This window comes from Camellia sinensis, chromosome 7 (genome assembly GCF_055761805.1).
Source record: "Camellia sinensis isolate YWXY chromosome 7, ASM5576180v1, whole genome shotgun sequence".
Taxonomy (NCBI): Eukaryota; Viridiplantae; Streptophyta; class Magnoliopsida; order Ericales; family Theaceae; genus Camellia; species Camellia sinensis.
Window position 1 is genome coordinate 32,935,548 of NC_138967.1, and position 72,089 is coordinate 33,007,636.

The window sequence follows — 72,089 nt, forward strand, 5'->3', positions numbered from 1 at the left end:
ACTTATTTAGAACATTCCAAACCACCCCTAAGATAATATTAAAAGATAAAATATATTAAAATAATCAATAAAACAAAATATCATATCAAATTAATAATCATTTCATTTTTTTCTTACAAATATCATATCAAACTTAAAAAAAAAAAAAAATGCTACACATCAAACTAAAAAAAAAAACTATAACTCTATTTCTAAACACAATATCAGTGTGTTTGGTTTGAGTTTTCTAAACTAAGTTTTTGAAAAATTGAATTTTTTAGTTTTCGTATTATTTTATTTTTAGTGTATATTTTTTAAATTTTAAACATTTTTTTACTTTTTTAGATGCACCTTAGTTAGATGCATCTAAAAAGTAAAAAATTTATGAAAAAATATTTTAACAAATTAATAAGTACATAGAAATATAAAAAATGTACTGAATTACTGTATTTTTTTTTTATATTTTTGGTATTTTGTGAATTTTTAAAAGATTTTTTTACAATTTTTTTACTTTTTATGGGTATTTATGTTAGATGTGTCTAAAAAGTAAAAAAAATGTTAAAAATATTAAAAAAATTTAGTAAAAACAAAAAAAATATGAAAAATAAGAGAGTAGAATTTTCTGAAAAGTGTTTTCTCAAAAAAAAAAAAAAAAAAACAAGCAAGCTGATTATTTTTGTCAAATTAAAATAATCAAATACTAAAATAAAGTATTAAAATCGCCAAGTTCAAAACGGGGAATGGTCAACCTCCCAAACAAGCTCATATTATAGGGTATCTTTGGTTTGTGTTTGGGAGATGAGTTTTAGAGATAAAAAGTAAGAAAAATTATTTGGTTTGTTTTTTTTTAAAAGATGTTTTGAAAAATTATTTTGAGAGAGAGTTTTGAAAAAAGTGATTGATTTGATGGGTATGAGAAAAAGATTTATTTGGAAAACTTATAGACCAAACAAGTTTTAAGAAAATTTTTTGAAAAAATTTGTTTATTTGATTACTTTTGATAATTTATTTGTAAAAAATTTTTCCCAAAAATTTTTAGAAAACACAAACCAAACAAGGCCCCAGTGTTTCCTAGAAATGAATTGGAATAAAAATTGAAAAGGATTTTGAGTAGTGATAAGGGGAAAGCATCCATGGCCTCGTCTTCGAGCTCTGCTCTGGTCTCTTCCTTTCTCTGCAACAACCACTCTCGCTCTATCCCTCGCCGTTACTTGTCTCTCTCTCCTTCGCCTTCGTCATCTCCATCTCCATCGCCGAATGTAAGACGAAGGAAGTCCTCTCTCTCTTCCAACAACACCATCACCGCCATTCTTACTCCCAAACAAGCTCAGAAGAGCGCGTTTCAGTACAAGAAGCTCGGCGACTCCGACCTTCTCATCAGTGAAATCACTTTAGGAACTGTAAGTAATTCACCTTTTTAAAATTAAAAAAAAAAAATTTGTTGTTGGATTTTTGAAATTGGTTGTTTTAATTAGGTACAATTTGGTGGAAAATGTGAGCTATATTTTTTTAATATTTATGTTGGTTTGGTTGCATTTATTTTTAAATTAATTTTGCCAGTGTTTTGTGAGCGTTTCTTATGTCTGCCTTAGAAAACAAACTTGCTTTGAAAAGAAAGTGGGTTTTACCTTGTGTGGAAGTGAATTACTCGTTTGGGAACAGGCTTAACTTTTTGAGTTTTTGGGCTTCATTTGGGAAGGAGGAATAGGTTGGGGTTGGGACTATTTTAGTCGCAAACAGTCGAAATAGATTTTTTATTCTAATAAAATAAAATATTACATCTAACATATAATTATTTTATATTTTTTTCTCTTAAAAAGTTAAAAAATTTAAAAATTTCTTTCCAAACAAGATTTTTTAATCTCATATTAAAATAACTAAAATGTCAAAAACATAAAAAGTCAACTCACTTTTCAAACAAAACCTAATTATGTTAGAATGACTGTGATATTTAATGAAAAATCATATAAAAACAAAATAGAATTTTTGACTTTTTCTTTTAATAGGTTTTTGGTTTTTTAAAAGAAAAATTTACTTATAAATCTTATCTTGAGGAAGGGTGATCCATTTAGTATTAAAGATTTTTTTATAAACCAATTAATCTCATTAATTTTGAAAATATAGATTTAATATATTATTTAAAAATTAGATTTATGCTTATATTATATCTTCATTTCTATTATGTTTTTTCTCTTTTTTTCTTTTGTGCTAGAAAGGTAGATACACATTATATGAGAATCAAATTTGGAATAAATTTTTATATAAAATTCTTTTTTATTTGGAAAACATTTCAAAAGAAAAAATAGTTGAAATGTGAAATTATTCAAACATTCCAAAAGGATGTGGGATTTTTCAAATATTTCAAAAGGCACAGGCTTCCCTCCAATCCCAGATCGGACTGGAGAGTGCTGTTGGGCCCGTGGAGGCCCACCACAAGTCTTGTTTCAATAATCTGAACCGTTGAATGTGTAGAACTGGTCGAGTATTATAAGCTTATAAAAAATCACGTTTATCGGATATCGATAATTACGTGATCAAATCAATTTTGTATTAAAAAAAAATAGACGGCGAAAAAATAAACTGTTGATAGAAAAATGACCCAATGAGATAGCTATCGATGTCCGATCAACGTGATTTTTTAGAAGCATATAGTACTCGACGAGTTCTATACATTGAACGGTTCGGATTATCGAAATGGGACCCATGATGGGCCCCCACAGGCCCAACAACACTCTCCAATCCGATCTGAGAGTGGAGGGAAGCCAGGCCTATTTCAAAAAGAATATAAAAACTACTTGGTAAATTTTGGCCAAATATATAATTTTAAACTATAATACTCCAATGTAACACTCAAACGTAACACTTCAATGTAACACTAAAAAAAAATATCTTAGTGTAATACCCTAATGTAACACATAAAAAAATTCATTATTGTACTTTTTTCTAAACGTAGCACTCTAATATAACACTCCAAAAAAACTTCTTAGTATAACACTCTAATGTAACACAAAAAAATTTCCTATTGTAACACTCTAATGTAACACACAAAAAAGCTCCTTAGTGTATTTTTTTCAAACGTAACACTTTAATATAACACTCCAAAAAAACTTCTTAGTATAACACTCTCATATAACACACACAAAAACTCCTTAGTGTTGTAAGTTTTATGAATGAAACTGTATATTCAATTGTGTATCTTTACAAGGAGATCACCAGTTTATATAACCCTGAACCTATGATTGAAAAGGAAAATACGAAAAAGGAAATACAGCCAAATAGTTACACTACAATTTTTCCTAATTCTATATACAATACAATCTTCCCTTATTCTATACACTATATTCTCACACGCCCGCTCAAACTCAAGGTGTTTTAGCAGAAAACACTGAAAGTTTGCTAAGAAGAAACTGAAACCGAGCGGTAATGTGAGTCTTGGTGAAGAAGTTTGCAAATTGCAAAGCCGAAGAGACAAAAGGAAGCGAGATAGAGCCAGACTGCAGATGCTATTGGACAAATTGACAATCAATCTCAATGTGTTTCGTCCGTTCATGAAAGGCAGTATTGTGGGCAATTTGAATAGCACTGCGGTTGTCATAATAGAGGGAGGTCGGAGAAGACTTAGGGGCACCCAAATCAAATAAGAGACAACAAAGCCAAACAATCTCAGCAGTAGCAGGAGCCAGTGCATACTCAGCTTCGGCAGTAGAGCGAGCAACAAGAGTTTATTTTGTGCTTTCAAGAAACATACCAAAACCAGATGTGGACTTGCGATCAATAACATCACCAGCCCAATTAGAATCAGCATAGACCACCAAATCTAGAAAGGAAGTAGAAGATAATAGTAAACCTTGAAAGATAGTACCTCGGAGATAGCGAAGAATTCGAACCAATGCAGCCCAATGTGGGGAGCGAGGAGCAGAAACAAACTGGCTACCAGCATAGGCAAGATCATGATGAGTAATCGTCAGATAAACTAAGCAATCCACAAGCTCGCGATATAAAGTTGGATCATCCTGAGGGACACTATCAGTAGAGTTGAGTTTCACATTAAGCTCAGTAAGTATAGCAAAAACTTTAGTATCAGTAAGACCAGCACGGTGAATGACCTCATTAGCATACTTAGCCTGAGACAGAAAATAGCCTTTGGTGCAATTTCAATACTAAGAAAATACTGCAAAGGACCAAGATCCTTTATCTCGAAGGTGCAGGAGAGATGCTGTTTGACCTCAGAGATAGCAAAAGAGTCCAAGCCTGTGATGATCATATCATCCACATATAGTAATAATGCAACAAATCCAGCTAAGGTGTGAAGAAGAAATAAAGCAGAGTCCTGGGCATAAGGATGAAACCCAAGCTCAGTAACAGCAGTCTAAAAGGGATCATACCAAGTACGATGAGACTGCTTCAGACCATACAGAGCACGCCGAAGGTGACAAACCTGTCCAGAGGAATGGTGAAGGCCAGGGGAAGGACGCATATAAACCTCTTCAGTGAGATGGCCATTAAGAAAAGCGTTCTTAACATCCATCTGATAAAGAGGCCAAGAACAAACAACAGCGACAAAGATCAAAGTATGGACAGTAGTCATCTTGGCAACAGAAGTAAAAGTCTCCTCATAATCAATACCATGCTCCTTTGAGAAATGTTTGGCAACCAGACGAGCTTTGTAGCGCTCACGAGAACCATTAGAATGAGTTTTGACTTTGTAAACCATTTGCAACCAACCAGATTCTTACCAACAGGCAAAGGAACCAACTCCTAAGTACTAGTTTTCTGTAAAGCAATCATCCATAGCTTGAACCCAATGAGGATCCTGACAGGCGTCCTTGTAAGACTGAGATTCTGAAAAAGAGTGAATATCTGACAAAAATGTACGATAGGAAACATAAAAACATGTATTAGATCAACCCAACCTATTTGGAGGATGACGCGCTCGAGTAGAATATCGGTGTGCAGCAGGATCAGAGTTGTCAGAAGCAAGAGAATCAGCAGTAGGGGTAGAGACAACCGGTGGAGGAGGAGAATAAACTAACAACGGAAGAGAAGAACAAACCGAAGGAGAAGCAGCCAAAGGTGAAGCAGGAGGAGAAGATGGAACAAGCTCAGAGGGAACCGTGGAGATGTACTCATCAGACGGGACCTCAGAAGGAAACGGATCAATATGAACCAAATCTTCTTTGGAAACTGGGACGGTGAGAGGAGGAAGTTGAAAGTAAGATAGACGTTTGAGAAAGGCAACATGGCAGGAGACATAAAGGCGACGAGAAACAGGATCATAATAGCAATAACCTTTTTGAGTGAGACTATAACTAAAAAAGACACATAAGACAGACTGGGCACTAAAGTTTAGTCCTATCTTTACAGGGTAAAAGGACAAAACAAGCAGACCCAAACACACCGAGGAGGGAGTAATTGGGAAGTTGAGAAAACAGAGCCTCATAAGGAGACCGACCAGAAAGAAGGGGGGTAGGCATACGGTTGAGAAGAAAAGCAGCAGTAATAACTGCCTCACCCCAAAACGGAGCCGAAACGGAGGCAGAGAGAAGGAGAGACCTAGCTATCTCAAGGAGATGACGGTATTTACGCTCAGCTCGAACATTTTGGGCAGGTGTATCAATACAAGAAGTTTGGTGAATAGTACCCAATTTGGCTAAATATTCATAGAATTCAGTTTTAAAGTATTCCTCGTCCAAGTCAGACCGCGACAATTTAATAGTATACCCAAATTGTGTAGTGACCATATACTAGATAGTACGGTATATCGGGTAGAAGTCAAACTTATGAGTTATAAGATAAACCCAAGTGTAACGAGTGCAGTCATCAACAAATGACACATAATAGGTAGAACCTGTAAAATATTAATATATTATTGATTGATTGATAGATGTTGTTACAAGATTGTTGTTTATATTTTGTATATTACAAGCTATTATATAGGAGAGGATTTGGGAGTAGGTGAGGTAGGTGAGTGGTGGTAGTGGATGGTAGTGGAGGTGGTGGGTGGTAGTGGAGATGGTAGGTGGAGTTGGTGGTGGGGTAATTTACACAATTTACAATTTACATTAACAGCCCCCCTCAAACTCAAGGAGGATAGGCACTAGCCAACTTGAGTTTGGAGAGAGTCACAAAACAGAAAAATAAACTGATAAATAAAACAGGATAGGAGACACGGTATGGTCGTGTCAGACCGATGTAGCAGACAGTTTATGGGGTCATGTCGGACCGTTGTAGCAGACAGTTTACGGGGTCATGTCGGACCGTTGTAGCAGACACTGTGTGGTCGTGTCAGACCGATGTAGAAGACAGTTTATGGGGTCATGTCGGACCGATGTAGAAGACAGTTTACGGGGTCATGTCGGACCGATGTAGCAGGACAGTTTACGGGGTCATGTCGGATCGGTGTAGAAGACAGTTTACGGGGTCATGTCGGACCGTTGTAGCAGACAGTTTACGGGGTCATGTCGGACCGTTGTAGCAGACACTGTGTGGTCGTGTCAGACCGTTGTAGAAGACAGTTTATGGGGTCATGTTGGACTGTTGTAGAAGCTGTGGTGGTGCACCGAGGAGGCGACTTAGGGAGTGCGCCATGAGCGACTTATACATGATACTGTGTATAACCCCCCCTCAAACTCAAATAGGTGTGAAGAGAGAAACCTATTTGAGGTTTGAAACAAAGGGATTGATAAAGCTGACCGATGTAGAAGACACTGTATGAGTGTGTATATAGGCTGCCCAAAAGATATACATAGATGTAGATATCGAGCCCTCAAAAGTCGTGCCCTCAAAAGGGGTGTCATGAAAAGGCGTGCCTGAGTCATGAAAAGGCGTGCCATGAAAAGGCGTGCCAGGTTGTCGGCGTCAAGAGGCGCGCGATGCGCGTGGCTGCCTCGGCTATTTAACCAAGACAGAGCCTGAGGCCGAGGCAGAAGCAAAAAACCTGCGAAAGCCTCTGTAAAACTCTGCGTTGTGCTGAGAGAGAGAGGCTGTAACACTGTTGTGCTGAGAGAGAGAGTCTGTAACACTCTGTTGCGAGAGAAAATGGCTTCGTCGTCCCGTGGTCTGCTGACTCTCTTTTCCGACCTCAACGAGTCAACAAGAGAGAGAACGGGTGCGGTGGCCAGTGAACCTCAACCAAACACCACTGGGTTTGCTCCGTTGAACTTTCCGATGCAGTCGGTGGAGCAAAAAATGGCAGTGCAAACGGATGTGGAGGCTAATCAGTATACTTTGAAGGCATGTGTGGAGTTCATGACAGCGGTCACAAACTTGTCGCACCGGCTGCAGAGTAGGACAAATGAGGTGCAGCAATTAAACTCCAGCTGGCTCTGCTCCAACGCATGTATAAGGATGCGCGAGCAGAGATAAGCGTGCTAAGGGCAGAAAACAAGGAGCTGAAGCGGAAGGCCACCGTGATGTTCCGATTTGGAGGGCCGCCATATGCTGCAGTGGAGGAGCAGGGAGTAGTGATCGTGCCCAGTGGAGTGGGAAACACGGAGACAACACCGGCAAGGGCCGCCCAGGACGGAGGCAAGAAGAAAAGACCGGCGGCAGAGTAGAGAAGAAAAAATGCCACTGTTTTGGTTTGTTGTTGTTGTTGTTGTTTTTTTTTTTTTTTTTTTTTTGTGTAAAATTGTGATCGGGGTGATCCCTGAGATGAATAAAATATGGGTTGTTGTGCAAATTTGAAATGTTTGTGTTTTTTTTTTTTTTTTTTTTTAGCATGGTGATGATGAATAGATAATGATGAATAAAAAATAAGAAAGGTGGGAGTGGGGAACAGGACGAATCAAGAGAGCGTGATTAGAAAAAAGAAAGTGATAATAAAAAAAGGAAAAGAAAGTGGAAAGATAAGAGAGGTTGGTTCCCACTGTATCAATGATGTGGGTGTGTATGTGCTAGTCAAGAGAAAGAGAAAGGTGGGTTTCCCTTTACAGAGAGAGCGAGAGGGGGAGTAGGGCCAAGAGAGCGTCCCTGTCCGCCATCAGAAAGAGAAAGAGAAAGGTTGGTTCCCTACCATGTTATCAAGGAGGTTGCTATCCTCTCTCCTCCGATCGTCGGTCCATCGGGAGGGAGAGAGAGAGAGAGCACAAGATGTCGAAGCGAGGTCGTGGTGGTTCGGCGGGGAACAAATTCAGGATGTCGTTGGGTCTTCCGGTGGCGGCGACGGTGAACTGTGCAGACAACACTGGGGCGAAGAATCTGTACATCATATCAGTGAAGTGTATCAAGGAGAGGCTGAATCGGTTGCCTTCGGCCTGCGTTGGAGACAGGGTGATGGCCACCGTGAAGAAGGGGAAGCCAGATCTCAGGAAGAAGGTCATGCCCGCGGCCCCAGCGGAAAGATCACCGACGAGTTCACCGGTGCTGGCTCCATCGGGAAGGTCTGCCAGGTCATCGGAGCCGTCGTCGATGTGAGATATGACGAGGGGTTGCCGCCGATCCTGACGGTTCTTATTATGGAACTTATTAACGATGCGTTGATGCAGGATCCGTCCATGTCCACCGTGCTTGAGAACCTGGCTAATCCTTCACACAAAGACCAGCTTGATGAACGAATGGCGCTCATCAAAGAAGATCCTGCTTTGAAGCCTATTTTAGAAGAGATAGAGACAGAAGGTCCAGCTGCAATGATGAGGTACTGGAATGATAAAGATGTTCTACAGAAGCTAGGTGAAGCAATGGGTCTTGCTGTTGCAGGGGAACCTGCTACCTCTGCTGAAAATGCTGGGCCAGATGAAATAGAAGAGCCAGGAATTGAGGATGAATCCATTGTTCATCACACTGCTAGTGTTGGTGATGTGGAGGGCTTGAAGAATGCACTGGCCTTTGGTGCTGATAAAGATGAAGAAGATTCAGAGGGAAGGACAGCATTGCATTTTGCTTGTGGATATGGCGAGGTGAAGTGTGCTCAAATCCTTCTTGAGGCTGGAGCAATGGTGGATGCGTTGGATAAGAATAAAACACTGCCCTGCACTATGCAGCTGGTTATGGCAGGAAGGAGTGTGTAGCACTTCTACTGGAAAATGGTGCCGCTGTCACTCTTCAGAATATGGATGGAAAAACTCCCATTGATGTTGCCAAAGCTCACGGTGGTTTCTCTGTGTTTGCTGGTGTCGGTGAGCGCACTCGAGAGGGAAGGTGGTGATTTTACAGAGTGAGGTTGCAGAGACCAAGGTGAAAGGAGAGGAGGTATGTGTTGGAGGTTTCAATTGGCACGGTTGGGGTCCGGCGGGCGGTGAAGGTAAGGTTGCCGCCCGCCGGAAGGTGAAGATCACCAAGGGCTAACCTATAGCTCTGATACCATGTAAAATATTAATATATTATTGATTGATTGATAGATGTTGTTACAAGATTGTTGTTTATATTTTGTATATTACAAGCTATTATATAGGAGAGGATTTGGGAGTAGGTGAGGTAGGTGAGTGGTGGTAGTGGATGGTAGTGGAGGTGGTGGGTGGTAGTGGAGATGGTAGGTGGAGTTGGTGGTGGGGTAATTTACACAATTTACAATTTACATTAACAGAACCCCCTTTGGTGAGAACAAGAGAAGGGCCCCAAACATCAGTATGAACTAAGGAAAATGGTGTATCAGATATAGAAGTACTTTTATGAAAAGATAAGGTTGTCATAGCAAGTTTACACCCCTGACATTCACTAAGTTCACTGGGAGAAACTTTACCCAATATACTAGATTGAGCTAAAGACCGTAAGCAAAGCAGACAAATACCCTAATTTAGAATGCCACAAGTAGAAAGGACTAGATAGAGAATCTAACTGAAAAGAGGAAAGGGCAGTCAGAGAGGTTGCCATAGACAAATGCAAGCTCTCTATCATATAGAGGTCTCCAACTCTACGACCAGTCCCAATCTGCTGCTTAGACATCCGATCCTACACAGAACAGATAGGAAAAGAAAAGATAACATCAAAACCAGTGGCATCAAGCTAACTGATAGATAATAAACTGACAGATAACTAAGGAATATAAAGGACAAATGGAATAGAGACAGCAAACATAGCAGATGGTAGGACAGACCCAACAGATACAATAGACATACCAGACTCATTAGCAGCATTGATAGTAATAGGAAAGGGGGAGCAGTACAATTTTGAAGTAAAGAGAGATGGGGAGTCATATGATGAGAGGCACCAGAGTAAAAAATTCAAACAGACGAAGAAATACCTAAAGAAGACCCAAGCAAACCTGAATGAAGAGAGGAAATAATGAAGGCAGACAGGGATGGCTTGGAGGTAGATAATATATGCTGAAACTAACTAATCTGAGCAATCAAGGAAGCCAAGTCAAGATCAGGAGCCAGAGCAAATGTAGTATACGCAGCAGGAGGAGCCCAAAATTAGTTCTGATATCGTTGAAAAAAGGAGGCAGGCAAACGTCCTTTCTTGGGACAGTGGTACTTCCAATAGTCCCTCTGATAGCAGAAGGCACACTTATCAAAAGCCAGATACATTGTAATAACCAGAAAACTGAGAGGTTCTAGTGCAATCAAACAAAGTAGCCAAACCAAGGATTCAAGTGTAATAATCAAAATCTGAGGGGTTAAACTATAATAATAATGAATTGGTTTGGTCCAAACACGAATAAACAACTAGGTCAAGAGTCACACACACTGAGAGACAAGAGTTGAAGTCGACTTTGGAGCAAACAATGGTCGAAGGCGATTGAGAGGCAAGAGTTGAAGTCGAAGCCGATCGAGAGGAACTGGGGATGTCGACCGTGGAGGGTTATGAACTAGACTAGAGAACCTATGACTTACGACTTCAAAGACGAAGCTAAGAGACTGAAGCCGAAGTAGATAGTTGAGAATCAGACAGAGATCGCGAGAAAGAGAGAGACCTTCGTGAGACGAACCAGACGAACCAAAGAGTGCTGATGGTGCTAACCCAGACAAACCAGAAAGTCACCACTTAGAGAGCTTCAAGATTGATGAGACTGAAGCCCAACAAATCACGACGGCGACAAGCGAAGCAGCTAGGGTTTCGAATCTTGCTCTAATACCGTGTAAGTTTTTTGAATGAAACTGTATCTTCAATTGTGTATCTTTACAAGGAGGTCACCAGTTTATATAACCCTAAACCTATGACTGAAAAAGGAAATACAACCCAATAGTTACACCACAATCTTTCCTAATTCTATACACAATACAATATTCCCTAATTTTATACACAATATATTCTCACAAGTGTAACACTCTAATGTGACGTACAAAAAAAAAATTCTTAGTGTACTTTTCCTAAATGTAACACTCTAATATAATACTCTAAAAAAACTCCTTGGTGTAACACTCTAATATAACATACAAAAACTCCTCAGTGTAACATTCTAATGTAACGCATCAAAAAACTCCTTAGCGTATGTTTTCCAAACGTAACACTTCAATATAACACTCTAACAAAAAAACTTCTTAGTGTACTTTTTCTAAACGTAACACTCCAATCTAATGCTAAAAAAAAAAGAAAAAAAAAAAGAAAAAAGAAAGGAAGAATGTGAGATTCTTCAAACTATTCCAAAAGGAGTACAAATATTCCTTAGAAAGTTTTGGCAAATGTATAATTTCAAATTGTGAGTGTTAAGTTTGGAAAAAGTATACCAAAGAGGTTTTTTAGTATTTTTGTGTGTTACATTGGAGTGTTACATTTGGGATTACACTTATTGGAATGTTACGTTTGGGAAAAGTACACTAAGGATTTTTTTTTTTTTTTTTTTTTTGTGTGTGTGTGTTACATTGGAGCGTTACGTTTGAGAAAAGTACACCAAAGAGTTTTTTTTGAGTGTTACGTTGTTATGTTTGGGAAAAGTACATAAATGAATTTTTTAGTGTGTTACATTAAAGTGTTGCGCTATTGGAGTGTTACATTAGAGTGTTAGGTTTTTGTTCATAATGTCAGATTTGTTATAGAATGAAGGTAGATCCAAAACTTCTATGGTGCAAATTGCCTAAATGTGTAATTTTACATTTTGAGAAACTCCCTTTTATCTCTAAAATATTAAATTCAAACATGAAAGTGACTACCCTTTTATATAATTTCCACTTTAATGGGACCTTTGGGTTCATAAGAAAAAATGGAAGACTAAACAGTTCACAAGATCATATTTTGGGATTTATTGGTACTTCACCCTTTTTAAAATGACTTTTTGATTTTAGGCTAAAATTGAATATTTCCAAAAGAGCCAGTTTACAGCCACATAATTGACCACAAAACTAATCATGTGGACTCGTTTGGGAAGTTGACTATTTTAGCTATTTTAGTAGGCTAAAATTTTTGTGTTTGGGAAGATGGTGGGGTTTTTTTTTTAGTTAGATGTGATGTTTGTGCGAGAAAAAGAAAAATGATTATGGGTTTAATGTGACATTTTGTCTTATTGACTATTTTAGTCTATTTTGTCTTTTTGTAGATTTTAGGCCTCGTTTGGGAATAGGTTATTTTAGTAACTTTTTGATTTTTTACGAAAAGATGTGTAGAAAAGTAGAGAGGGTAGATCCAAAACTTCTATAGTGCAAATTGCCTAAATGTGTAATTTTACATTTTGAGAAACTCTTTTTTATCCCTAAAATATTAAATTCAAATATGAAAGTGACTACCCTTTTATATAATTTCCACTTTAATGGGACCTTTGGATTCATAAGAAAAAATGGAAGACTAAACAGTTCGTAAGATCACATTTTGGGATTTATTGGTACTTCACCCTTTTTAAAATGACTTTTTGATTTTAGGCTAAAATTGAATATTTCCAAAAGAGCCAATTTACAGCCACATAATTGACCACAAAACTAATCATGTGGACTCGTTTGGGAAGTTGACTATTTTAGCTATTTTAGTAGGCTAAAATTTTTGTATTTGGGAAGATGGTGGGATTTTTTTGTAGTTAGATGTGATGTTTGTGAGAGAAAAAGTAAAATGATTATGGGTTTAATGTGACATTTTGTCTTATTGACTATTTTAGCCTATTTTGTCTTTTTGTAGATTTTAGGCCTCGTTTGGGAATAGGCTATTTTAGTAACTTTTTGATTTTTTATGAAAAAATGTGTAGAAAAGTAGAGAGTGATATGACAACTTATAGTGACTTTTTGATTTTTTGACTAAAATGTATAGTTGACAAACAAAAAAAAGCCACAAAGCCTCTTGCCTATAGATGAAATAATCTGAGTTGTCGATTGGCAAAAAATTTTTAGTTAGCTTTTTTGAGTTGAGACTTTTTTTAGCTTGGGATTAAAAAGTTCATTTAGATTGGTTTTTTTGACTTTTGTGAGACAAAAAATGAAATGATTATGATTTGAATGTAACATTTTGTCTTTTAGTGGCTAATTTAGCTCCAACCTCTTTAGCCAAACGAAGCCTGAATGAGACTGTAACTTTTATGTATGGTCATAAAACATAGATGAAATGTGAAATTATGGATATGTTTGGTTTATCTCTCAAAATATGTTTTTGAAGAAAAAAATTCCAAAAATATGTTTGGCTGAAATTTAAAAAAAAAAAAAAAAAAAAAAAAAAAAAAACTCAAAATTACTTTTGTCTCTACTACACACCAATCAATCACTTTTTCTATCTCCTCTATGCTTTTCAATCATTTTTCCTCTCACACCCATCTATTTAATTACAAAAAAAATATCAAATCATCACAAACTCTAAAACTCGAAAAGTATTTTCAAAATATACAACCAAACAAAATTTTAAATTTTCTAAACTCTCTCCAAAAAATTATTTTTGAAATAATATCTCGAAATACAAACCAAACAGGGCTTATAACTTTTATGGTTCTGTGGTTAGTTTTGTGTTGGGAAGTGAGTTTTTGAGCATAGGAAATATTGTTTATCCATTATGAATGAACGTAGAGCTAGACTTATCCATTATTTTTTCAAAATGAAATTTTTATTAAATAAAAAATATTGCATTGAAAAATGGTATAAAAAAAGAAGTTAGTATTGAAAGAGATGTGTGCATTGTACTAGCCATGTGGGTGTTATTCTTCACTCACATTGGACTATATAACAGGGAATGGAGAAATTTGTGACAATATAGTAGCAGCATATGTTTGATAGATCACCAACTGTTTTAGAACATTCAATCCAATACTTAGCTTCATAAGCAATCCTATCTCGTGTGTGGTGAGGTTAACAAGCTGAACACACAAACTGAACTGAACAGTGTGCATAACAAAAATATAATGGAACATAAACACGTATTATGAGACTTAAACGTAGTAGCTCTTAGACTAGAGTTCTAGTACCATATTAAACCAACAATTGTTGCAAATGCTTGCGCTTCTAGAAAATAGGCCCAACAATGTTGCTCAAGCTTTCTAACACTATTTTAGCAATAGCCTGAATTACTATGAGTTGATATTATAATGATCAAAACAATACCTTTAACTTGGTTAGTGAAAGAAAATGGATAGAACTTTCAGGTTCCAAGGTGGCATTTCTTGTGTAAATTATTGTGAAAAAACAATCTCTAGTGTACAAGGACAAACACGTTGAAAAGGAAGTAGACCTCATGCTAAGAAGTATGGACATTGACACGTGACACGACACGGACAAGCGAACTAGCAAACTTTCAAAAATGCAGGACACGACACGTTGGGAACATGTGCAAAACATATAATTTTATATATTTATTATATGTTATATTTTAAAATATTTAATATGTATTTTATGTCATATTTAATTTTATCAAATTTATCAACCTTAGATATGCTATTTTAGTAAAAAAACAAATTTAAAACAAAAAAAGAAAAAGAAAAAAATAGCCCTCAACATGTCCTTAACGTGTCTTCAATGTGTTTGCAACGTGTCCCAAGTGTCCCAGTGTGTCCGACTCTTTCCAGCGTGTCTGACAAGTGTCTGGAGCGTGTCCAGCGCGTGTCAGACACCTATACACGACCTTTGAAAAGGTGTTCGTCCGTCATAGACCTCATGTTTGTATGGATGATTCGCATTTGTTGAAATGGAAATTTGAGCAGGCACTAGGACAATAGAACATATCTAGGGGATTTTATCACTCAAAAGCAAGACATGGCTAAGAGGGTTTGAACCATTTTGGAAAGAATTGGGTATCATTGATCCTTTATGCTCTGGTTGAAGTATGGATTTGGAAAGAGAAAGGGAAAAAATGTGCGAAATGTAGATAAAATGTAGCTATATTTCATTCACATTTCACCTACCTTTTCTTTTTTCTTTTTCAAATCCCTACCCAAATCTATGAACCAAACACAACCTTAATGAAACAATAAACATTACAAATTTCATTTGTTGATGTCACACAAATTACTTTTATTTAATCATTTTTTATTTGTTATTTTTCCTCCTAGTTGTGCTTGTTCATTTGGCTAATGATCTCTACATGTTTCCAGCTTGCATACATTCAAAATGGGAAATTTATATTTCATGAAATTCATGGTGTGAGAATTATTCTGACTTTAGGAATGAAGCATTGCTTAGGGGTTTATTTATTTATTTATTTATTTTTTATCTACTTATGCTAATGTACTGTTAAGAGGTTGTGACTTGGAGTGGTGCCAAGTAGCAAGTGCTGTCTGCTCTTGGTGCCATGGTGTGGCTTCAAGTCACAAGAATCAACCTCTCCAACAAAAATTAAATAAATAAAATACGGGGAAAACTACGAAACTACTACTCCCAGACCCTGCTGTAAGCTGCCTTGTGCATTGGGTATGACCTTTTTATGATAATTTACTAACGCCAATGGTGTTCACTCGAAGTTAACTAGAATTGAAGCAATCAAGGTTAGGTGATAATGGTTTTTATGATGATTATTTCAGATGACATTTGGGGAACAGAATACAGAGAAAGAGGCTCATGAAATGCTTAGTTATGCATTTGAGAATGGAATTAACGCTTTGGACACTTCAGAGGCTGTAAGCTTTTTTGTGCAACTCTAGCACCCCTAGCACTTCTTTTTTTTTTTCCCTTCAGCAAGGATTCCAAAAAAAAAAAAAAAAAAAGTTTGTGTAATGTTTTGGTATATGTGTGTCTCCGCTTGTTTTAATAACATTAGCAGATTGATAAAAACTCAAGGCTCTTTGTGCAGATCTTATCTTTTTAAACCAGGAAGCCCATAAATTTTGTACCTATTTCAGTGTTTCAAGTACCTATATTTCTCGACATAGTGTTTCAACTATCCACGATTATAAATTAATTTTCTTTAATTTTGAATAAGTATCGGATACTTTCCGAATACTCTAATTGTCGGACCTAACTTGAAACTAAAAATGTGGCATTTCATGTGTGGCATTAGAGTATAATAGCTAGAATAAATGCAAGTATACTTTTCAATACATTGCATACTTCTTGGAGAATTAAAATTGGGAAATAGTGGGATTAAGACATGATAGATTTGGTCCAAATTCGTGTCTGCATAACATAACCTTAATGTTTTTTATGAGATTATGTTGTAAATTTGAAATTGAGAATATCTGATAGATAACTAAAGACAAATAGTTTGTTATTATGACAAAATGACCTTTCTATCTATATTGATACATACATGGTATATATACATGCATATTATCGTATCCTTAACAAAATTTGTCCTATGTTTTAAGAATTTGTTAGATCAACATATTGGTATTGTGATCTACCCATATAGCATATCCATGTCCATAGTTCATATATTAGGAGTTGTTCTAGCTTGATGTACATGATACTTTAGAAGTATATATATAGAGTAGTGTATCAGTCCATCACATAATTTCTGGATTATTGCGAGAATCAAATTTAGATTATCTTCTCCTCATTAATGGTATTCTCTTTTTTCCAAATACTTCCTTTTTAGTAAGAAAGTTAAACACATTTGTTTATAATAGGAACATAATCTGCACACGCTACACGCATGCTTTTAAGGGGATTTAGTTCAAGATGCAGAATAGTGGCAGCTCATATTTTAACTAAAAACTTTCAGCAAGCAAGTTCCCCACTTGAAGTCTCCCAACATTGTGTAAGGGATCTGACTCAATTATTAGCTGGAAAACAGCATTATGGAAATATTGGATCAACCAATTCGTCAAGCATTGAATCAGAAGCCTAGTAAATTTTTGTCTGAACAACAATCTACGAGAATATCCAAGAGACAACATTTCAAAATCAGAGTCAGATTTTCCTACTTGAGAGTCAGAAAATTGTAATATTGCAAGATGGCTGCTGAATTGTGAAACTAAGTAGCAGAGAGCAATATCAGGAATAGGCTCAAGAACATGAGAACATCAAAATTAAAAATACCTTAGACCTATATAGGCATGAATGTAACCACATTCAGGCACCTACATTATGTGATTTGTGTTTATTTTTATGTTCCATTTAATCTCATGTTTAAAGAAGAACTCAATTGTGACAAAGGGTATAATTGTGCTCTGGTGACTCAAGAGCAATTCCTTTGCTGCCAGCTGAGCACATGGAGAGTTCCCAGGAATATGTCCCAATTACTGTACATCCGTGTTTTGTTGTGGATATAACTTGAGAATGTTGCATCAATTGTCACCTGTGATCTAAGTGTACCAGTCTGATGGAGGTGGACAATGCTTTCTAAATCTTACTTAGATAATATAAGAATATCCATGAGATGTTTGGTGCTCATTGAACTCTCTCTGTGGTCTGGGTAGCATCTTTTGTAGCATATTAGGAAATACTTCTAATTTAAAGATCTCTTGCCACAAATATTATGAGAAAAGAGGGCTATTGAAAATATTTGGAGTTATGCTGATATGTCAACAGATAGTTTATATCATATATCCAGCACTCTTTATTAAGGGGCAGACAGTTGTGTACATGTAAATGTAGTGATTGATGCACACCATGTGTTAGTCAACAAAACTTCCCTATATTTACTTTTATTTTACCTCATCAACTGCCTTTGTCCATCTTTAAATACTGCGATTAATGTTCTCATATTACTCATCAGGTGCCCAATTTAGAAAATAATTCCTGCTTTTATTTTCCCAATATCTTTATGTTACTCTTGGATAATTCATTGGATTCTATTTAAAGTCTCCTATTCCAATTGCTTGAGGATTTCTATCAAGTTTTGTTACTTGATTTATCAAATATTTGGACATTGTGGCTTTTTGTGCTGCAAAATGAAGTTGCAAGTAGTTGGAATTAAGGCTATCTTTCTTTTTCTTTTTTAGTTGTACTGAAAAATTAAAATTCTCTTTAGTTTTGATTTTTCAATGTCTTTTGGGATTCAAAACCTTGCAAGTTGTTACCAGTACATGGTGCAACTGCAATAGTTGTAAGGCTCACTAACTTTTCAAATGTTGTGTGGTTTATAAGAAAATTGCTTTTGAGTTGTATGTATGTGTGTCATAAAGAATGAAGAAAGTCTAGTATATATTTTTGAACAACTTGTTCAATTTTGTTTTTACCATTCCTTTTCTTATGCATCATTTTTGTATTGCCACTCATCATCATTGCATTGTCAGCATTGAATTAATTCTCCCCCCCCCCCCCCCCCCCCCCCCCCTCCTTTTTTCCCTCCAAGTATCCAATTCCAATGAAGAAAGAAACACAAGGAAGTACAGATCGGTATATAGGTAGCTGGCTGAAGTCTCAACCTCGTGATAAGGTAGTTTTTGATGTGTTAGATGATTGGTGGTGAACTATTGCTTCTCTTTTTGCCTTTCAATTCTGAGATTGAAACTTTAATTGACAATCTGCATTAATAGTTTTGTTGTATTTATTTTTTGTTTATTTATTTTTGGGCTAACATCTTGAATTACTGAAAGCAATCCTTAAATAGTTTAGTTTCAACTTTCATCAAGTGCTTTAAAAATTACTTCATTAAGTTCCTTAATAATTATAATTTAAGAGAATACAAAGCTTGGGTGATGGTTATGATATCATCGCCTTTTATATTAATCAATCAACTGTTACAAAAGGAAACCCTAAGGCACTGATTAAGGAATCACCTTTTATATTGATTGATTGATTGACTGATTAAGAAATCACAATCAATCTATCAATCACAATCTAATCTAAATAAAGAAACAAGGAAATATTCTAACACTCTCCCTCAAGCTAGTGTGAAGATATCTCGCATGCCTAGCTTGCCTAGAATGTCATGAAATAGTTTACTCCCAACTCCATTGGTGAGTATGTCGGCAAGTTGTTCGCCTGACTTCACAAAGGGAGTACATATGCCGTTGGTGAGTTTCTCCTTAATGAAGTGACGATCAACCTCAACATGTTTTATTTTGTCATGTTGAACAGGATTGTGAGTTATGTTGATGGCAGCCTTATTATCACAATATAGCTGCACAGAGTTTGTCTAGCCCATCCCCAGATCACTCAACTGTTGGAACAATCTTCTGTGTAAATAAAATAAACTGAAATAAATTCAAACAAAACAAATAAATAACATACCAGATTTATTTATTGAACCCAAATAAAATTAAGACCAAGTCGAGTGTGTGACACTCTGTCCTTAAGACAGATTCGCCCCGCTACGGTGCTTACGGTTGAATGGCGTCTATCTCCCAAGATACAATGATCTTCACAAATTTATAGAAGCACTTCAAATAAATTTGTTCGGCGAACCAAACCTATGTTCTAACTCTCTGAAAATTTATTCCTAAAAATTAGAATGAAGAATAATGCAAAAGTAGGGGAAAAAAAAAACTGGACAGCAATGAGACCAATTTTTGACAGATTTTCGGGTGTCCTAGAACTGAAGGAAGTGGATCTATAAATAGGCACCAAGAGAGACCAAAATTCTGTCCCAACAGGTGCAAATAATTGCCGAACAGATGTGACAATGTTTGAACAGGTTTTGTTTGAAATTTTGAATCTGTCCGTTGTAAAGAACATGCTATCAAACAAAAGGATCCGTTGGTGGTGGTTATGCCTTTCAAACCTGTAGGAACTTTTTGAATTAAACTATTTGGAATATATATATATATATATTAAACTATTGAATATATATATATATTAAACAAATTGAATAGTTTAATAAATAAAGTAAGAGATACAAATTTTAGGAAACCACTTAAGGAATCTAAAATTTAAAATTTAGAATTAAATTAAATTCTTACAATAATTTTTTATTGAAAAAATTCAAAAGAATTTTATCTAAAAAATTAATGTTAAACCCGAAAACGACGTCATCTTCCCATTCACTTATAAATGGTTTTAACGTTCCGTCTTCACCGTGTGACTTGCCACGCAGCAAGGAACACGTCACCTCTTTGGACCCACCCCAAAAAGACGTTTGGGGCCCACATAAATTGGGCTAAAAAATATGCCTATATAAAACCATTTTCTAACAATCCCCCACATGAATGGAAGTTGACGGAGAGAAAATGCAACAACATGATCTAATCAGAGAGTACAAAAATTGAAAATATTCTGCAAATGATAGGTAGCTTTTGGCTTTGAACCTTCCCTTGTGAGACACTATCGGATTTACTAGCTAACCAGTGAACATGATGTCTTGAACTGTTCAGCCGTTTGTGTAAACCAAGACAATAGAATTCACACAGTATATCTCCAGACACAGTTTAGTTCTCACTATTGTGTTCATTTTGGCCCTGAACAATCTGGTCTTCATGAGTGCTTTAAAGACTTGTAGCCCTTCACAAATCTTATAGAACCGACCCAGTTCACACTCACATAGGTGATGCTTATGAAGAGTATCCTGCCATACTCCACTAGGTTTACCTAGATAAAAGAATCATTAAAAGTATTACTTAACCTAAATCGCTGCAGACATCACTTATTTCATCAAAGAAATGGGTAGGAGTTGGACTCCACAGTGATCCTTCTGAGTCATTCACAACTCGGTTGTCCCTTTGAACCTAGATCTTGGGATCTCCAGTCAACTAGGTTGGGTTGCCGTTGTGGTAACTCTTATTTAATAGGCTTTAGTCCCATTCCCCTCGATGAATTCTCAACCAACTCTCTTGCTAACCCTTTGGTTAGTGGATCCGCTATGTTGTCTTTAGACTTAACATATTCTATGGAAATAATTCCATTAGAGAGTAGTTATCTTACGGTGTTATGTCGACGACGAATGTGTCGTGACTTACCGTTATACATATGACTCTGTGCTCTACCTATAGCTGATTGACTATCGCAATGTATGCATATAGCAGGCACCGGTTTTGGCCATATTGGAATATCTTCAAGGAAGTGGCGAAGCCATTTTGTCTCTTCCCCTGCTTTGTCTAAAGCTATGAATTCAGATTCCATAGTAGACCTAGCAATACAAGTCTGTTTGGACGATTTCCAAGATACAGCCGCCCCACCAAGAGTAAAGACATACCCACTGGTGGACTTCGAGTCTTTAGTATCCGATATCTAATTTGCATCACAGTATCCTTCAAGTACTGCTGGATATCTTGTATAGTTAAGCCCAATGTTACGAGTAAATCGGAGATATCTTAGAACCCTTATAATTGCTTTCCAGTGTTCTACTCCCGGATTACTTGTATATCTGCTTAATTTACTTACTGCATAAGCTATATCTGGGCGAGTGCAGTTCATCAAGTACATTAAGCTTCCAATAATTTGGGCATACTCTAATTGAGAAATACTTTCCTGTACATTCTTAGAAAGATACAAATTAACATCAACAGGTGTTCTAGCAAGATGATCACCATCTTTGCTGAATTTGTCAAGTATTTTCTCAATGTAATGAGATTGTGACAAAGTATATCCTTCTGATGTTTTGGTAATTTTCATACCAAGAATTACATCAGCAATGCCCATGTCCTTCATGTCAAAATGTTTATTCAACATTTTCTTGGTAGTTTTAATCATATCATTATTACTACCTATGATGAGCATATCATCTACATAAAGACATACAATGACATAACCTTTATCTGTGTTTTTAATATAAACACATTTGTCACACTCATTAATTTTAAATCCATTCGACATCATTGCCTTGTCAAATTTCTCATGCCATTGCTTTGGCGCTTGTTTTAAACCATATAATGATTTAACCAATTTACACACTTTCTTTTCTTTCCCTGGAACAGAAAACCCTTCTGGTTGTTCCATGTAAATTTCTTCATTTAACTCACCATTTAAGAAAGCGGTTTTAACATCCATTTGATGAATTTCTAGATTGTATAGAGATGCAATGGCAATTAGCGTTCTAATGGATGTTATTCTAGTAACCGGTGAGTACGTGTCAAAGTAATCAAGACCTTCTTTTTGTCTAAATCCTTTGACTACAAGTCTTGCCTTGTATTTGTCAATTGATCCATCCGCTTTCATTTTCCTTTTGAAAATCCACTTATATCCAAGAGGTTTACAACCTGGTGGTAAGTCCACTAGTTCCCAAGTGTGATTTTGCAAGATGGATTCAACTTCACTGTTGACAGCTTCTTTCCATAAAGGAGCTTCAGGACTGGACATAGCCTCTTTAAAAGTTAAAGGCTCATTTTCTACCATATATGTTAGAAAATCTGGACCAAAAGATTTTGAGGTTCTAGCACGTTTACTACGCCTAGGTTCCTCTCCTTCATTTTGATCTAACTCTTGTTCTTGATCATGTTCTTGATCATTACTAGTAATAGCATCAAAAGATCTTTTCTTATTACTAGTCTCTTGTCCAATCTTATTCGGAAATATATGTTCAAAGAAAGATGCATTCCGAGATTCAATAATAGTATTTACATGTATTTCGGTATGTTCTGATTTATGAATCAAAAACCGATATGCACTACTATTCTTAGCATAACCAATGAAAATGCAATCAATGGTCTTAGGACCTATCTTAGTCTTTTTAGGACTAGGAATAGCCACTTTAGCCAAACATCCCCACACTTTTAAGTATTTGTAGGATGGTACTCTTCCATGCCACAATTCATAAGGTGTTTGATTTATTTTTTTTCGGGGTACTTTATTTAAAATATAATTAGCAGAAAGTATTGCTTCCCCCCACAAGTGCTGAGGTAATCCAGAACTTATTAACATGGCATTTGTAGAAATTTAATGTATAAAGAGAAATGATTGTATTATTGATTTATATGTTAATGTTAATTACAATGATTCATGATTCCTATATATAGAAGAGGGTGAGTGTGTAGTAGGTAAGGAGTAGGTGAAGTGGAGGTGGTAGTGGTGTAGTGGGTTAGGTTTAGTGGAGTAGGTGAAGTGGAGGTGGTAGTGGTGTAGTGGGTTAGGTTTAGTGGAGTAGGTTTAAGTGGGTGAAGTAGGTGTTTAGTGTGGTAGGTAAAGTTGAGTGTTTAGTGGAGTAGGTGAGGTGGTAGTGGTGTAGTGGGTTAGGTTTAGTGGAGTAGGTTTAAGTGGGTAAAGTAGGTGATAGGTTTTAACAGCCCCCCGCAAACTCAAGGGGGATAGGAACTAGCCAATTTGAGTTTGGAGAGAGTAACAAAACAAGAAAATAGACGAATACATAAAAGAAAAGAGGATAGGAGACACTGTATGGCCGTGTCAGACCGATGGTGAAGACACTGTATGGTGGTGTCATAACGTTGTAGAGGACACTGGATGGTTGTGTCAGACCGATGTAGAAGACAGTTTATAGGGTCATGTCGGACCGTTGTAGCAGACAATGTTGTGATAGTTGTTGTGACAGTTTACGGAGTCTTGCTGGACCCTTGTAGAAACTAACCGAAATCAATGTCGAGACAGTTTACAGAGTCTTGTCGGACCCATGAAGGAGCTAACCGGAATCAATGTCGGGACAGTTTACAGAGTCTTGTCGGACCCTTGAAGGAGCTAACTGGAATCAATGTCGGGACAGTTTACAGAGTCTTGTCGGACCCTTGAAGGAGCTAACTGGAATCAATGTCGGGACAGTTTACAGAGTCTTGTCGGACCCATGAAGGAGCTAACCGGAATCAATGTCGGGACAGTTTACAGAGTCTTGTCGGACCCTTAAAAAGTCGCACCCTCAAAAGGTGTGCCCAATCTTTCAAAAGGCGTGCCATCAAAAGGCGTGCCCAATCCATAAAAAGGCGTGCCAGATATGATGGCGAGGCACGTGAGCGACAGAGTGGCGTGTCGGCCTCGGCTATTTAACCAAGGTTGAGGCGGAGGCTGTGCAAACCAGTCTGAAACCGCCGAAAATCCTTTGAAAAAACTCTTCCGTTTCTGAGAAAGAGATTCTGGAACACTCTGTTGCCATTCTGTAACCAACCTTTCTCTGAAACACTCAGCAACCCATAACATGGCCTCGTCTTCCCGTTCAGCTACCCAGAATATGGCCTCTTCGTCCCGTGGTCTGCTCACTCTTTTTCCCGACCTCAACGAGTCAACAAGAGAGATAACTGGTGCGGTGGCACTGGAACCTCAACCAAGCGCCCCGGAGTTTGCTCCGTTGAACTTTCCTATGCGGTCTGTGGAGCAATCAGTATACATTGAAGTCATGTGTGGAAACCATGACTGCGGTTACAAATTTGTCGAACCGGCTGCAGAGTAGGACAAATGAGGTGCAGCAGTTAAACGCCCAACTGGCTCTGCTCCAACGCATGTATAAGGATGCGCGAGCAGAGATAAGTGTGCTAAAGGCGGAAAATAAGGAGCTGAAGCGGAAGGCCACCGTGATGTTCCGATTTGGAGGTCCACCGTATGCTGTAGTGGAGGAGCAGGGTGGAGTGATCGTGCCCAGTGGAGTGGGAAACACGGAGGCAGCATCGTCAAGGTCCGCACAGGACGGAGGCAAGAAGAAGAGACCGGCGGCAGAGTAGAGAAGGGATAAGGAAAAAAGTCCCGCCTGTGGGTGGGTGTTTGTGGGTGAAGTTTTTTTTTTTTTTTTTTTTTTTTTTTTTTTTTTTTTGTGTGTGTGTGTGTGTAAAATTGTGATCGGGGTTGATCCCGGAGATGAATAAAATATGGGTGTTTTGCAAATTGATAAATTGTTTGGTTTTTTTTTTTTTTTTTTTTTTTTTTTTTTGTTTGTTAAGAGAAGGAAGATAAAATAAAATAAAGAAAAGGGTATAGTGGGATTAGACGGCGTGGTGTGAAAGTGGAGAGGGTTGGAGTAATATAATATAATAAAAAGAGATACATATATGTAAGAATTTTTGATATATTATTGATTGATATAATGTTATTGATTACAAATGGTGAGTGACTCATTATATAGGAGAGGGTGAGTGTAGTAGGTGAGGAGTAGGTGGTGGTAGGTGATGGTAATTTGGTGGTAGGTGATGGTAATGGTGGTAGGTGATGGTAAATGTTAACAGCCTCCCGCAAACTCAAGGAGGATAGAAACTAACCAACTTGAGTTTGGAGAGAGTAACAAAATAAGAAAATACATAAAAATAAAAAAGGATAGGAGACACTGTATGGTCGTGTCAGACCATTGGTGAAGACACTGGATGGTGGTGTCATAACGTTGTAGAGGACACTGTATGGGGGTGTCATAACGGTGTAGAGGACACTGGATGGCGGTGTCAGACCGATGTAGAAGACAGTTTATGGGGTCATGTCGGACCGTTGTAGAAGACAGTTTATGGGGTCATGTCGGACCGTTGTAGCAGACAATGTTGTGACAGGTGTTGTGACAGTTTACGGAGTCTTGCTGGACCCTTGTAGAAACTAACCGGAATCAATGTCGGGACAGTTTACAGAGTCTTGTCGGGACCCTTGTAGAAACTAACCGGAATCAATGTCGGGACAGTTTACAGAGTCTTGTCGGACCCTTGTAGAAACTAACCGGAATCAATGTCGGGACAGTTTACAGAGTCTTGTCGGACCCTTAAAAAATACACTGTATGGTGGTGTATATAGGCTGCCCAAATATATATATATATATGGATATATATAGTGAGCCCTCAAAAGTCGCGCCCTCAAAAGGCGCCCCCACTTCATCAAAAGGCGTGCCCGACAGAAAGCGTCGAGCCATCAAAAGGTGAGCCGGAGACGCGGCGAGGCACGTGAGCGACAGAGTGGCGTGTCGGCCGCGTCGTCAGTGTCGATATAAACCAATGCGGAGGCTGTGCTTGAGGCAGAAGCGAAGACAAAAAAAACCTGGGAAAAAACTTCTGAAAAACTCTTCATTTTCTGAGAGATTGCCTCTAAGAGTTGCAAATCTTGAAACACTCCCCTTCCGAACATTATCAGTCTGAAATTGTTATTTCGCTGAAACACTCAGCAACCCAAAAAACATGGCCTCTTCTTCCCGTTCAGCTACCCAGAATATGGCCTCTTCGTCCCGTGGTCTGCTCACTCTCTTTCCCGACCTCAACGAGTCAACAAGAGAGATAACTGGTGCGGTGGCCAGTGAACCGCAACCAAGCGCCTCTGGTTTTGCGCCGTTGAACTTTCTGTAAAAATAAACTGATGTATTATTGATTAATTGTATTGATTGATTTTTATTACAATGATTCATGATTCCTATATATAGAAGAGGGTGAGTGTGTAGTAGGTAAGGAGTAGGTGAAGTGGAGGTGGTAGTGGTGTAGTGGGTTAGGTTTAGTGGAGTAGGTGAGGTGGTAGCGGTGTAGTGGGTTAGGTTTAGTGGAGTAGGTTTAAGTGGGTGAAGTAGGTGGAGAGTAGGTGGATTTTAACAGCCCCCCGCAAACTCAAGGGGGATAGGAACTAACCAACGTGAGTTTGGAGAGAGTAATAAAACAAGAAAATACATAAAAATAAAAGAGGATAAGAGACACTGTATGGTCGTGTCAGACCATTGGTGAAGACACTGGATGGTGGTGTCATAACGTTGTAGAGGACACTGTATGGGGGTGTCATAACCATGTAGAGGACACTGTATGGTGATGTCATAACGGTGTAGAGGACATTGGATGGCGGTGCCAGACCGATGTAGAAGACAGTTTATGGGGTCATGTCGGACCGTTGTAGCAGACAATGTTGTGACAGTTGTTGTGACAGTTTACGGAGTCTTGCTGGACCCTTGTAGAAACTAACCGGAATCAATGTCGGGACAGTTTACAGAGTCTTGTCGGACCCTTGTAGAAACTAACCGGAATCTATGTCGGGACAGTTTACAAAGTCTTGTCGGACCCATAAAGGAGCTAACCGGAATCAATGTCGGGACAGTTTACAGAGTCTTGTCGAACCCATGAAGGAGCTAACCGGAATCAATGTCGGGACAGTTTACAGAGTCTTGTCGGACCCCTAAAAAGTCGCACCCTCAAAAGGTGTGCCCAATCTTTCAAAAGGCGTGCCCAATCCATAAAAAGGCGTGCCATCAAAAGACGTGCCATCAAAAGGCGCGCCCAAGTTGTCGGCGAGCGCCGAGCGGCGCATGATGCGCGTGTCTGCCTCTTCGTCAGGGTCTTTATAAACTGAAGCGGAGGCTGAGGCTTGGAAGCAGAGACAAAAAAACCTGCTAGAAAAACTCTGAAAAACTCTTCGTTTTCTGAGAGAGATTTCTGAGAGAGATACTCTGTAACACTCTGTTGTCCAGAAAATGGCTTCGTCTTCCCGTGGTCTGCTCACCCTCTTTCCCGACCTCAACGAGTCAACAAGAGAGAGAACTGGTGCGGTGGCACTGGAACCTCAACCAAGCGCCCCGGAGTTTGCTCCGTTGAACTTTCCGATGCGGTCTGTGGAGCAAAGAATGGCAGTGCAGTCGGATGTGGAAGCCAATCAGTATACCTTGAAGTCATGTGTGGAAACCATGACTGCGGTTACAAACTTGTCGAACCGGCTGCAGAGTAGGGCAAATGAGGTGCAGCAGTTAAACTCCCAGCTGGCTCTGCTCCAACGCATGTATAAGGATGCGCGAGCAGAGATAAGTGTGCTAAAGGCGGAAAATAAGGAGCTGAAGCGGAAGGCCACCGTGATGTTCCGTTTTGGAGGTCCGCCATATTCTGCAGTGGAGGAGCTGGGTGGAGTGATCGTGCCCAGTGGAGTGGGAAACACAGAGGCAACACCGTCAAGGGCCGCCCAGGACGGAGGCAAGAAGAAAAGACCAGCGGAATAGACGAAGAAGTGAGGTCGGTTGGTGGCCGGCTGCAGAAAAGAAAACAAAGCTTTTGGTGGTGTGTGGTTTTTTTTTTTTTTTTTTTTTTTTTGGGTGTAAAATTGTGATCGGGGTTGATCCCTGAGATGAATAAAATATGGTTTGGTGTGCAAAACGATATGGTATGAATGGAATTGGAAAAAGATTAAAAATAATGTGAAAGAAAAAGAAAGAAATAATAAAAATATATTTGAAATCAAAAATGAAAGATGGGGGAAATAAGGAAAGTGGTTTGGAGAAAATAAATAAAAATAATGGAGTTTGAAAGCAAACGGAGGAGAGATGATGTTTTTTGTTTTGTTTTTGTTTTTGTTTTTGTTTTTGTTTTTTTTTTTTTTTTTTTGAATATAATATAATAAAAAGAGATATATATATATATATATATATAAAAGAAAGAAAGTGGGGAACAAGGAGTGCACCAATTAAGCTGTATAATAAAAAAAGTTTGGGCGGTGGATGCAAAGTGAGGAGAGAGAGTGAGCAGATATAGAAAAGAAAAAATAAAGAAATAAAAGAAGAAAAGAAAAATGGGTGGAAAATATGTGAAAAGGGAAAAGTATATATATAATAAGAATAGGGAATTGGGTGGCCCGAGGAGGTTCAATGCATTTGCTGATTGATTTATTTATTTTATTTGTTTGTGGTAGAGTGGATCACATGGGGTGAGCAGTGATGAGGATAATGTGGTGTGGTGGGTGGAGGATGAATTATTTATTTTAAAAAGAGAGTTGATGGGAAGGAAAAGACAAGGATTTTGAAAAAGGAGAGAGTGGGAGTGGGGAACATGGACGGGAGGGATGGGATAAAGAGAATAAAAAAGTAAAATAAATAAATAAAAGAAAAAGTGTGCTCAAGCAGAGAGTGAGTGGTCAAGACACTGTTATAGGGTTCAACAACAGAGGTTGAGATCTGGGGAGATGGGTAAACAGTGAATCCAAGCTTCGATGAAGGTAAAGGACTGTCAGTAGGCAGACGAAGAGAGTGAGTATTGTCGCGTTTCCTTCCTCCATGATCACATTTTCCACCCATGCTTCCATTTTGGGAAAGACATCAGGCAGTGAATCAATCATATCAACCATGAAACTGTTCTCATAGTTCTTTCGTACCCACAAGCTAGCAAGGGCCAGCGTTACAGGCAACTTTGCTGCAGGATCAATCTCTAGTGCCTGATCGTAGCAACGCTTGGCAAGATGAAGATCAAAGGGAAGCCCTTCACCATGGTCATGCATGTATCCAAGGTTGAACATGGCTTGCGCATTGGACTGGGATTTAGCATGCTTGTAAGCCTCTGCGGCACGTTCATAATCTCTTTCCGTACCCCGGCCATAGTAATATGCATCACCGATCAACAAAGCAGCATGTTCATTACCCTGCTCAGAAGCTTGCCACCATAAAGAATGTGCACGCTGATGACTTTCTGTATCAGTGCAGAAACCTGATTCTCCCATGCACATACTACGCTGGCCGTATTTGTCAAGAATCCAAGCAGCATTACTTTGTGCCACCTCATAGCCCAACTCAGCCATCTTTGAGTACAATAGAAATGCCTTGCCCACATCACCTTTTAAGTACGACTCTAATGCCCATCTAGACAAGGAGCTCCACGGTCCACGTTCTGCAACCAGCTTGTATAATCCAGTTGCCATAGGGAGGAGAAGCTGTAAGAGTAGGAGGTATGTGTAAGTGATATGTGTTGAAAAACTCCTGCGGGCAGTGAAGGCAAGGTTGCCGGCTGGCTGCCCGCCGGAAAGAAAGGAGTATAGGCCTAAATCTTATGGCTCTGATACCATGTAAAAATAAACTGATGTATTATTGATTAATTGTATTGATTGATTTTTATTACAATGATTCATGATTCCTATATATAGAAGAGGGTGAGTGTGTAGTAGGTAAGGAGTAGGTGAAGTGGAGGTGGTAGTGGTGTAGTGGGTTAGGTTTAGTGGAGTAGGTGAGGTGGTAGCGGTGTAGTGGGTTAGGTTTAGTGGAGTAGGTTTAAGTGGGTGAAGTAGGTGGATTTTAACACTTTCCGATGCGGTCGGTGGAGCAAAAAATGGCGGTGCAAACTGATATTGAGGCCAATCAGTATACTCTGAAGTCATGCGTGGAAACCATGACTGCGGTCACAAATTTGTCTCACCGGCTGCAGAGCAGGACAAATGAGGTGCAGCAGTTAAATGCCCAACTGGCTCTGCTCCAGCGCATGTATAAGGATGCGCGAGCAGAGATAAGTGTGCTAAAGGCGGAAAATAAGGAGCTGAAGCGGAAGGCCACCGTGATGTTCCGATTTGGAGATCCGGCATATGCTGCAGTGGAGGAGCAGTGGGGAGTGAACGTGCTCGGTGGCGTGGGAAGTATGGAGGCAGCGCCGGGAAGGGACACCCAAGAGAAAAGCAAGAAGAAGAGACCTGCAGCAGAGTAGAGAAGAAAAATCCCGCCTGTGGATGTGGTTTTTGTTTTTGTTGTTGTGGTTGTTGTTGTTGTGTTGTGTTTTTTTTTTTTTTTTTTGTGTAAAATTGTGATCGGGATTAATCCCTGAGATGAATAAATTATGGTTTGGTGTGCAAAGCTATATGGTATGAATGGAATTTGAAAAAGATAAAAAATAATGTGAAAGAAAAATAAAGAAAGAAATAATAAAAATATATTTGAAATCAAAAATGAAAGATGGGGGAAATAAGGAAAGTGGTGTGGAGGAAAGAAATAAAAATAATGGAGTTGGAAATCAAACGGAGGAGAGATGATGATGTTTTTTTTTTTTTTTTTTTTTTTTTTTTTTTTACAATAATATAATAAAAAGATATATATATATATATAATAAAGAAAGTGGGGATAAAATATATATAGTATTGGTGGAATTAGGAGTGCCTACGGTGAAAAAGAAAATAATAAAATATATGTATAATAAAAGAATATATAAGTGGAGGAGGGGACAAAAGTGGGCTAGTGGATGATTTACAGCTGTAAGCTTCTTAAAAGATGCACTAGATATTATCCTTCAGCATCTTTGTTGATAAACCTCATTAGATGAGCTGTAGGGGCCAAGCTCTGAAACAAGATGGGATGTCCAGCTAGCAAGCAGAAAATTCGCGATCGAAGAAAGCAACAAGATCGAAACCACAGCGCAGTGCGCGCGATGTGGAATGAGATGGCGGCGATAGGGAGGTTTATGGAGGCGCAGAGATGGAGCCGAGCGGAGCCGCCGGAGCGCCAGTCGGGGAAGCCTGCTTTTCCTGCTGTTTTATTTCCTCCTGCATTTCCTCTAAATCAGGCTCTGATGCAACCCGTTGAGGCTTTGCCTCTTTTTCAACCAGGGATACAAGATCGCCCTCGGAGGATCAAGGAAAAAGAAAGGCCTTAGTTGGGTCAGAAGGCTTCTGAGTTCCTCTGCCCTGTTTTGTTCTCTAAGAAGATCTGAGAGAGTCGAGATGGCCTTTTCTTTTATCCGGAGTGCTTCAGAAGAAGATGAAGGGTTCTCAAGTATGCGGTAAAGGATTGAGATTGCCTCTGTTGGATTTTTTTTTTTTTTTTTTTTTCCCTTCTTGAGCCTGATCGAGTGATTCAGTGGTTGCTGGGACATATGACGAAGACATGATCACCTCCTTATATTCCGTCAGTGTAGAACAGGAGCAGAGATGAGCAGATCGTAGGAGAATATTGTTCGGTGTAGATCGATAGCCACTCGCCGTTCAGTATAGTAGATCGTCGGTTGACTGTTTTAGTGTAGAGGTCCGGCGGGCGGCCAAGGCGAGACTGCCGCCCGCCGGTGAAGCAGAATTATTAGCTTCTCAACCTTGCTCTGATACCATGTAAGAATTTTTGATATATTATTGATTGATATAATGTTATTGATTACAAATGGTGAGTGACTCATTATATAGGAGAGGGTGAGTGTAGTAGGTGAGGAGTAGGTGAGGAGTAGGTGGTGGTAGGTGATGGTAATTTGGTGGTAGGTGATGGTAATGGTGGTAGGTGATGGTAAATGTTAACAATATATATATATATATATATATATAAAATAAAGAAAGTTGGGAACAACATGATAAGGGTGTATTTTAAAAGGATAAATAAAAGAAAGTGGAAGACAACATGATACGGGTGTGTATGGATGTGATAATGGATGTGATAATGAGAGTAAAACAATCTTAGTGGGTGTGATTAAATAAAGAAAAGAAGAATGGGTTTTGTCCTTGAGTAGAGAGAAAGAGAGATCTGTGTTGTGGTGTGTGTGGTATCAATTATAGAGAGAGAGCCATTACCAGTATCGGCTGACCCAAAACAAAACCCTTGTCCTTGTCTCTCTCTCTCTCTCTCTCTCCTCTGTGTCTGTCGTTCTGTCTTGGGGCTTTGTTGGTTTGGATTGTGAAATGCTTGGAAGGGATGCAGAAGCTGCCAAACACACCCATGACGATGCAAACTATAAGGATAACCAGTACTTCAGCTGAGAAGTCCCATGTCAATCCCCTGAGGATAACCAGTACTTCAGCTGAGAAGTCCCATGTCAATCCCCTGATGTAAACCAGCGCTAAGAAGACAGATAAGCAAAGGAGATTGTTCATGGTTGCAGCCCCATATAACTCAGAGAAAGTCAACGAGGCAGATCTCTGCCTTTTTCTGCTAGAAAAGATAATTGCTGTTACTGACTCACTGGAGGTGGTAGCCAAAGGCAGCGCAATAAATGAGATGAAGAAAGATGGAATGCTTGTCGCATCGGAGAAATTATCAACAGCGTCTACCAATGGATCAGCAAATGCAGCTGCAATGACGGTTCCCAGAAGCAGCAACAACACTGCTTTGATGAAGAGTTAAAGGAGGAAAGTTCCAACTCTGACATGCAGAGAACCCATAAGAAAAGACTCACTTTCTGCGTTGAAGGAAATATCAGTGTAGGGAAGACGAGAAAGGAGATCCAGGGGAGGGCATGGAGAAGATGTCAATGCTATTGAAGAAAATTAAGGAAATTTGGGTTTGTCCGGCGGGCGGCCAAGGCGAGATTGCCGCCCGCCGGTGGAACGAAAATACTAGGTTTTTAACCTTGCTCTGATACCATGTAGAAATTTAATGTATAAAGAGAAATGATTATATTATTGATTTATATGTTAATGTTAATTACAATGATTCATGATTCCTATATATAGAAGAGGGTGAGTGTGTAGTAGGTAAGGAGTAGGTGAAGTGGAGGTGGTAGTGGTGTAGTGGGTTAGGTTTAGTGGAGTAGGTGAAGTGGAGGTGGTAGTGGTGTAGTGGGTTAGTTTTAGTGGAGTAGGTTTAAGTGGGTGAAGTAGGTGTTTAGTGTGGTAGGTAAAGTTGAGTGTTTAGTGGAGTAGGTGAGGTGGTAGTGGTGTAGTGGGTTAGGTTTAGTGGAGTAGGTTTAAGTGGGTGAAGTAGGTGATAGGTTTTAACAGCATTCATCATTTCTTTTAAAGTCCTATTTTTCCTTTCAGCAATACCATTTTGCTTAGGTGAGTAAGGAGCGGTGGTTTGATGAATTATTCCATGTTCTTTACAAAACTCACCAAAAGGTGATTCATATTCACCACCTCTATCACTTCTAAGTTTCTTGATTTTCTTACCAAGTTGATTTTCAACTTCATTCTTATATTGAATGAAAGTTTCCAAAGCTTCATCCTTGGTTCGAATTAAATAAATATAACTATATCTAGTATAGTCATCTATAAAAGTGATTACATACTTTTTCCCACCTCTGTTTGAATTGATTTAAAATCACAAATGTTACTATGAATTAATTCAAGTGGTTCTGTACTTCTTTCAATTGAATGAAAAGGAGTTTTAGATAATTTTGCCTCAACACAAATTTCACATTTATGATTTGAATCAATGTCAAATTTAGGTAAACATTTCATATTAATTAATCTACGCAAAGATCCATAATTAACATGTCCTAGTCTACCATGCCATAAATTTGAAGACTCAAGCAAGTAAGAAGAAGATGTAGTATTATTAATAACTGAGGGTACAACGGTCATTACATTTAACTTGAAAAGGCCATCAGACATGTAACCTTTTCCTACATACATCCCATTCTTAGTAAGTACAAATTTATCACTTTCAAAAACTAGCCTAAACCCATTCTTACTCAACAAAGATCCGGAAACTAAATTCTTGCGAATGTCCGGTACATGCAGCACATTGTTGAGAGTGAGTTCCTTTCCTGAGGTCATCTTGAGTACAATCTTTCCTTGTCCTTCAACTTTGGAAGTTGAGGAGTTGCCCATAAAGAGTTGTTCACCATTATCCACTGTAGAATAAGATGTGAACATCTTTTTGTCGGCACAGATATGGCGAGTAGCACCAGTGTCCACCCACCATTCTTTAGGATTTCCGACAAGATTTGCCTCGGAAACAACTGCAGAAAGATTGATGTCATCGACACCATTGGAAATATTGTCCACTTCAGTTATGTGGGCTTGAGCAGGCTTCTTACTTGTTCTTCTTTTGTTTTTGCCTTTGCTACGGCAATCTTTGGCCCGATGTCCCTCTTTATCACAGATGTAACATTTGCCATTAAACTTGTACTTTTTATTTTCCCCTCCTTTAGAGCCTTGTGATGAACTTTCTCCAGAAGACTTTCATTTCTTGGTTTTTGAAGCATGTTCCACCACATTTGCCTTAGACTCCATAGGAAGCTTACCAGCCCGCTTTTCAGAATTGCGGTTATCCTCCTCAATCCTCAAACGCACAATTAACTCGTCCATAGAAATTTCTTTGCGCTTATGTTTGAGGTAGTTCTTAAATTCCTTCCAGCCTTTTGGTAATTTTTCAATTAAGGCTGCAACTTGAAAGGATTCACTGAGAGACATACCTTCTGCGTGAATGTCATGCAGAATGAGTTGGAAATCTTGAGCTTGACTGATCACAGTTTTTGAATCAACCATTACAAAATCTAAGAATCTGCCAACCACAAATTTTTTTGAGCCTGCATCTTCTGTTTTGTACTTTTTCTCCAACGATTCCCAAAGTTCCTTTGCTGTCTTGATTGGACTGTAGACGTTGTATAATGTGTTGTCAAGTCCGTTCAAGACATAATTCCGGCAAAGAAAATCGGCATGTTTCCAAGCATCAACCGCAACAACCACTTGCCGGTCGGTTTCATCCTCATTCAGGATAGGAGCATCTTCACGGAGAAAACGAGCCAGGTTCAGAGTTGTAAGATACAACAACATTTTCTGTTGCCATCTTTTAAAGTCAGTTCCTAAAAATTTCTCTGGCTTTTCACTGTGATTTACCGGTACTGTTACAACAGGAGAGGGGGTTGGCGTCATTGCAGCCACCATAGTAGTACTTGTTTGGGCATTTGTTTCAGTAGCCATCAATTCTAATATAAAAAACAAAATTATAATTAGAATTTACACTACACAGAAAATTAAACCAAACTCACAGAATTAAATTCTGTAAAAATAAAAGAAACAAGAATGTAACTTTTATTTTTCAATTAATTTAAAAATAAATAAAATTTTATTTAAACAAATTAATTCTACACAGAAAATTAAATTCTGTAAAATAAAAGAAATAAAAACTATAACTTTTATTTTTCAATTAATTTGGAAATAAAATAAAATTTTATTTAACCAAATTAATTCCACACAGAAAATTAAATTTCTGTAACACTTCAATAATTAAAATACTGAAACAGAATTTTAATTAAAGAAAACTCAGAAAATAATTTCTAAAAACCAAAATTAGTTTTCTGACAAAATTCCACAAAAATATATTCTGAATTATTAATGACACCAGTATCGTACTACTAGTTGTTGTCAAAGAAAAGAGACAGTATATTACTACTATCTGTCAAATAGCATATAATCACTATTTATTTTTCCAACCAGAATATTATTTTGTAAATTCACAGAAAATAATTTTCTTCCGAAATTATTTACAAAGAATGAAAAAGGGAAACAAACGAAAAATTCTGTAAACAGAATAATTCGAATCTGTCTTAAGATTGTTGGAACAATCTTCTGTGTAAATAAAATAAACTGAAATAAATTCAAACAAAACAAATAAATAACATACCAGATTTATTTATTGAACCCAAATAAAATTAAGACCAAGTCGAGTGTGTGACACTCTGTCTTTAAGACAGATTCGCCCCGCTACGGTGCTTACGGTTGAATGGCGTCTATCTCCCAAGATACAATGATCTTCACAAATTTATAGAAGCACTTCAAATAAATTTGTTCGGCGAACCAAACCTATGTTCTAACTCTCTAAAAATTTATTCCTAAAAATTAGAATGAAGAATAATGCAAAAGTAGGGGAAAAAAAAAAACTGGACAGCAATGAGACCAATTTTTGACAGATTTTCGGGTGTCCTAGAACTGAAGGAAGTGGATCTATAAATAGGCACCAAGAGAGACCAAAATTCCGTCCCAACAGGTGCAAATAATTGCCGAACAGATGTGACAATGTTTGAACAGGTTTTGTTTGAAATTTTGATTCTGTCCGTTGTAAAGAACATGCTATCAAACAAAAGGATCCGTTGGTGGTGGTTATGCCTTTCAAACCTGTAGGAACTTTTTGAATTAAACTATTTGGAATATATATATATATATATATATTAAACTATTGAATATATATATATTAAACAAATTGAATAGTTTAATAAATAAAGTAAGAGGTACAAATTTTAGGAAACCACTTAAGGAATCTAAAATTTAGAATTAAATTAAATTCTCACAATAATTTTTTATTGAAAAAATTCAAAAGAATTTTATCTAAAAAATTAATGTTAAACCCAAAAACGACGTCATCTTCCCATTCACTTATAAATGGTTTTAATGTTCCGTCTTCACCGTGTGACTTGCCACGCAGCAAGGAACACGTCACCTCTTCGGACCCACCCCAAAAAGACGTTTGGGGCCCACATAAATTGGGCTAAAAAATATGCCTATATAAAACCATTTTCCAACATCAACAACAGTCTAATCTACAAGAGTTTATACACACCTTGTACCATAGCTCTAAACTCAGCTTTTGTACTCAATCTAGCCACCACATTTTGTTTCTTACTCCTCCAAGTAACAAGATTATCGCCCACAAAAGTATAATATCTTAATGTAGATCTCCTATCAGTACCCATCCTCCATCGCTAGTCCCTGAGTGTCTATCGGAACTAGTCAGGGTCCGTAATACCTAGTGCTTGAACTCTCCCATTAACATATCCCATCTTCCCCCTACTCTTCAAAAAAAGTGTCAGATACTGAGACCATGAAAGGTAATTCTAACCATTAAACAGAGCGGTGGTGATTTTGAGATTAGGGTTTATGTTCAGGTTTAGGTTCAGGTTCTCAGATATAGTAGTCATAACTGGACTGGAGCTCTCCCCTTTAGATGGATGAGAAGTAGTCGTGGATTCACTAGTTAAGTCAACCATAAGAACTTTGTAATTTTAATCTAAAAAACCTTGCACAAATCACAAGAATGTAAAGAGGAATGGAATGGGCTGGAACAAGCAAAATCACATACAGACCATTGTGGAAGCATAACAATCGGATTAATGGGTCATCTATGGACCAAAAAAATAAATCAAATACGGGAAAACGAACCTCTAATCAAAACAAGTGTTGAACTGTGTTCAAGAAAGTAGAGGGAAAGAAACTTGGGGCAATAGCAGATGGGCAGCCCTCAAACACTCACCCACAGGAGCCGAAATACATAAAGAGAGGCTAGGATAGCCCTTACAAGGGTCGACTAGGCCAGATGGGCCTTTGGTTGAAGCTGGAACAGGTCTGTGGGACCTTGGTTAGTTCCAACAAAGACTCAGGGACCAGCGATGGAGGATGGGTGGTGATAGGTGATGGCTGGTTGGTGGCAATGACTGTGTGGGTGACGGTTTTTAGGGTTTTGGTTCTGATACCATGTAATTTAAGATAATACAAAACTTGGATGATGATTATGATATCACTACCTTTTATATTAATCAATCAACTGTTACAAAAGGAAGCCCTAAGGCACTGATTAAGGAATCACCTTTTATATTAATTAATTGATTGACTGATTAAGGAATCACAATCAATCAATCACAACCTAATCTAAATAAGGAAACAAGGAAATATTCTAACAATAATTTCTTATAGTAGGCTGCAATTTAATCCAAGTTTTTGGCTCTGGCTCTGGCTCTGGCTTTGATAAAGCATGATAATTTCTTTACTATGTTTTCAGATATCTAACAAAACAAATTGAATGGTAGTATGTATTTTTCCAAGCAATCTTTGATTTTTAGCTTGCAAATGATTTGTAATTGTTAATTTGTAATAGAGACCTGCAATCCATCCTGGAATGACTTGCTTCATGAATTGTTATTGTTTCACATAAAATTCGTTTATCATTTTCTAAAATATATAATCCCAAACTGCTTCAATTAAAATTCTCACTGTGGATTTAAACAGTACTAGCTGTCTGAGATTTTCTTTTTTTTTTTTTTTTTTTTTTTTTTTTTTTTTGCTGACTTCATTTTGTGAATCTGAATGGCATGTTTTATCTTCGACATATGAAAGATTCTGAATTTTGTAGAAGTCAAAACACTCATTCTAATTATTAAAACCTAAAAGCTAAAAACCTTCAAATTCTTGTTTTGATACCAGAACACTGACATACTGCATCGTTTCCCTTTATGGTTAGGTTATTTTGGCTACGAAAGTTTGTGGATATTCTGAGCGATCAAGTTATATGCGTGACAATGCAAAGATTTTGCGGGTTGATGCTGCTAATATTAAAGAAAGTGTAGAGAAAAGCCTTAAGCGTCTCAACACTGATTACATTGATCTGTTGCAAATACATTGGTGAGAAAATCCTTATTGCTATTCCAAAAGCTTGAAGTGTTCAGAACACTTTTTTTCCTGATTGGCAATGCAGCTCAAGCTATACGAAGTTCACTGTTGTCAATTTTCTCTTTTGTTTTGTGGACATCTAAGAACATAATTTACTTTTCTGTTTTTAGGCCGGACCGGTATGTGGCATTGTTTGGTGAATTTTTTTATGATCCTTCAAAATGGAGGCCAAGTGTACCATTTGTAGAGCAGCTCAGGGCCCTTAAGGAACTCATTGATGAAGGAAAGGTAACAGTTTGTTAACTTGAATTTTATATCTGGCTTCTCTAGACTGTCAACCAACCAAATTGTTCAATTGCATTGTGAATGAAATGAACATGGAGGAATCAACTTACTAAACAGCTAAACCCTGTCCTATTGTAAACATGAAAGTCCTTAGTCTGCTTGACCTTTTTTTAAGTTTTCTTCGATAAGTCTGCATAACTTATAGACAGCCAGAATAGTGGTGTGTGAAACCACCCAAGTATTAGGCACAATGGCCATTGAATATGCAGAGCCCTGGATTGTCCTTAACCTGTAATTTTGTGATAATGATAAAAGTGTTATAATGAGTGCATAGAGCACATGTATATGTATGCCTGTTAAATAGAAGATATTTATGTATATATAAACAAGGTAGGCTGTCATATTCCATTGTTCCCATACGTATGAGACTAAAAAATTTCTACTTGTAACAAATATTGAATGAACTTTTAAAGTCGTGTAATTTTTTACGATTAAGATTATATTTACTGACATTGAGTCTAGCTGATTCTGGTGTCACTCCGTCCACTGTTGTTATTTCTGTAGTGATATTGAAGACATGGTGTTCTATTCAGGTACGCTACATTGGTGTTTCTAATGAAACTTCATATGGGGTGATGGAATTTGTTCACGCTGCAAAAGCTGAAGGATTGCCAAAGATTGTCAGCATCCAAAACAGCTACAGTCTGTTAGTTAGATGTAAATTTGAAGGTAAGCTCTTTGCCCTCAGTATCTTGTTTCACTTTAGTAGATATGTGAAGGGAAGTTGTTTTCTATCTGATTTTGTGCTTTAGTCATGACTGGTTAATTTGTCTGTTCAACTCTGTGCTTTACAATTGACAGGTAGACATATTTATTTCTTCCATCTATATCTGTGTATTTCACTAGAACATACTATTCCTTTTTGTTCTCCCAACTGGAAACTCCCATAGGCAAACAATTTCTCATAGTTGTTCCATGTAATTTAATGTCAATTATTCGACGTTCATGGCTGTCGTTTGAAGGAAACCTTTTTACTTTAGCAACCCAGCACAATCCTAGCAATGATTAGCATATTTTTTGGATTTAAAAAAAAAAAAAACAGAAAAAAAGAAAAAAAAAAGACTTTGGTTGATTGAATGTCTCTTATATGATCCATCTCGGTAACTGCCTACCATATTTCATCTATTCTCTTAAATTGGCCGCTACTGTTTAGTTTACAACAACATAGTTTAGGGACAGGTAGCATGACTCTCAATGACTAGATCTTTGGCAAACCATGATCGTTGATGACTTCCTTTACTTTGAAACATAAAACCATCGTGAACGGCATTAGTGCCAGCCTTAATAACTCTATGGTTGTGGATCAAATGGTGTGGTTGCCATTTTTGTTGTCACATGAATAAATTTTTTCATGATTTGTAACTTACAGATCGTGCCTGGAATTCAGGTTTGAACTTGCAGAAAACTTAATAGTAGATGTATCAGCTGTAATTATTAAAGTTACTCTGGATCTCTAAATTTAATATTGCATGACTAACAATAAAAATCTTCCCCCCCCCCCCTCACTCATAATTCAGTCCACTAATCTTTTGCAATTTTGAAACTTAAACTCAACATCCGAACAACATCTTGTCTAATTAAATGCACAATTCTAGCCATTGATAGCAGCTTTGAAGATAAAGAACTGAAGGCCACTATTTCATAAGTATGGATAAATTCAGTTTATTGTATTCAAAAGATTATGATTGTTAGTTTGATTCTTTGCAGTCGATCTTGTTGAGGTGTGCCACCCAAACAATTGCAATATTGGATTGCTAGCTTATTCCCCATTGGGTGGTGGATCACTGTCAGGAAAGTACATAGATATTGATTCTGAAGCTGCAAAAAGAGGAAGGCTTAACCTTTTCCCTGGCTACATGGAAAGATATAACAGATCTATTGCCAAGGTGCGTATTTTAGTTGTCATTTGAACATCCGTTAGTATTTGTGTATTCAAAAGTTGGTGTTAATATTAGAATTCACCCCACATAATGCACACATTAAACATAATTATTAGTATGATGACCTTCATAATTTGCATCTAGGACTCTTAGAGTTGAGCTAAACTTTGCAGAGATGCCTATGGGTCGCTTATGATTTTTTGTGTTACACTAACCAATTCACATTGATTTTTTTATTTCATTATTTTATTTTTGTGCTGGCCATTTTTTTTGATTTTACACTTTTGATCTTGTCCGACTTATCAATTAGTGGTGTTCTATGAAGTATGGGTACTTCGAAAAACATGTCGTACCCATACTGGGTACATATTGGCGTATGGTACCTATGGTACCTGGTATGATACTTCTATGTACATACGAAACATGTACTTAAATTTTTTCTTCTTAATTTTTTGGCGTACCCAGATATAACTAGTAGATACCTAAGCCATACTGTATCTCAGTTGAAATAATATTTTCTTCTACTACAGACATAAAAACTCCTTTCACTAGACTTCTTTTTTATTTTTTAGTTTTATACTTAGCATGATTTTGAAATTAAATTATGGTTTGCAAGTTATTTAATATATTAACATTTAATTTTGATTTATACATTTACTTTTGACATTAAATGTTAATTATAGGTTAGATCCTAACAAATTAGATCATTTAATTAATTTTTACATTACTCTAAATTAAAAATAAATATTTTTTTACAAGCGTACCAAGCTGTACCTATATTTTACTTTTTTTAGATTTTATCATGTTGACGTATCCATATCGTACCAATGCCCATGTTTCATAGGTGGTGTTATTTATCATATTATGCTGCGCACACACTCACTACGTTGGATTGGTAATTTTTGTTTTTCTCAGTTTCATTTTTTGTGGGTTACTTATAAGCTCCCATTGTTTGTATGTCTTAGCGAAAATCAACATTAGTGTTATTTCATTGTCCATGCTAATATTTGGTATTCTTGAATTCTAGGAAGCAACAATAAAATATATTGAAGTAGCCAAGAAACATGGACTAACTCTGGTTGAGTTAGCACTCGGATTTGCACGAGACCGTCCGTTTATGACGAGTTTAATCATTGGTGCGACATCGGTCATCCAATTAAAAGAGGACATCGATGCTGTTTTGACGACGGAGCGGCCTTTTCCACCTGAAGTCATGGCAGATGTAGAGACTGTTTTCAAGAGATACAAAGATCCAGCAATCCTTTAGGAATTAAAGAACAACATGCATTCTTTTTTTTTTCCCCTTCAATTCTATACAAAATTTGTATCAGGATGATAACCAATATGAGATTTGTACTTGCTGCATCCTGAAAATAGACGATTGATCTCTCATCGTCGACCTGCCCATATTCAAAAATAGGTAATGTCATACAAACAAGAACCGTATATAGAATGATGTAGTTGAGTAATGGGCTTGTCACAATTTATTGAAATGTGTATTGATTATAAAAACTGTTACCATCACTTCATTATGGTAAAAGATTATCATTTTCCTTTGAAAACATGTTAAGGTGTTAAGTCTCTATTTTTAAGGAATGTTATATTATTGGGTTAATTACTCAAAAGTCTAATTTGTAAGGTTGGTGCTCCATTATGGCCTGGTTTGGAATACATGAAAAAAGTCAAAAGGTTATTCAAAAAATTTGAAAGTTATCACTATTTATAAAAAAATATATATATAAAAAAAATTAATTTTACACTTAATTATTACAACGGGTATCTGTCTCTCCACAGACTTTGTTAACTTTTTTGGAAAAATTTCACAGGTGGGGTGCACAAACAACACAGTGTTGTTCGGCCTGTGGAGGTCTATCACGGGTCCCGTTTTGATAATCTGAACCGTTCAATGTGTAGAACTCGTTGAGTACTATATGCCTGTAAAAAATCATATTGATCGGATATCGCTAACTACATGATCAAATTAGTTTTGTATAAAAAATAGATGGTGTTATAGTTAACGGTTGACAAAAAAACTAATACGATCAGATAGCTATCGATATCCGATTAACTTAATTTTTTACAAGTATATAGTATTCGACGAGTTCTACACATCTACACATTGAACGGTTTCGATTAGCAAAACGGGACCCGTGGTGGGCCCCCATGGACCGAACAGCACCGTTCAATTCAAGCCTGAAAAGGAGGCAACCATTTCCTATCTCCTACTCAGCTAGGGGTGAGCAGCGGATATACCGATCCGTCAAAACCGACCGAACCGAACCGATTCGTCATATTTTGGACGGATTCGTGATGACAAGTGGACGGTTGCAGATTGATTTTCTCCAATCCGCCAATCTGGCGGACGGATGTCGAATTTGAGATTTCTTTGGCCGCAACCGAACCGCCAAACTGCGAACACCCCTAGTAATTTATAAGACTTTGTATTTTCAGTTTGTTTAAATATTCTGTTGAAAAAAAGTTTTCAACTTGAATATCTTTTTTAAATTGAAAAAAATAAACGTATTATTTATCTATATTTTTTGGTTTTTAAATCTATTTCTAAAAATAATAAATAGAAAATATGATATATAATGGTTGGTTTTTGTTTTCAAAAACAAATATAGATGTAACAACACAGAGACATGTAATCTCTACTACTACTGTGTTCATGTTTGTGATGGTTTGAATTGTTTTTATATTTTAAGAACCATAGATTGTAATACTTTATATAGATGAGGCATGCTGTAATTGTGGTATGTGGATGAGGCATGCAGTGATTGTGATATTCTAAAGTTTCAAACTTTCTTATTTTGGATGAGGCATGCAGTGATTGTAGTATTTTTTTAAGTCATTAACTGTAATACTTTCTTCTTTTTTTTAGAAAGTGCACAAGTTGAATTATGTTGACAATTTATAAAATTTTAAACCGCCAAACCGATTCACATCCATCTGCTAAACCGCCAATCCGCTCAATCCACATCCACCGGATTGGCGGACGGATGCGAATTGATTTTCTCCAATCCGCTAATCTGACGGACGAATGACGGATTGGAGGTTCAGTGGCCGCAACCAACCTGCGCCCACCCCTATACTCAGTCCACTACTTTGCCCAGACTGTACGGGCCGTATTGCCTCCTTCACTAAAACTTCTCCTATACACTTATTTATACAAATTTTTAACACACATTTTTTCTTAAAAGTCAAAAAGTTAATTCAAACATTCATCTTTTTTTCCTCAACTTTTTAGTTTAAAAAAACAAAAAATACACTTATTTAGGACATCGCAAACAACTCCTAAGTCTTCATTATTTGTAATTAATATGACCTCATGTTCAAAATATTTATATGTAAATTTTACCCTCATTAGAGGGCATAAGGAATTGAAAAGGCCTCAATTCATGCTAATAAAAAATTATTAAGTGTTTCAAGTGCATTACATAACAACATTCAGCGTGTTTGGTGTAAGTTTTTTGAATTAAGTTTTTTGAAAATTAAATTTTTTGATTTTCGTATTTTTTTGTTTTTAGTGAATGTTGTTAAAATTTTAAACATTTTTTTTACTTTTTTAAATGCACCTTACTTAGATGTATCTAAAAAATAAAAAATTTGTGAAAAAATATTTTTAAAAATTAATAAATACATAAAAATACAAAAAAATGTACTTAATTCTCGTATTTTTTTTATATTTTTGGTATTTAGTGAATTTTTAAAAAGTTTTTTTCAATTTTTTTTTTTACTTTTTAGATATATATATGTTAGGTATGTCTAAAAATTAAAAAAAATTGTTGAAAATATTTAAAAAATTCAATAAAAATAAAAAAACACAAAAAATAAGAAAGTAAATTTTTCTGAGAAGTGTTTTTAAAAAATGATAGCCAAGCATGCTGATTATGTTTCTACCAATTATAAATCTCCTAGAAATCATCTGACTATACTCCAAAAGCACTAGATAATTTCTCCTAATTCAAGTGGGTACTGTTGATATGATATTTCCTTTTGTTTTATTGTTTCAAAACTTAAAAATTTCATAACTTTTATTATACATATTTATTTTTAATAAAAATTATATTTTCAAAGTGTACACAATAGGAAACCAGACCAATATTGGATATAAAATTTTATAAAAATAAATATTATTTTTTTAGTTATACAAAACTTACAATTTCTCAGTTTGCGAAACTATCCAATAAACTAAGAAATTTCTCAATTTTTTCAGTATTAATTGGGAATATTATCAGTTTTTGATAAATTTCTCAATTTTTTTTCTAGTGTTAAAATTGATAATATTGTCAATTTTTTCATTTTTAAACCGATAATATTCTCAGTTTTGTACAGAAATGTTCCATGTAATTGTTTCGTCAACTAAGAAAATTTTCAATTTTATTAGTTTCGTAATTTAGATATTTCTCAATTTGTTTATATATGTTTATGTGTGAAAGAGATTTTATTTGTTTAAAATTTTAATTTATGATTAGAAATTAAGAATATTGTAAATTAACTTATTTTTTAATTTTTTAGACTAAGAAGCTTCTTCACACTAAAACATTTTTCAAATATATAAATTTCGTAGTTGCAAATCTTTTTTTTCTTTTTTCTTTTTCTTTTTTTTTTGGATCAAATTTATAGTTTTTTTAGTATAATTCCTCATTTTAAGTATGATTTTTTTTTTTTTTAACTTTACATGAAATTTTCTCTTAATTAACTCAACTCACTCCGTATATTTTATATAAAAAAATTAGACCAAGTAAATGTTATTGGCTAAGTAAGTTAAGAAAACTTACTATTAAAAATTGTAAATTTATAATATATATATATTTATTTATTTATATAATTTACATTTAATATTAGTCTAATTTGATAAATTTCATTGGATTGATTCCAGAAATATAAATTTTATCAAAAATAAATATATATTGTAAAAATTATGATATTTTAAAATTTTAAAAATCGAAATAAATGGCACATCGCTATGCTCTTTTATAAACTATTACAAATGACAAAGAAATATTGTTTGAATGGTAATTTCGTCTATTAAAAATTATGAGACTTGAATGAGTAAAAAATCTTATAGAGGACTTACAAAATCAAACTTGGGTAAATTACATTGACACCCCTTGAGATTTGGATTTAATACAAAATTCCCCTCTATATTTTAAAAATTACACTGCACTCCTTGTCAATGTTAGTCTTCTAACAGAAGTGACAAAAAATACATAATGACCACAATACCCCATACTAACACTGTAAAATTACTATATTGACCTGTACCGATTACCTTCTTTCATCTTTCTCATTTTCCCTCATCACCTCCATCCAAGTTCCAACCAACCCCCCATCAACCCCGATGGCGGCACCTTTACAACTACAGGCACAGAGCACTACCAATCCTCAACTCCAATCAACAACTGTAATCCTCATCACAAACATCATGACATTTCTTTCTCTATAACACCCATAGCAATGTGATGCACCATTATGGCCCCAATTAAGAGACTAAAGTTGTTGCAGACCACTAATAGCACAGAACCACCACCAATACTACTGATTTTTGTTGGGGTTGATTTGTTGTAGACTAATTATAGTACAGAGCTTATTAGTTTATATCATATCTAGAATCAAAACAAGAATCTTGTATCAAAGATAAAATGGGTTGATTTTATGGAAGTCCTTATAGACACCCCATTTTTGACCATTCTCAAGACTTGGACGTCATCGTTTGAACACTCGGTGATCATTCATATTCGTGTTCATTTTGAGATCCCGAAGGACTCGGCTACGCGCCTTGCCTTAGGATCTCTCGACTTGACTGTTTTGTGCTTGGTTGTGGACCAAGGACTTGTGATTTTTGCACTTGAGGGTAGGAAGTGGCTTTTTTAGCCATCCCTTAAACCCACCGGCCGTGGCATGAAGCCACCGGCCTTGCTTTCTGTCTACCGACCAATTGTTTGGTTGGTCGGCCATTTATTTGGCCGATTGTCTCTTTTTCTGGCCGGTGCCTCCTTTTTGCCTTTTTCAGGTATTGTGCATGCCAGCTGTGCCAGCTGGAGTGCACGGACCTTGTCCTCCATACACGTGTATGGAGGACTTGCATCCTTTGCACCCTTTTACTCTTAGCTTCTTGAAGAAGCTTAGACCCTTTGTCTTAGCTTCCTCCAGGAGGTTGAACCCTTTGTCTTAGCTTCCCCAAGAAGCTTGGACCTTTGGTCTAGCTTCTTGAAGAAGCTTGACCTCTTTACCTTAGCTTCTCTAAGAAGCTTTGGTCCTTGTTTTGTTCTAAAAAAGGAGGCCTCTCCTTCCATTAGAGAGGTTCAGCAAATCAGACATATATATCTCATATATCACTCTCTCTCTATATATCTTCCTCTCTCTCTACATTTGTGTGTGTTAGAGTGTCCAAAAGGGTGTTTTGTTCTTAGTTTTGCACTAAAACACCTAGTGTTACACCATACTTCGGTTTTGGAGGTGTTGAGAGTTTGTTCTTGGAGTTTTGAGTGGGTTTTGATCAGAAGGAGAGGGCTGGAGTTGCTGTTCTTGAAGTGTTCTTCAAGGGTGAGCAATATTGCTTTATATTCCTCATTCTTGCACTAGCTTTTAACCTATCTTACATGCTGTTTTAAGCTTAGTGTATAACTAATAAAAGTTCTAATTTTTCATGTTTAAGATGTTTCATTAAAGTCATGTTGGCATTTGGGTTGTCCTCCCCCTCTTAGGCCTTGTTTGGCCCTTTTTGTGCCTTCTTTGTTCGAGCTTTGGAACTTTCGTATATTGGCCTTCTCACCACTGAAATCTAGAGGATTTTCAGCGGTGGTGAAGGAGTTTTGAGGCCTTGCATAGGGGAGGGACACCCCTCTCCCCTTATGTCTCATATGCTTGTGTTTTTGGCTCATAAAGGTAGCATGCATGTTTAGTTGGTTTTAGCTCCATCTCAGAGGCTTTTGGGTGTTATTTGGTCATATTATGCCTCCGTTTTTGGTCGGATTGATAGTCCATTGCATGCATCATACACTTGCTTTGTAATCCTCTTTATTGTCATAACATGCGTCTTGTCTTTTGACCACCATGTTCACATGTTTTGGCTTAGCTTTGTAAAGTTTTTAGTCACGTTTTACCATGCTTGAGGTCTAACTTTGGTTGTCTTAGCCATGTTTCCCATGCTTTGTATAGCTTCTTTGCATTCTAGCTTGTAGGCTTTGAGTGTGTGAGTCATGAGCATGCTTTGCTTGAGCCATTTCAGTGATTTGGAATCACTTATCATGTTATTTCAGTCTATGTTTTATGCTTATATACTTGCATCTACCACCCTTTCAACGTCTTGAAGAGTTGTGGTCTTATGCTCCATGTTTGGGCCATTGTGCATGCCTTTTTGTTTAAGTCATTTAGATGCCATCTAAGTGGATTTTGGGGGACATTTTGGCATATTATAACTCTGTTTTTCATCACATAATCCATGCCATGTTTGGTTGTGATAGTTATAGTAGAATGCTCCCTTTTGTGGCCTTAAATGCCCTTTGTTTTGGGCCCATTTCTTAGCATGTTTTGACCCCATCCAATGTATGTCCTAGCCTTATTTTGGTCTACCTTAGGACTGATTTAAGTCATTTTGGCTCTTTGAGGCTTGGTTGGTATGACCATGGCTTGAACCATTTTGTTAGCCTCAAGTTTTGGCCTTCATTGCATACCTTACTTGCATGGTTTGGGTGATTTGGCATCATCCCTTGCACATTTTCAGAAATTTTCATGCTTGCCATTTGTCCATGCTAGTCTCTTTTGAATGTGTTTAAAAGTTCCCTCTTCATGTTTAGGTGATAGGCTAATTAGCATGCTTGTTTGCTTTACATTTTGGTGCCTTCACCCATCACTTTTGGCCACTGTTTATGGCAAGGCTGAGGTCTGCCCTTTGTGGTTTAAGTCCACCATTGCATGTTTGTTGCGTATTGGTTGCATATTTGGTTCATTGTGTGTTGTCACATGCTAGTTCCATTACATATTTTTCCATGTTTGCTACATTGCATTTTGCATGCTTGACATATTGCACATTTGCATGTTTAGTTTGCATTACATTTGGCATGCTCTGCTAACTTAGCCTCATGTTGCATACTTGAGCCATTTTACATATTTGAGCCATATCGCATACATACATTGCATTGTTCTTGGTTTGGGGTGTTAAACTAAACATGAGGAATAAGGTGTGTTCGTACTTAAAGTGACAAAACACGTCTCAATCCTCAGTCGCCGACGCCCTTGATCTCAAAATGATAGGGCGTGAAGCATTCATTTGTTTTGTTGCATGCATTTACATTGATTTGCAAACTTGGTACCTTTGGCCATCATGCGTCGAAATGCGTGATTGGTGGCCCGAGTACCGAGGGCCACACTCCCTTGAGATCATAGCATGATAGGAAGGGTGGCTATGCACATACTATCTTGAAAATTCCATGCCATGCACTGTCTGTCCTCTGTTGCAGCAAAACCAGTATTCTACAGAAAGAAATGGTCGGCCGTCCACATTCACTACCGACCGACCATCACTGTCAAGCTGGTGATCCAATCTTTGGCTGATGGCCACATTTTCATGGCCGGTAATGTTCTATCTTGGCCGGTGGCATCCCAAAGTGTGCAAGGAGTGTTTCAGAAGCATCACAAATGTTTTCATGGTTCTCAGAGGTGCAGAATAGTGTAAATAGAGGCAACAGTGGCATGGCGACGGGTTTCCGAGCGAGGCGAATCGAGCATGCATCATCCAAGCATTCCAAGGCGGAGCTGCGGCGGCCTCTTTACTGCTTTAGTTGACTAGTTAATTTGTTAATTAGTTAAGTGGTTGCGTAATATTTAATTAGCTTGTTAGTTAATTAAGTTTGTATTATTCTTTCAGACCCTCCGAGCGAGGGCAATTGTGTAATAAGTGTGCGTGAGTGTGTGTATGTCTTCCAACCCCACGTCTTTCTCCCTTTTATTTACTAGCTTATGATGGTTAGATTAGGGCCTGTTTCAATTAGCATACTTATGCTTGCATGTTTGCATCTATTCATCTGTCCTGCATGCACCGGGCTCGGCGCATCATGCTGACTGCATTGTATTTCAATTCCAAATTGAATACATGTTATCTATTGCATCTCATATGCCATCTTAGAGTAGCCGAGCCTATCTTAAGTTGCCTTTTTGCATGTGTTGCATTAGGCATCTCAGCATAACTAAGATCATGCATTGATTACTAACTAGTTTTTGTTTTGGCTCGGAGTACTCGGTAAGTGTTTATGTTTTAGTATCCTTGCATGCGTGTGAGTGATTGCCATGATAGCATGCTTACCATGAGGCTATATGCTTATGTGATATAACTGCCTGAATGCCTGTGGGTGAAGGTTGGGTTGCTTGAGTTGGAATAATTCGTCGAAACCCGTGTTTTAGCCTACTTGCAAGTAGCAAACTTCAATCTATTTTTCGAAACAAACGGATATACGATGCTTTGTTCCAACTTAGGCAATCTAGTCTGTAATTGTTTTGCTGTGCGCATCACGTAATAATTCTAGGCTAATAAACCGGAAAAAGAGCACATAATGTTTTCAAAAATCGATATCATGGTTAGTAAAAGCCGATCATTGATCGGGCGAGCGGGGGTGCTCATAGCTGACCTTCCCCAATCGTACCCAAGTTCCTGAGCCGAGGCAACTTTGGTGATGAGGGACACGTGGCCTTAGGCAACAAGTTAGGGTTTTCTAAATTTCCTAAAAATAAATATTTAGGTGGCGACTCTGTATCTGGCAAACCAGTCCATGTTTGACACTTTTTCCTTAAAAATCTGTTTTCCAAAACGATTTGCCGGATTTAGACTCTTTGGTGATTTATCAGTCTTGCATTGCACACTGCGAGTCCAGATTAAGAACCGTGACTATTTGAGTCCGTACTGTAGCATGAGGCCCACGGGCGCGTCTACAGTTTCTGGCGACTCTGCTGGGGATTTAGAAAACTTGACTCGAACTCATGATATCTTGTTTTGATTACACTTATGTGTTTCTTTGCATTGCATTTGCATTTGTGCGCCTAGGATACCGTGTTTGTCGTCTGCTATTCCTGAGCGGTTTGCCGGAGGCTCGCTTCGAGAAGCGTGCCATAAGGCTGACCGGTTACAGGCTCTGCCACGATGGGAACACAAACCTCGGTTTTACCGGGGCACCCTTTTGACTATTCGACCTAGTGCATATTCGGAATCCATAGTGACCATTCCAAGCTAGAACAGGTTGCTTACCCGATTATAGGTTGTTTGAAGCCGCTGCATGCGTAATGAAACCCTAGTTCCTGACAAAATAGGACAGGAAAACCCTACCCCAACATAGGGGTGTTTTGGCTCTCACTTGTTTGTTATGTGCTTTTAGAGTGTGTTTCTACAGGAACGCACGTATCAGTTTACAAGTTTGGGTATCAGGCCTAAGGGCACCAGTATCGGTATTTTGGAAATCAGTCATCTGCGGGTATCAGATTCAGATTTGGGGGCAGTAATTTGGAAACACCGATCAATGTTTGGGAACAGTATATTCAGCTTATCAACTGCGTGTTGTTATACCCAACTGTGTGTTGTGTTTATTTAAGCCGTTATGCTGTCCGTTTTCAGGTTGTTTATTTCCTTATTATTGCTTTATTTATCTTTTTGCTAGGTAGTTTAGCACAATTGCTTCCGACCAAGCAGATATTCCCCAAGCACTCTGGACTAGAGGTCGTCAACTCTATCGATCTGAGGATTTGGTAGATGGACAACCAGTGTTCTATTCTTTACCCCCGGTTGCTAGGCAAAGATCGAGAAAACGCAGTATATCGGTACCGAGATTGCCAGATCAGTGGTCATTGAACAGTCGGGTTGAGATTTCCGAGTCTATTACAGAGGCAAATACACCGGCAGTTCAGATAAATCAGGGCAGTATGTCAGGGATGGAAGACATGGTACGCCAGCTATAGGAGAGCATGAAAGCCATGCAGGAGGACGCTGTTCGTCAAGCAGAATTTGCCAAACAGCAGGCTGTTGTTATGGCCCAACAAGCAGAGCTAATTACCCGGTTATAGCAGCAAACTGGAGCATCCACTTCACACCAGGCTCCTCCCCCAACAAGAGTCCTAATACTTGAGGAGACGGCGAATGTTCAGAATGCCCAAGAGGATACAGACATCCCAACGGGGCCAGCTCTGCCCCCGATTCTACCTCAACTATCTAAGGCACCCACGCCTATTAATCAACCAGAGTCTCCCTTTGAGTTCGAGGTGGACCCTATAGCGTTGAAGTTGAGCAAGCTTGAAAGGTTGTTCAAGAAGTCCTAAGGGGTAAAGTCCATCCCAGATATTGAGGACGGGTATACCGACACGGCTGTGACGCTGCCAGATCGGTTCAAGATGCCACAAATTGACCGCTTTGACAGGTCCGGGGATCCCATGGTGTATCTACGTTTGTTTTCGGACATACTAAGGCCGATGGGCCTCACTAGACTACAGAAGCTTTCATTGTTTGGCCGGACCCTGTCGGGTGTAGCGACCATCTGGTACGCAAAATTGGAAGACGTTGTCAAGCGGAATTGGGATGAGATGGCCGAGGCTTTCATTGCACAGTACTCCTATAACACGCAAATCGAGATTATAACCCGTGATCTCGAGACAACAAGGCAGGAGCCTAAGGAGAGCTTTTTTGAGTTCGTAACTCAGTGGAGGGCCAAGGCCTCAATGATGACCCTAAGGCCCACTGATAAAGATCAAATTTGGATGATTGTGTGCAATCTCCAGCCTAAGCTTATGCAAAAAATGATTGTCCTCCCCTTCCCCACCTTTTCAGATCTGCACGAGATAGGGGTACAAATCGAGGATGCTTTGAAACAGGGCTTGATTGACAATGACAGAGAGCAGCCCAGGAGAACCTTCAACAACCGCAGTATGAATGCAGGCACAAGCAGTGGTGCAGCTGCCAGATCTCAGGAAGTAAGCATGGTCACCGCCAACACCCCAAGAACCTTTGCAGCTACGCCATTTACCGGTGCGTCCGATAGTAGTTCGTAAACAGCCAGATACCCACCCAAAAGCCAAAGAACCTTTGCTCCACTATATATGCCCCTGTCCAAAGCTCTGGGGGTTTTAATCAGAAAAGGACACTTGAAGCCCCTAAAGCCGCGGCCATTGCCAAAAAAACTCCCCCTTCCCATAACCCAACCAAATATTGCTCATTTCACCAACAGCATGGTCATGACACCGACCAGTGCTTCCGATTACGCCATGAGATTCAGGATCTCGTTGATAATGAGGTGATCGTACCTCCAAAGAAACCCAATGTCACAACCAACCCTCTCCCATCACACAACCAAGCTCTACCTCCCAAACGCATCAACTTTATCCATATCGGGGTTACGGCATACGACCCCAGCATATACATCACTTCTTCCAATCTACCCAAGCCGGAGGTGCTCCTTCCTGACGGCACTAACTTGTGCATGTTGGACATCTCCAGAACCCAACCCGAACCAATGATGGTGACTGTCGAAGATAGAACAGGGGAGACTTCAGTGGAGAATGGGATTGTTGAGTCAGAATCTGAGAAATCTGGGAGTTTTGCTGAGGAGGTATACAGTCCGAGTGGCTACATTCTGTCAGTAGGCCAGGTTGGGCCAAATCTGGAATTACCGGCAGGGGCAGAGCTTTGTGTGATACAGGAGGATGGATTTGGTCAGAGGATAGATGACTTGGCGGCTGTGGAGGGGCATTTTGCTAACCTCTAGTTTTTCAATGAACAAGATCCAGAGGGCGTGGCAGTCAACTGGTCTGATTTTGAAGAGTCAGCAGAGGTTACCGGGTGGCTTGATGACCTACCGGACGTTGTTGAAGAATCTCAGTTGGAACAGGGCCCGACAGGGGCAAAGACATCAATTGTGGCCGGAAGGCCCGAAGATTAGAATACATCACCGGAGAGCGCCGGTGCCAAGAATTTCGCTCAGAATCTGGGCATTTTGGATACAGGGAATTTTGAACAGCAGACTACATTGACGCAGCTAGACAGGAAAGAAGTGAAGACTCTGAGAGAACCAGGAAAGCCAAAGCCCCTGTGGGGACTGAAAGTGCTGTATGCACAGGAACAGAGGGTGTTACGAATGCGTGGACAGAAAGTACCATGAGTACAAGGACAGTGGTAACGAAGCCAGACAGGTGTCTGTTGGCTGCCGATGGAATATGGTGGGAGGACGATGATCTATGTCTTACCCACACAGATGAGGACTGGGGGAGCAATCAACCAGACGATACCTGGTACATCGGCAAAGTCAATCATATGACTAGGAGCGGGCGGTATTTTAAGCCCCCGCATTTAGACCAACCAGAAGCGTCCAGGAAAGACAAGGAGGCCGAGAAACAAAAAAGAGAAGCAACTCTAAGAAGAGGTTGTACTGAAGCAGCTAAAAAAGATACAAGCAGACATCTCCATCTGGGGACTGCTTATGGCTTCGCGAGTATATAGACAGGCCGTCCTATCAGCAATGCATAAGGCCAAGCTCTTAATAGAAACCACGCCGGAACAACTGGTGGGATTGGTCTTTTCAGGAGGAGCTTCCCCGATGTTGACCTTCTCCGACAAAGAATTGCCACCCGAGGGTGCGAATCACAACAAGCCACTCTACATCTCTGTGGAGTGTAAGAACAAATGGATACCGGTGGTTCTTGTTGATACCGGATCCGCCATCAACGTGTGCCCAGCGAGGACAGCCTAGGCAATCGGATTGAAACCCGCAGACTTTGCGCCAACCACCCAGGTGATAAGGGCGTATGATAACACAAGTAGAGAGATGAAGGGGACCGTGCAAATTCAAACCAAGGTTGGTCCGGGACAACATGAGATAGACTTTCACGTCCTGGAAGTTCCTGTAACCTTCAATCTACTTTTGGGGCGGCCGTGGTTGCACCAGGTAAAGGCAATTTCGTCCACCTTGCACCAGATGTTGAAGTATCCCCATGGGAAGGGGGTGACCGTTGTTTTCAGAAATTCGTCGATCCATCCACCGCCAGAAGTATCTACGCCGGTTTTGGAAATCGAACATGGTATGAAGGATGTGTTCTTGTCGGGTTTTACCTTAGCCGAGGCTTGGGTTGTGCAGAACATCATGGCTGTTAATGAGGGGGTCTATGTTAGTGCTCAATCAGTATACCTCATGAACAAGCTCCAACACATCCCCGGGATGGGATTAGAGAAGAGTGGCCGGAAGGGCGTTGCAGCATTGGCTGAAGTGCCACACAACCCATATACCTTTGGCTTGGGTTATCTCCCCACCAAAGAGGATTGGGTGAGAAAAGGTAAGGAAATGGCTGGGAGAGCTAGAGCGAAGTAGGCAGGGAAGCCTTTTGAGTTGATGCACCGGCCCATTCAGGGTACCCTAAACGGACGCTTCGTCCGGGAAGGGGAGGATTTTCCGTTCTGCGGCTTCCCAGAGCCATGGTTGAATGCGGAGAGGAAACACATGCTAGGTTTCGAGATTTTCTTCGACCTGCCGTTATCTGGGGATGATGTTGTGGAGGAGTAGATAGACCCATCAGCTGAGGTTGAGCAGTGTAAAAGTGTGGATTCTGAGAGCACTGAAATTGAAATAGGGGTAGCGCTAGCTTGTCTACTTTCAGATCCTCCGATCGAACAGGAGTGCTTGGGGGTAACTTCTCGATGTCTGTGATCGGGAATGAAACGGCTGCGGGCCTACCATGAAATATTTTGGATGCATCCATCGCACCCTTTCTCATCTGGGAGTACGAGGAGGGATTTTTGTCAGGCAGCACCGGGTCACGTAGTAAGCCAGAATCTGATTCCATCGAATCTGTTGAGTCGGAATCAAGTTCCAGCTCGTTTGAGTCTGAGTCCGATAATCCTGGGGGTGATAACCTGGATACCACAGTCCTGTCCAGGTCGTTTTTTTCTTTCTCTTTTGAGTCTGTTGTAACAGAAGAATCAGACGATTTGGAAATGCTTAATGAGAATGGAATGGATGTGATTTCTGAGTACTTTTCTGTGCCATTGATTTATTGTATTAATCAGGACTTTCAAAATTTTGATGAAAATGACGAGGAAGAAATTCCTCCGATTTTGCAACGCTTAATTGATCAAGAGCAGGAAAGATTTGTTAAACCTTTAGTTGATGAAATCACTACTGTTAATGTTGGTACTGAGGAGGACCGGCGGCTGGTCTAGATCGAGTCCACGTTGTCTTCGGAGGAACGCGAGCGCTTAGTCGCTTTATTAAAAGATTTCAAAGATGTTTTCACATGGTCCTACGAAGACATGCCTGGAATCGATCCTGAGATTGTACAGCACCGGATCCCTCTTGACCCAGAGGCTCGACCCATTAAACAGAAACTCAGAAGGATCCACCTGGACTGGGCCCTCAAGATTAAAGAAGAGGTCACCAAGCAAATCGACGCAGGGTTCCTGCTGGTATTCGAATACCAACTTGGTTGGCCAACATTGTTTCTGTGCCAAAGAAGGATGGCAGAATTCGGGTATGCGTGGATTTCAGGGATTTGAACGGAGCCAGTCTGAAGGACGACTTTTCTTTGCCGCATATTGATGAGTTAGTGGACTTTACAGCGGGGCATGCTTTGCTTTCGTTCATGGATGGATTCTCAGGCTATAATCAGATAGTGATGGCACCTGAAGACTAGGAGAAGACTGCTTTCACCACCCCGTGGGGACTTACTGTTACAGGGTGATACCATTTGGGTTGAAGAACGCTGGAGCTACATATCAACGGGCCGCGACCACAATATTGCATGACATGATCCACAAAGAGGTTGAGGTGTATGTGGATGACATGATTGTCAAGTCCAAAGAAAGAGAGGGCCACTACACCGCCTTGCAAAAGTTCTTCCAAAGGATCAGAGAATTTCAGTTGCAGCTGAATCCTCAGAAGTGTACGTTCGGTGTCACAGCAAGGAAAATGTTGGGGTTTCTGATTACACAGAGAGGCATCGAAGTCGACCCTTCTAAAATCAAGGCCATCTTAGAAATGCCACCACCAAGGACTGAAAAGGAGGCGCGAGGCTTTATGGGTAAAGTGCAATTCATAAGATGGTTTATCTCAAAATTAACCTTGACTTGTGAACCACTTTTTGATCTCCTAAAGAAAGGAAAGAAGTTCCAATGGGACGGCCGATGCCAAGCTGCTTTTGAACAGATCAAAGAATACTTACAGAACCCACCCGTGTTGTCACCGCCCGAGCTGGGAAAACCGTTGATTTTGTATCTTTCAATAACTGAGACTACGATGGGCTGCATGCTAGCATAGGAGTCTGAGGACAAGGTGGAGAAAGTTATCTACTATATGAGCAAGAAAATGCTGGATTACGAGACCCGCTACACTCCGTTAGAGAAGGCTTGTCTGGCCTTGGTATGGGCTACCAAGAAGCTGCGGCACTACCTGTTAGCTCACTCTGTAATGTTGGTTTCAAGATTAGATCCCATCAAGTATCTCTTCGAGAAATCGGCGCTTACGGGTAGGCTAGCTCGCTGATTGCTTTTGTTTTCCAAATTCGATCTGAAATATGTGACACGCAAGTCAGTCAAGGGAAGAACGGTAGCAAAGTTCTTAGCCGATCATCCAGTGGAAGGAGGTGAAGCAGTTGAGTACTTATTCCCAGATGAGGCCATTTTGCATATTGAAGACGAAACTTGGACGATGTACTTCGACGGAGCGTCAAACCAATACGGGTATGGGATAGGGGTGTTACTGATAGCACTCGACAATTCCTGTATTCCTCTAGCCTTCAAACTCTGATTCAAAGTCTCGAACAACGAAGCAGAGTATGAAGCATGCATTGCTGGTTTAGAGCGGCCTTGGAACTAGGAGCAAGACGATTGGACGTCATTGGGGACTCGAACCTTATTGTATCCCAAGCTAAGGGGGATTGGAAAGTCAAAGAGGAAAAGATGATAATGTACCACCAGACCTTGGACCTGCTGATTCCTCGGTTTGAGAAGCTAAACTTCACTCATCTACTAAGAGAAAACAATAGGTTTGCAGATTCACTAGCAACTCTATCTTCCATGATAGACATCCCTTCTGGAGTCCGGATACGTCCGATCATTATTGACCAGAAGTTTGCACTGGCCTACGAGTCGATTGCCGCCATAGAAGAAGTTCAAGATGAGAACCCCTGGTATTACAATATTTGGAACTTCTTGGAGAAAGAAGCATACCCACCAGGGGCAATGCCAAGGATAAAAGGGCGATCAGAAGAATGGTCGTTCAGTTCATCATCTGCGGGGGTAAATTATACAAGAGAGGTCATCTGGAAATGCATAAGTTGTGCGTCAATGCCGAAGAATCAAAGCGCCTAATGGAGGCCATCCATGGAGGAGAATGCGGAGCACACGTGAACGGGGTAATGCTGACCCGAAAAATCCTCAGACAGGGTTACTACTGGTCCACCATGGAGGAGGATTGTATCGGCTTTGTTCGGCTATGCCACAAATGTCAGATCCATGCAAACCGCATGAACATCCCGTTGTCGAAGCTATACAATATGACTTCGCCATAGGCATTTTCAGTTTGGGGAATCGATGTGATCGGGGCTGTCACTCCAAAAGGGTCTAATGGGCATGAGTTCATTCTGGTTGCGATAGATTATTTTACAAAGTGGGTTGAGGCCCAATCTTATGCGGTGTTGAAAGCGTCGCACGTTGCAAAGTTTATCAGGAACAACATCATCTGTCGCTATGGAGTCCCGAACGAGATTATCTCAGATAATGGTTCCCACTTCAAAAAAGAGGTGATCGACTTGTTAGAGAAATACAACGTGACTTTTCATAAGTCATCCATATATCGGCCACAGACCAACGGAGCAGTTGAGGCCGCCAACAAGAATGTCAAGCGTATTTTACAGAAGATGGTGGAAACCTACCGAGACTAGCCAGATAAGCTGCCATTTGCTCTGTGGGGCTACCGGACTTTAATTAGAATTTCTACTGGGGCGACTCCGTATTCATTGGTTTATAGGATGGAGGCCGTTCTACCTATTGAAATTGAGGTTCCGTCATTAAGAGTGCTGGCTGAGTGTCAGATAGCCGAGGCAGACTGGCAGCAGAGCAGATTTGAGAAACTCATGCTCTTTGATGAAAGAAGACTGAAAGCACTGTACCACGTTTAAGGTTATCAACGAAGAATCGCCAGGGCTTTCAACAAGAAGGTTAAGTCCCGAAATTTGAAGGAAGGAGATTTGGTACTCAAAGACAACCGAGCTCCCATCCATGACCCTAGGGGCAAGTTCAGACCCAATTGAACTGGTCCCTACATCATTAAGTCCATTTGGTCGGGAGGAGCTGTCGTTCTGATGGACCTAGATGGCCTAGAATTCTCACAACCGATCAATATAGACAAGTTGAAGAAATATTACCCTTCAGTGGCTCGCTAGGCCGAAAACCCGAAAGGGTGACCTAGGAAAAAGTTAGAGCATGAAAAATTTGAAATTATAAAAACTGAGCTCGCAAGGTTGAAAACCCGCAAAGGATGGCCTTGGCAAAAATTAGAGCGTAAAAGGAAAGTGAGAATACTCGAGTGAACCTGAGCTTGAACTACGTAAGGCTTGATTCCCATCTTTGGGATACGTAGGCAACTTCATCCTAAAATTCAGCCATAAACACTTCCCCAATCAACTTTGTCCATTTGATCATCTCGGTCATCTTTGTCTATTCAGCGTTCAAAAGCTCAGTTGTGATCTCTGGTGCAGTGCTATTCAAACTAGGGGCAACTTTCCAGTTGCTGGGATCCGGGGTTGTGCATCTCAGCGATAAATCTCAGGCGTGTCCAGTTCTGATCCATATCGAAAATGGTTTTGAAAAGTTTTAATAAAAGTTGATTTCGCTCAAATTAATCTTTTACAACTTAGACCATTTTTAGACTAAACGGAAAATTTTCAGTACCCACAACCTTCAATTTTATTGATTTCAATACAGAGTTCTCCTGCTCTTGCATACAAATTGAAGTTGTTTTTCATTACATTCATAAACAAAACTTGAAAGTTCTGCTTAAAGTAAATAAATCTGGGGCATAAATGAGTCAAGTGTTCCTGCGGCCCCTCCCAGAGCTGGTCGAAGCCTCTGATGCCAAATTGGGCCCAATCTGCACCTCTTCATTAAGCCAATCTATGCACTCATCAGATAAAGTGCAACTGAAAGTGGGAGCGAGGGCCAAGAGTTCTCTAGTCCTCCATGTTGCAGCATGCCGAGCAAGCTGCGCACCTCGGATCGGGAATGCGGCTGGATACTCTATCCCCTCTGCCGGGCAAGTCTAATCATAGCCGAACTGGCGCTGGAACCGGAACGGGAAGTAGAATACACAGTGAGTCAAGCCAATCAACTAAATCCCGGTCTACCGGGACATGCTGTAGTTCATTGCTGGTAGGTCGAGCTAGGGACACCGCCAAGCAATGCGGTCTGCGGACAAATTGCACATCCAGTCGAACCACCATCCCTCATCTAGGGCGTCAATTAGACGACGTCGAAAGAAGTAGCCGCGAGCTGAGTATACTGGGCAAGAGTCCACAACCTGTAACTTATCCATCAACCACACCTGGGGAGGGATGAAAAATGAGAGAATAAAGAATAAAGAGATGTACGATGAGAGAAAAAGTAAGAAAAGGGTTTTTGTGAGAAAAACCGAGCCTGAGGGCTGAGTGATGTAAGCAATATATATGTGAGAAAATAGTGGGAAACATTACCTGCAACAGTAATGGACTCCCCGCAAACCTGGTCGTCTCTCGGTGATGAAAAGCATCCAAGCCCATCAATGTCTCGACCAAAGACATGGCAATGCAGCTTTTGCCCTCCTTTAAGCTTTGAACAACCTCGATCAACCGGACACTAGATCCTCCGGAGCCTGAGGCAAGCAAGAAATGAGATAGCATGCACAAACAAAGGGCGTGTCGCCGAAAACCTTGCCAATGATGGTCACCGCGGTCACCGGCATTGGAAAACCGACAAATTAAACTCGGAACGTCCAGCATTCCGTCACAAATCAAAGATCAAGCGTCGTGCATAGTGAGTCTACACATTCACCTTAAGGCTTGGGCGTGGCCGAAGCGAAATTGGGGCAAGATTTCCTCGTTGCACACGGATTCCATCAAAGCTTGGAAATCTTCGAAGGTAGGACACACCTCTTGCCTGCCAAAGCTAAAGACATGTGTTACCGGATTCCAAAACCTCGCCGCAGCATGGGGAAACGGAAAGTGCAGCGGAGTGCGACTTAGCGTGAATAGTGCATTTATGCCAAAGCCCCGGAAATTCAGCTTTTCCGAGCCATCCAAGTTGGCAATCCAAGTTGTGAGATTTTGGGTAAGAAACTCCTCCATTTGGTGTAAACCAGTGCTGAAATGAGGAAAACTACGAGGCTAAGGTTTTTGTAAAGGGTAAGGTTTTGAGTGAAAGACAGGTGTCAACGTTCTAGAGGTCCTTACCATTTTTGGCCGGTCGACCAAAAGTAGTGCCGACCGACCATCTATTTTGGCCGATCGGCTAAAATATTGGCCAATTCAATCAATTTCGGCCGGTGATGTCTCCCTTTGGTCAGTGGCCTTTAATTGTGCTCTAAGCCGAATAAGTGTTAAGCATGATGAAAAACTGGTGATCGACACCACTTCCAATGCCTTCTGATAATGTTTTTGCGAACTAACACTTGTTACTTCGTCTTGTCTATCTAGTTGTATTTTACATCCTTTAAGTCTTTGCTTTGCTTATCGAGTTATATTTACAGTTAGTTAGCTTATCGAGCTCTTTGTTTTGATTATCGAGTTGTTTTTGTCCTTACTCGGTTCACTACCTGATTATTACGTTACAAGTGCCTAATTTTCAAACAAAGGTTCAAATCTCTTTTACATTATTGTGTAATGTGATGCAATGCATAAAATATAGCGCTTTTTGAACGAAATAGTTGTTTCATTTCCATCATGTCTTTTGCAAAAAGTACGTGGTTTTGAGAAAGTGAAACCTGCCTGAGGCAACGCAATGTGCTTAAACTACCAGTAAAACGAAAAGTAAAGCAAAAAGGGACAGGAGTAGCAAAGTGTCTGGATTAATACCGGTGGCCACCCCTTGTGGTCGATACACCTCCCACGCCCTTGTTCGGGTCAATTATGTGGTTTGGCGCATTCATTACTCAGGACAGTGCAAGAAAGCGCACTTTTGAACTCTAGTAGGCCTTCGTGTTGACCTTGAGCCGTGTTTTCTATGAGCGATGCTCGGTGCGTGCGGGGAATATCCTTTCTCGTATCCTTTTGGTATTTTGCGAATTCCACAAATCGCTTCAATTATGTGTTATTACGTTGCTTCGTTTTGACTTTGACAAAACACGCTCGTTACGCGTCTTGTGTTGAACGATGCCTCGTTTTGAAGTTGCTTTTCAACATCATGAATAGCATGCCTTTACCATGCTTCAGTTGAATTGCACCGTTCTCTCATTCTCGCATTGTTACACACATTGCATGCGTTGTCGCGTCGTACTTTACTTATATATGTTCAAGTTCCTATACACATTGCATGCATTGTCGCGTCGTGCTTTACTTATATGTGTTCAAGTTCCTATACACATTGCATGCATTGTCGCGTTATGCTTTACTTATATATGTTCAAGTTCCTATACACATTGCATGCGTTATCGTGTTATGTTTTACTTATATGTGTTCAAGTTCCTATACATATTGCATGCGTTGTCGCGTATTGCTTTACTTATATGTGTTCAAGTTTCTACACACATTGCATACGTTGTCGCGTTATGCTTTACTTATATGTGTTCAAGTTCTTTCATTTCCACATATTGTACACGTTGTCGCATGTGTTTTACTTACATATGTACATTTCATTCTTGCTATACACATATTGTACATGTTGCCACATGTGTTTTACTTGCATATGTACATTTCATTCCTGATTTACACATTACATGCGTTGTCGCACATGCTTTACTTACATGTGTATACTTATCAATTGCCTTACATATTGTACATGTTGTCGCATGTGCTTTACTTACATATGTACGTTTTATTCTTCGCGTTACCCATTGTACGTGTTGTCGCATGTGCTTTACTTACATGTGTATACTCTTCCTCACCTCCACACATCGTACACGTTGTCATGTGTACTTTACTTATATGTGTTTGTGTCTTCATAGCCTGGTTATGCTTATTTCAAATTGCATTGTTATACACACACTCGGGTTGCGTTGTTATGCACTCCTTTCACCCGCATTGTCATACACCCCTTCGCTTGCATTGTCACGCATTTTCAATTGCGTTGTTATGCACACTTCTAACAATATTGTACCTGTTAAGTTTTCTTTCTCTTACAGGCACAATATTGTATGTACGGTTCGTTTGAAGCTGGCACGACCAGACGAACCGCACAGGTACTGTATTCTCCGCGTGAAACGTAGCGAGAATTACATAATTCTCTTGCATCCTTTCGTCATTGTAATGTAGTTTGGTTTTCGGCTTGCTTAAAACTGTTGCTTTTATTGTATGTATTTACTTCGTTACAGCTCTCTTTGCATGATTATAAGTTATGCTCGGCTTTGTGCATTGTTCTTGCATTTTGCCCCTACCTTCGGGCGCATACCTTTGTCTGTAGCTTGTATGCTTTGTTTAAGTCTTCGGCCTCGTCGAAAATGGGTCGTCTTTGGGCTTTGACACTCACTCCCATCATTGTTATGACTTTCGAGTTCTGTCAAAAAGGGGCAACTGTAGACACCCCATTTTTCACCGTTCTCAAGACTTGGACGTTATCGTTTGAACACTCGGTAATCATCCATATTCGTGTTCATTTTGAGATCCCGAAGGACTCGGCTACGCGCCTTGCCTTAGGATCTCTCGACTTGACTGTTTTGTGCTTGGTTGTGGACCAAGGACTTGTGGTTTTTGCACCTGAGGGTAGGAAGTGGCTTTTTTAGCCATTCCTTAAACCCACCGGCCGTGGCATGAAGCCATCGGCCTTGCTTTCTGTCTACTGACCAATTGTTTGGTCGGTCAGCACAGATATTTGGTCGGTCGGCCATTTATTTGGCCGATTGTCTCTTTTTCTGGCCGGTGCCTCCTTTTTGCCTTTTTCAAGTATTGTGCATGCCAGCTGTGCCAGCTGGAGTGCACGGACTTGTCCTCCATACACGTGTATGGAGGACTTGCACCCTTTGCACCATTTTGCTCTTAGCTTCTTGAAGAAGCTTAGACCCTTTGTCTTAGCTTCCTCCAGAAGGTTGAACCCTTTGTCTTAGCTTCCCCAAGAAGCTTGGACCTTTGGTCTAGCTTCTTGAGGAAGCTTAACCCCTTTACCTTAGCTTCTCTAAGAAGCTTTGGTCCTTGTTTTGTTTTATAAAAGGAGGCCTCTCCTTCCATTAGAGAGGTTCAGCAAATCAGACATATATATCTCATATATCACTCTCTCTCTCTATATTTTCCTCTCTCTCTACATTTGTGTGTGTTAGAGTGTTCAAAAGGGTGTTTTGTTCTTAGTTTTGCACTAAAACACCTAGTGTTACACCATACTTCGGTTTTGGAGGTGTTGAGAGTTTGTTCTTGGAGTTTTGAGTGGGTTTTGATCAGAAGAAGGGGGCTAGAGTTGCTGTTCTTGAAGTGCTCTTCAAGGGTGAACAATATTGCTTTATATTCCCCATTCTTGCACTAGCTTTTAACCTATCTTACATTTTGTTTTAAGCTTAGTGTATAACTAATAAAAGTTCTGATTTTTCATGTTTAAGATGTTTCATTAAGGTCATTTTGGCGTTTGGGGTTGTCCTCCCCCTCTTAGGCCTTGTTTGGCCCTTTTTGTGCCTTCTTTGTTCGAGCTTCGGAACTTTCGTGTATTGGCCTTCTCACCACTGAAATCCAAAGGATTTTCAGTGGTGGTGAAGGAGTTTTGAGGCCTTGCATAGGGGAGGGACACCCCTCTCCCCTTATGTCTCATATGCTTGTGTTTTTGGCTCATAAAGGTAGCATGCATGCTTATTTGGTTTTAGCTCCATCTCAGAGGCTTTTAGGTGTTATTTAGTCATATTATATCTCTGTTTTTGGTCAGATTGATAGTCCATTGCATGCATCATACACTGGCTTTGTAATCCCCTTTATTGTCATAACATGCGTCTTGCATTTTGGACCACCATGCTCACATGTTTTGGTTTAGTTTTGTGAAGTTTTTAGTCATATTTTACCATGCTTGAGGTCTGACTTAGGTTGTCTTAGCCATGTTTCCCATGCTTTGTATAGCTTCTTTGCATTCTCGCTTGTAGGCTTTGAGTGTGTGAGTCATGAGCATGCTTGCTTGAGCCATTTCAGTGATTTGGAATCACTTATCATGCTATTTCAGTCCATGTTTTATAGGGGTGAGCATGGTCCGGATTGGACCGGATTGGGATAAAACCAAGACCAATCCGTTATTTACGGTTCTTAAAAAATTGGAACCAATCCAATCCGTTTAAATCATGGAACCAATCCGAACCAATCCATTTAAATACGGATTGGATCGGTTTAGGACCACGGATTCACATAATTAAATAACAAAAATATATATATAACACTTGAATTTCATAAAAATATAAACATAGCGCTATATTAGTTCCATAACAGCAACATGTTTTTCTATAATAACGACATACTGTTCTAGAATTTAAACAACCATAAGAAAACTGGTTTCACCATAAGTATTTAGACCATTGCAAATTAAAACTTAAAACTAACAAACAAAAGTAATAAAAGAAGATATTATACGATTTTAGGTTTGAGTTTAGATTTTACATAGAATAAGAAAAGATACTATGGGGGAGGATGTATAATAAAAATATAGACTATTTGTATACGGTCCGGATCGGTTCCAATCCGGAACCGTGGGATTCAATCCGGAACCAATCCGTGAACTACGGATTTTTAATTATTCAATCCGGAACCGAACCACGGATTCAAAAAACCAATCCAAACCTATCGGATTGGACTGGACTGGATCGGATTACGGATTTCACGGATTCCTTGCTCAGCCCTAATGTTTTATGCTTATATACTTGCATCTACCACCCTTTCAATGTCTTGAAGAGTTGTGGTCTTATGCTCCATGTTTAGGCCATTGTGCATGCCTCTTTGTTTAAGTCATTTAGATGCCATCTAAGTGGGTTTTGGGGGACATTTTGGCATATTATAACTTTGTTTTTCATCACATAATCCATGCCATGTTTGGTTGTGATAGTTGTAGTAGAATGCTCCCTTTTGTGGCCTTGAATGCCCTTTGTTTTGGGCCCATTTCTTAGCATGTTTTGATCTCATCCAATGTATGTCCTAGCCTTATTTTTGGTCTGCCGTAGGACTGATTTAAGTCATTTTGGCTCTTTGAGGCTTGGTTGGTATGACCATGGCTTGAACCCTTTTGTTAGCCTCAAGTTTTGGCCTTCATTGCATACCTTACTTGCATGGTTTGGGTGATTTGGCATCATCCCTTGCATATTTTCAGAGATTTTCATGCTTGCCATTTGTCCATGCTAGTCTCTTTTGAATGTGTTTAAAAGTTCCCTCTTCATGTTTAGGTGATAGGCTAATTAGCATGCTTGTTTGCTTTACATTTTGGTGCCTTCACCCATCACTTTTGGCCACTGTTTATGGCAAGGCTGAGGTCTGCCCTTTGCGGTTTAAGTCCACCATTACATGTTTGTCGCGTGTTGGTTGCATATTTGGTTCATTGTGTGTTGTCACATGCTTGTTCCATTACATATTTTTCCATGTTTGCTACATTGTATTTTGCATGCTTGACATATTGCACATTTGCATGTTTAGTTTGCATTACATTTGGCATGCTTTGCTAACTTAGCCTTATGTTGCATACTTGAGCCATTTTACATATTTGAACCATATCGCATACATACATTGCATTGTGCTTGGTTTGGGGTGTCAAACTAAACATGAGGAATGAGGTGTGTTTGTACTTAAAGTGACGAAACACGTCTCAATCCTCGGTCGCCGACGCCCTTGATCTCAAAATGATAGGGCGTGAAGCATTCATTTGTTTTGTTGCATGCATTTACATTGATTTGCAAACTTGGTACCTTTGGCCATCATGCGTCGAAATGCTTGATTGGTGGCCCAAGTACCGAGGGCCACACTCCCTTGAGATCATAGCATGATAGGAAGGGTGGCTATGCACACACTGTCTTGAAAATTCCATGCCATGCACTGTCTGTCCTCTGTTGCAGCAAAACTAGTATTCTGCAGGAAGAAATGGCCGGCTGTCCACTTTCACTGCCGACTGACCATTACTGTCAAGCCGGTGATCCAATCTTTGGCCGATGGCCACATTTTCATGGCCGGTAATGTTCTATCTTGGCCGGTGGCATCCCAAAGTGTGCAAGAAGTGTTTCAGAAGCATCACAAATGTTTTCATGGTTCTCAGAGGTGCAGAACAGTGTAGACAGAGGCAACAGTGGCATGGCAACGGGTTTTCGAGCGAGGCGAATCGAGCATGCATCATCCAAGTATTCCGAGGCGGAGCTACGGCGGCCTCTTTATTGCTTTAGTTGACTAGTTAATTTGTTAATTAGTTAAGTGGTTGCGTAATATTTAATTAGCTTGTTAGTTAATTAAGTTTGTATTATTCTTTCGGGCCCTCCGCGCGAGGGCAATTGTGCAATAAGTGTGCGTGAGTGTGTGTATGTCTTCCAACCCCACGTCTTTCTCTCTTTTATTTACTAGCTTATGATGGTTAGATTAGGGCATGTTTCAATTAACATACTTATACTCGCATGTTTGCATCCATTCATCTGTCCTGCATGCACCAGGCTGGGCGCATCATACTAACTGCATTGTATTTTAATTCCAAATTGAATACATGTTATTTGTTGCATCTCATATGCCATCTTAGAGTAGCCGAGCCTATCTTAAGTTGCATTTTTGCATGTGTTGCATTAGGCATCTTAGCATAACTAGGATCATGCATTGATTACTAACTAGTTTTTGTTTTGGCTCGGAGTACTCGATAAGTGTTTATGCTTTAGTATCCTTGCATGCGTGTGAATGATTGCCATGATAGCATGCTTACCATGAGACTATATGCTTATGTGATATAACTACCTGAATGTCTGTGGGTGAAGGTTGGGTTGCTTGAGTTGGAATAATTCGTCGAAACCCGTGTTTTAGCCTACTTGCGAGTAGCAAACTTCAATCCATTTTTCGAAACAAACGGATATACGATGCTTTGTTCCAACTTAGGCAATCCAATCTATACTTGTTTGTTGTGCGCATCACGTAGTAATTCTAGGCTAATAAACCGGAATAAGAGCACATAATGTTTTCAAAAATTGATATCATGGTTAGTAGAGGCCAATCTTCGATCGGGCGAGCGGGGGTGCTCATAGCTGACCTTCTCCAATCGTACCCAAGTTCCCGAGCCGAGGCAACTTTGGTGATGACGGACACGTGGCCTTAGGCAACGAGTCAGGGTTTCCTAAATTTTCCAAAAATAAATATTTAGGTGGCGACTCTATATCTGGCAAAGCAATCCATGTTTGGCACTTTTTCCTTAAAAATATGTTTTCCAAAAAGATTTGCCGGATTTGGACTCTTTGGTGATTTATCAGTCTTGCATTGCACACTGCGAGACCAGATTAAGAACCGTGACTATTTGAGTCTGAACTGTAGCATGAGGCCTACGGGCGCGTCTACAGTCTTGTGAATTTTTTGGAAGGGATGATGGGTGGTAGTGGTGGTTAGATCAATTGGATTCGCAGAAATAGAGTGAGAGAGAACGAAGCAGTAAATAAGAAGGGGATCGAGAATGGTGGCTACCCCGAAAAGCGTAGTCATACTACTAAATCGAAGGCCATAATGTGGTGTGGAGGAGATAGAGGAGGAAGGAGACGGTGGTGACAGTGTGGTGAGGCGACAGTGGCCATAATGGACAACCACAAATATAGTGTTATTGAGTTTAGATCTGATTATGGTTTTGCTTGTTGTGGATGCTATTGGTGGTGGGGGTGATGGGTGGCTAAGCCCATTGTTGCTACTATTGATTTTGTTTTGATATTAGTGAATTTTCATTGATGGGTTTGTTTTTAGAGAGAGAAGAAAATGGATGAAAAACAGAGGGTCTTTGTTCTATTCAACCTTCAAATCCTTACAAACCATATTTACTTTCAAAGTAAATTTTCTACAATGACATACATAAAAGATTTATATATATATATATATATATATGATCAAATTTACATTCATTACTCATAATGTTATATGAAATGGAGCATATTATGCTTTGTTTTTACCACTATGTTTGGTTTCAGTACAGATGATGCAAGAAAAATTTTCAATTCTAATGATGGTGTACCGAAGTTACTTTTGTTTTTTTGGTTTTGAAAATTGAAGGTCTAAAATTCATGGTGGAAACTCTCAATAGTGTTAGGTGTACTACTTTAGTTGGGGTGCATTTTTTTATGATTGAGAGGCTACTAAGTAGTTTGCAGAGTAATGGTGGACTGTGGTATATGGGTGTGTGGAAATGAGGGAAGAGAGAAAACTAAGTATAAAGATGAAAGGGTAAATATGGTATTTTAGAAAATTAATTGTGAAAATAAGCCAAAATTGTTAGTTTGACTTGACAGTCAACTAATGGAAGGGTCAATTTGTATTGTGACTATAAACCTCAGGAGGGTGTTGTAATTATCAGAATGTGAGGAGGAAATTTGTATTAAATACAATCCTCAAGGAGTGTCATTGTAATTTACCCATAGAACTTATATGTAAGTGCTCATATACTATTTATAACACAAATATATATTCTAACCTGGGGGAGATGGGGGATGAGACTCAAAAGCTAGACTTTGGCTTACCACTAGGGTTACCCTTTTGTCTTTGTGTTTCTCTTGAAGCATCAAAGGGTTAGCATATTGTAGCTCATTGAAATAAGATGGAAAAAAGTTCCAATCCATAATAAACATACATGTACATACATTTATTGACTTACAAAAATACTCACGTAAAGGTTGTTGTGTATCTGAATTTTGTATGTGATGAACCACATCGTAGTTGGGGATTAACTTGAACCCTATGAAGTGCGGGTATTGGTACGGATATGTTAATATGATAAAAATTTTAAAAAAAAAGTAAAGTACAAGTACAGTTTGGTACGTTTATAAGAAAATATATATTTTTAATTTGAAGTAATGCAAAAATTGATTAAATGGTTTAATTTGCCAAGATCCAACCTATAAGTAAGTATATAAACCAAAATTAGATGTCATTATATTAAGTAACTTACGAACCATAGCTTAATTTTAAAATATACTAAAACTAAAAATAAAAAATGAAGTCTAGTGAAAGAAATTTTATCTCTATAGTAGAAGAAAATATTATTTCAATTAAGGTATGGTACGGTTTGGGTATATACTAGGTATGTCTGGATAAGTTAAAAATTAAGAAGAAAAAATTTGAGTATGCATTTCGTGTATCCGGTACGTATGTAGAAATACCATACGAAATACCATACATTAGTAAATATCTGGTATAGATACAGCGTGTTTGTCAAAGTACCCAAATTTTATAGGTTGAACCACTCTTTCGCATCACTAGGAATGACTAGAACCTTGGTTTCACACCTTGCTTGACTTGGTAGCACTTCATGTTTTTCCATGCCTAGCTTCACACCATTCCTTGCCTTGCCTTTCCTCGCCTCGCCTCGCCTCGCCTTGCCTTGCCTTGCCTCTTTTGGTTCATTGCAACCTACGGTTTAAACTCACTCTGATGTCATCATAGGTTAAGATTAAGGCATAAGAATCTTTATAGGATTTGTGTACATGATTGGCCCCATAACCCTTTCAATGGATCACTAAAGAATTTGTGCCTTAAAGAGTATGATTAAAGGTTTGTCAATATTTCTTGTCCCATTCTTTTAAGTGTCCTTAAAAAAAAGACATCCACAATAAGACAAAAAGATTAAGTTAGGACAACCTCGAGTTACTAGCCCGGTAGAGAGGTGCGTTCTGCTGAGTTGGACAAAATTTGTCCTCAGGAGACTAGACCGAACGGGAGCTCGGTCATAACTGTGGAGCTCGGTTGAAGTCCTCGTTTGGGTTCGACCAAAGAGACCAGCCAGGTAGCGCTGTTCCAAGGGAAGGGCATGGCGCCACGCTGAACACAGCTCGGTATGAAATGCAACGTGGTGTGGTGAAGCTATGGGAAGGAGATTCCGCAGTCCGTATGCGGCAATACCGTTTGGCGGTTTTGTCATTTGGTGTTTGGCAATATCTACGCCTACACGTAGAGGAATGTAAGAGGGGAACATATCCACACGTTAGAAGGAGAACAAACAGAGATGGGTGCACAAAAACTATATAAACGGTGCTGTGTATCCATGCACAGGTCTGGAACATCTGGTTATTAGAGCTATCTACCCCTTTGTCTCTCTTTCTCTCTTTATCTCTCTAAGTGTACTAACTTGATCGTTGGAGGGTTTTTTCAGCAGAACACCGCCGGGTAGCTCACCGTCTTTGTGTTCTTAGGTCATTCAGGAAGAAGCAAAGCTTGGACATGAGGAGTATAGAAAGCGAAAAATATTTCCTCTCCGTACAATTGGCACCGTCTGTGGGAAACTTTGCTAGACAAAACCTTGTCCTCCAAGCTTTTTCGATCACTTTTCATGGCTCACAACGACGAAACGCCGCTGTCCGTCGTCGACGGCATTACCCTAGAGTTAGTCCGGATGAGGGATGGCCCACCTGTCATTTCGACTATGGCGAGCTTGAAGACTTCCTCTAGAAGGCTCCTCAGAGATGCGCGAGATAAGCGCACAAGGAGTACAGACCACTCACGAAGTCCAGGCGGGCACCGGCTATGGAAAGAGTCGCACGCTCAGCGCCTGGAGCATAAGCTGAGAGACCAAGACGCCATCATTCGAAGGATGGCGGCAAAGATGGAGGCGTTGAAGCGGCAAGTCAAAGAAAAGGGTGTTGCTGGAGTAGGTAACCACAGTGAGTGCACCCAACCCCATCGCTCAGGCAGCCAGAACTAACGAGGGACGCCCTCCCTTTCCATCATTAGGAGCTATGGAGTCGGTGACTCTGAAGTGCCGGCAGAGAAGTTGTGCGCACGAGATAGTAGCTACCGTCCCTCACGTCCATCGACGACGTCGAGATACTCTTACTCCACCCGTTCAGAGGACTTGAGG

The 72,089-nt window shown here is 39.2% G+C and overlaps 1 protein-coding gene and 2 pseudogenes across 3 annotated transcripts; 2 read left to right on the top strand and 1 right to left on the bottom strand.

Moving 5' to 3' along the window:
• Positions 1 to 932: 932 nt before the first annotated feature.
• LOC114297450 (NAD(P)-linked oxidoreductase superfamily protein) lies at positions 933 to 42,491 on the top strand. Of its 2 annotated transcripts, XM_028241889.2 has the most exons (8): positions 966 to 1,379; positions 15,776 to 15,871; positions 18,490 to 18,573; positions 38,554 to 38,714; positions 38,873 to 38,990; positions 39,581 to 39,716; positions 40,755 to 40,933; positions 41,955 to 42,491. In XM_028241889.2, exons 1-8 carry the CDS (start codon positions 1,113 to 1,115, stop codon positions 42,192 to 42,194), a joined length of 1,281 nt encoding a protein of 426 aa, XP_028097690.1. In that variant the 5' UTR covers positions 966 to 1,112; the 3' UTR covers positions 42,195 to 42,491. The 2 variants fall into 2 exon arrangements, with proteins under 2 accessions (XP_028097697.1, XP_028097690.1); XM_028241896.2 differs by lacking the exon at positions 18,490 to 18,573 and having other exon boundaries at positions 933 to 1,379.
• On the top strand, positions 7,953 to 10,156 carry LOC114322147 (uncharacterized; annotated as a pseudogene). The gene has a single exon (XR_014335174.1). The product of XR_014335174.1 is annotated as an uncharacterized LOC114322147 (transcript).
• LOC145795030 (ERAD-associated E3 ubiquitin-protein ligase component HRD3 pseudogene) lies at positions 28,751 to 29,576 on the bottom strand (annotated as a pseudogene).
• Positions 42,492 to 72,089: the final 29,598 nt, after the last annotated feature.

Coding starts and splice junctions, on each gene's coding strand:
- LOC114297450 (XM_028241889.2), top strand. CDS start 1,113: ATGGCCTCGTCTTCGAGCTCTGCTCTGGTCTCTTCCTTTCTCTGCAAC. Junction 15,872..18,489: donor CTTTGGACACTTCAGAGGCT/GTAAGCTTTTTT, acceptor TTTCCCTCCAAG/TATCCAATTCCAATGAAGAA. Junction 40,934..41,954: donor ATAACAGATCTATTGCCAAG/GTGCGTATTTTA, acceptor CTTGAATTCTAG/GAAGCAACAATAAAATATAT.